Raw genomic sequence first — 72,089 nt, 5'->3', positions numbered from 1 at the left:
TATCACTGATAAGCATCAGTATATAAGTATGACTCATATTCAAAAACGTACTTGAATGCCTTGGTTTATTATCGAGGTATTGCAAAGCAAAAACGTACAGAAGCATTCCAATGTAATACCAAACAAGAAACTAACTGTTGATATTTTCTGCCTTTTATTCTGAGGTCCTACACCCCACTCTGCTGCAGAGTAGTGCACACCAACAAACTGCTGTAGTATTTATTTCACTATGTTTATGTATTGTAGGCCTGTGTGGGAGCAGAATACATTCTTCCTCTACAGCTAATTTTAGAGTGAGTAAATTCTATTAAGTAATTTTCCTGGCTGTAAGGAAGTGATATTTAACTTAAGCTCAGCATGCGATAACTGTGACATAAGTATTTCTCACCAGGGTGTCATCAAAACCAAATGGAGCCAATATTTTTGTAACCAAGGCAACGATTTCACAGATATGTTAAAAAATAACTATGATGACCATGATTATGATTCACTTCAGAAGGAACTTGATTGCTCAGCAAAGCTTCAGAAAGCTCTACTGAACGCAGGCTTGGCCCCCACGTGAGAAAAGTCCGCTATCTTCCATCTACCAAAACCAAAGCACAGAGCAGGGCACGCACCTTCTTAACTAAACACTGTGCTTCAGTGCGCTAATGAAAGCAAGTCAAACAAACAGGCTGCTCCATGAAGCTGTACCTGGCACAGTATGCAGGCACTGCTGCCCTGACAAAACACACACCAGCTGGGCATGGCTCATTCTAGACAAATGACATCACCCAGATGCAGCCAGCAGCTCCTGCACCACTGTGACAGCACATTTAGTAGCAAAACATACAGCAGCCCAACAGTGATCTCACATGAAGTTGCTAGTTATTACTTTTAGGTCAATGGAAATGTTATTAAGTAGGGGTCATCAAAACTAGTGGAATCTATAAACCCGTCTTTATCTTATCTAATTCAAACATGAGGTGGCTGGCTGACTGTAAATAAATAAATCTAATGCTGCAGCTGCTGCCTTAAATTGTCCCAATGATCCCTGCAAACTAACACTGGACACTATGATCTGACACTGGGCGTGACCCATCATCAGCATGCTATGTTCTGCACGAGGTAGTCCAAGGTCTCCCTGCTTTCAAACATACCATCACAGGCATGCACACACACACACACACACACACTCACACTCACACACACACACACACACACACACACACACACACACACAGATCTAAAACTTTAAATACTCTCTGCAGCCCCACCCTGATCCTCCACAACTCCCAAAACTCCTGTCACTATGGACTCCCAACACGGGACCTGAATATGGACATCACACCACGACTATTTATACAGTGGCAGCCTATCAGCTAGCACATCAACACAGCACTGCCACATTCTCTGCCCTAGATGGCACCAGAGTCCCAGAGGAGCCATGACACACCCACAACATCAACATGGTAAATGTTGGATTTCAGCAAGTTCCAAAGTTCAAGTCCCCCATTAATATCATTGTGGACGGTTTAAACTGGTTCCAATGCTAACAAGCTTTTAAGTTTAGCCCATTTTGCTTAAAGTAAACCTGAAGAGTGACGCATCAGATATGGAGATGTATCACAGCTGAGCAATGATTGGAATGTCAAGTATTGGCCAATGTTTTGTAAATAAAGTGTTATCTTAAAGTAAAAGTAAAAGTGTAGGCATGAGTCTGACCTCCACTTGTTGCTGGATTACAGTGGTATCCATCAATGGCAGCAGTGCAGTTTAGCCAGAGGTCTGAGGTGGTAGTTTCACCTGTCGTCCATACCTGGTGTCAACAACATACAACTTGGTCAGTAATGTGTGAAGAGCAGCACAAAATCATCATCAGAAAACAAGTTTCACTGGCAAATTCAAATTCCTAAACCACAACTATGAAGTATATCTCTAATAATGGAGACAATTTTTTTTAATTATATTTGTTCATAAGGTGTTGGTTAGCTTCAACAGTGAGTTTTAGTCCATTTATATTTAATCCTTAATACTTCATCTGAACAAATAAAAAAACATGACGACAGTTTTACTCACGCTGACAATTGTTGACACAAACAGAAGAACAAGACCAGCAACGTGCAGGAGGATGATTCCCAGTAGCAGGAGCAGCATCTTTTCAGGCGATCTGGGCAGTAATGAGAAGAAGAGTCTCTGTCAATGTTTGTGTGTGTGTGTGTGTGTGTGTGTGTGTGTGTGTGTGTGTGTGTGTGTGTGTGTGTGTGTGTGTGTGTGTGTGTCTGTCTGTCTGTCAGTCAGATTGGGACATGGGTGTGTCGCTGCAGCACATTCAACACAGACAGCCATTAGGGAAACGTTAACGGATGGCAGGATTCCCATTTATTCCCAGCATGTAAAATCACATTTAAGAGAAAGTCATTTTTAATCTACAAATTACATTTAGATTTGAGCAGTAAATTTGGCGACAGGATTAAACTCTAAAACTGAGGAGGCAGGGACCGCATTTCTTGTTTTTATTTATTCTAACAGACTCAAATGTGCTTGAAAAGCTTGAGTCTTTTCAAATTGCATCAAACATTCTTCTCTTTTAAAATGGCTTTAAATTGCCGACTTGTGTCATCTTTAACATGGAAACAATTTGAGTAATGAGCGTTGATCTCTACATGATATTTAAAAAGCAATATAGGAACCACTTAAAAGGTTAGCAAAGTACAATTCCGTTTAAAGTAAGTGTATTTATCGAATAAAATCATTTCTTAGCGACCAAATAAGCTATTTTGTGCGATGATAGTACAGTCCTCCTGTTTGTGCGCGCAATGGAGTGGTGGGTATCCCAGCGAAAAGCGCGTTTCCTTCTTTAATCCGCCAGGACTAACTCTGAGCGCAGCTGAATATAAGGAAGTTTAGAAGAGAAGAGACCAAAGTCCACTTACTTAGAGCGGTAAGCTTGTATTTCCACAAAAAAAAAGAGGTTTAGGCTCGCAAGAAGCAAAAGCAAGTTTTTCCAAAAGAGTCCAACAGTGGTAGTCCCTCAGTTCTAAAAGTCGCTCTCAGACTAGATTGATGCCAGCGCTGACGTTCTGTTATAAAGTGTCTCATTATGGAAGAACAACGCCCTGCGTGAGTCGATGCGTCATGGAGTGACCCTCTGGTCCAGAGCCAGGGTTCCCAATATAGATGCGCCATGCGTAATAGCGCGTGGGTTGCCTTAGTTACTAACTTGCTGTATGTGTAGTGACCTGAATGATCATTGTTTAGCTGTGGTAACTAAAATCAGCTATCTGCTTTCGAGGTTTTTTTCATCTTCTTCTTCTCTCTGACAGTTTCCAGCTTTTATTGCTGTTATTACAAATTACACTGCACTTTGGAAATCCACGTTATTGTTGTTGCTCAGTTAATATAGAATATGCATATTTGCATATATATTTAGCAGAATTATACACAACATACATTTTTTTCAAATGGTATTTTTTTTTATTATATAGAGTAGATATTTGAATGGAATATTTGAAAAAATAAGTTATAAATATGTATCCACATACATATTTATAACTTAATTACGTAATCAGCCTTTAAGATAATTTGCTGTAACAAAACATCTTTGTCAAGGCTTCCATGAATTTGATTGCATTTATGTCTATAAATATAGCAGAGTAAAAGAAAGGGATTTTGGAGATATTTCCCTGTAAACTCAGCTTTTTTTGTTGCCTTGGCAATTAAACATTGTTGTACTGTGGTGTAGTGAGACTCTTTTCCCTCTGGTAGTCATGTAGTCAGCCTCGTGACTCACAGTCACAGTATGTGTGAAAGTGTGGTTGTGTATGCCCAGCGCACCGCCACTGAGCGATAGCATCTGGGGCTCTCCTCTGTTTGACATGACTCATTTGTAGTGGGAGTGAGATGGCGTTCCACCCTGAACAAGGACTGCAGCCCCTGTTGTTAATGTGTAAATGTACGTAAAAGTATGTGAGGAGGTTAGTTTTATAAGTATGGTTGTAGCAATGAATGGAATTCCAGGAAATATATTGAGGGAGCATAGGGAGCGGTCAAAAGTGTAAATATTTAAAAGTATGAATCTACTTTCTTATCTCTTTCTCCATCTGGATCTTCTTCTGCACAGAGTAAATAGATACAAGATTAACCAAAGTCTGATGTCAGTAATGGACTGATTCTTAAGTCGTACATGGTACAGGCACCATATCTAAATACATTATGATATCCATGGGTTTCTGATAACACTGGACATATTAAGTTCAATGCATAATCCTTCACTTCTGCAAAATGTCAACAACTGATTTCACACCCTGCACAGAAAATTTTGAGCTTCTTCGATGGGCAAATCATATCAGACGTACGTTTTCTTCGCATCAGCCGGCTGGTAGAGGATCTTAGAGCTGTCTGAACTTTGATAGCCCCTGTCAACATCCACTCTATTCTTCACCACTTAGCTCACACTCCCTAGATGCCTCTGCATGTTTTTCTCACACTCGCATGAAAACAGAGGCCTTTCTGCTGGGCTCATGTCCACACAAACATGAAAGGGACAGTTACAAGACCAGATCGCAGCCATGAAGTGCTGCTCTGAGTAAGAGCTTTGCTTCTGCTCAGTGATAAAAGTATGTGACATTCTTGGTCAGAAGCTGCATAGACGTATCTCTTTGTCGGATATGATTGTTCTGTTGTTTGTAGCTGTTATTTGTATTTGTGTAACTCTGGTTATGGTGTTTACTGAATCATCAGGTCTTTACTCTGATCATATGAGCGGTGATCTGGTCAACAGTAAAGGTTTACAGTGACTTGTAGATGAGAATTCTTGTTAAAAGTGTGGCGTAGCTGTGCAAGCGCTCCCCATTCCTTATATGTCAATGTTTGTAAAAGTCTGACAATCAGTGGGCTGAGTGGACATGGGAGTGTTAACTTTACTGCGTTTGTAAAGCCGGGGTTGGAGCCAAACTCTCTGGGGAGAGCCACATGACAAACATTCAGGTGGAGATACTGAATAATGTTACATCTGGAACGGCGTCTAACATTTCACCTCCGTCGCTAAAATTCTACGACTTATCTTCGTGTTAGCGCGGCAGACAGTGAGAGTGCATACCAAAACCATAGATAGGACCTCTGCCAGGGGGCATGAATCTGGAGAGTAGACGTGATTGAGTTTCAGTAACTCCATCCACATACCAATACAGAGAAGAGTGTTTAAGCAGATGTGGCGATCATAAGTGATGTTTTTGTTTTTTTACCAAATTACTCCCACAAGATCTGTAAAACAAAGCAGCATTAGAGATAATGTAGCAAAAAGACCAAAGATTGGCCCTTGTCCTTGACTCAATTAGATTCCATTCTTGCTGATTTTAAATGTGACAGGCTGCCTTCTTTCACTTGATTGCATTATGTGCAATTTCCCTTTATATTGGCTCAAATCACAATCCATTAGCTGTGATGAATAAAAAGCTCATACTCACAGCAGATATTATTCAGCTCGACTTTGATTCAGTGGATCCAGCTGATTCTCCTTGCAGTTTAGAGGGAAGGCCTATCTGCGTCACTGTTTAATCAGGCCTTGCTGCCTTGTGTGTGTGTCAGATGCTGACGGCCGTCGGTCAAAGGTGGGTCAGTCCTTGTGTCCTTTCATCAGCATGTGAAGTGCCTCTGTCTGTCGGACCACTGAGTTGCAGTAGTTTAATAGCTCCCCTCCTACTGCAGCCGTGTCTGAGTCGGACTGCCCCTCTCTCAACACACATCTTCTGGCACCAATCTACCTAACTGTTTACTCAAACTCACACATACAGTACTTGCATGCACATATGTGATAGTTCTAAAGCGCAAGACAGAAATCACATGATGCCAGTAACTACAATTATAATACAAAGGACACAAAGAACACAAAGGAGGGCAAACAAATAGGGGCTACAGACAGGCTGAAAGAGAGATGAGAGGTAAATACAGTCTGTTTGTTTGTGTGTCCATAAGTTTTGAGCTACTCACAACCCTTGTCTTGTCATCACACTTTAATCAGACGAGACACAGAGTGATGACAACAAAGGAGTAAACCGAGCCCTGTCCCTTAAAATACACTAAATACACAACAGATTGGCTTTGATGTGAGTACAGACTGTGCCTGTGGGTCGAGTTAACAAGATAATTATTAAATGTAGCCAGTGCAAAAGTGAAGGGTTTCTAAAATCATACCGAAGTTGTCATGCCATTGCTATAAAATATATATTAATAAATCAGTTACTTAATTCTAATTATAAGCCTAAAATCTCACTATTTGGGGAAATGTTCAAGATTGCATCATTTAATTGCTCATTTTGAAGTGAAGCTCATCAGCAAAGTCGGGCATTGAAATGTGTGTCATTCTGACTTTACTGCAATCACACAGTCATGATTCACACATTATCCTGTGACATTCAATTTGTAAATGGTGAAAGATGTGGCTGGAGTAGAAGCATGACAGGAAGGTCACCAGCCATGAAAATGTAAGAAAATGAAAATGTTTGATTAGTTCCGTTTTTTATTGTGCTGTGATTCTTCCCTTGGAAACAGACAAAGAAATAAAAAAGAATCTATTAAATGTGGCTTTAAGCCGGACCACAGTGCATAACTCTGTCATCCTCACCCCACTATGATTCAGCAGGAAAGACTGCAGTACTGTAGCTTGACTTCTGTGTCGCTCTATTATCCACCCACTCCTCTTTCTATGGAGAATGTGAAGAATTGGACTCACAGATCAATGTTATGGATTGTTCCAGAATTCTACTCAGTTAAACAAATGACCCAGAAGACCACTCTACATTGTACCGTACTGTATGTACCAGTCCTTGTGGCTGACCTCCGAACTTTGGTTAGCAGTTAGGCTTCTCTGGCTTATCTCGACTCCCTGATTGGAGACACAGTTATGTGCAGAATGCTGGGGGAAATAATGTTGATTAAATAAAAGTTTAGGGAAGCAAAGATTTCTCACGTGAGCAGGTTATCAGCAGACTCAACCACGGAGCCACTGTATGCGAGGTTGGCAGTTGGGATGGAAAACCACATAGAATATAAAATGTCTTATCAGTCTGTGTCCAGCTTCCTCTCTCTAGTTTTTAACAGTTACTGGGCCGATTACTCAACAGAATACCGCTTAGTTTCTTTTTCTTGTTTCATCCTAGCGTACAGTAATAGACAGCCCAACGATAGAGCGGCCAAACAGCCTCTAGAGAAAACTCAGAGCTTTGGCAAAGATCCAAAAAGCGGCAGGAAGAGCTGGTTCCCATAAATGTTTAGTGTTCAGTCCAAACTGAGCTCTCCAGCAGTTTGAGATGACTGGAGACGAAGTGATGAATGTTTTATATAATTGAGCGAGAGGGATTTAAACTAGATATTCCAGTAAAAGTCATTTTTAGGTAATTTGGATTCCACCCATCAATTATGATCCAGACACATGTTTTCGGGAATAATTTGTTGCTTACATACAGTATCATCCCCATTCGATTTACATAACATTGTAATTGAATATTTCTTAATGTAGTGTTGATCATGCAGTTTTACATGCACATATGTAGTATTTGGTGTATTTCATGTTTTCAAGTTTCTTTTTGTAGTTGAAGCTGGATTAGAGGTTTTAAGTATGAACTGCTTTGGAGAAGATTCAATTTAATTATACCTGGTTACTGACTCAGGGTATTAGACAAAGAGCCTACATTAAGTGCTAGATGCTTTTTAGCCTCTTGTTGATGTAGCCTAGACTTAGCCTAGACATTTATTGTAACAATGTGGTTGAAATTCACCACTCTCAACAACCCTGTTTCCATCAGCACCAAGAAGTCTATTTGTTTTTTGCAAAGAAACCTCAGATTAGCCTCAGTAATTAGCGTACTGCTAACCTGCTCAACACTTCAGGTGTTGGTGGAGACCAAAACAGAGCTAAAATGCAAGCAAATGTTACACTTACATTCGTCAGTTCGCCAGAAATATGACTCCTATAGGATGATAATGTTGCTCTGTTTCTACTTGATGTGTATGTAGGCTATTTTGTCAAAACATCATTTCAAAATGGGATAATATGTCAGGGCTGTGTGTCTTTTGGAGATTTTCCATCTAGTGGCCAACATTATAACTAATCAACAATAATATAATTAAGTAACCAACAGATTAGCATTTGTTTGTCAATTAAGAAACACTACATTGGCATACTTTGAGTGAAGCAAATAGTCTCCATGACGTCCAACCACTTCACCAATTCAGTGATGCACACTCAGGCCAAGTCTGTAATTACAGCACAGAGTAAGAAACCCTCGGTTGAGGACACCAGTCTCAAGTGATCTGCGATCAGCTCTTTAGTATGGTATGGTGGTATGTAAGAAACATAAAATAACATGGGTCAAAGGGCATCTATAACAAGAACGGGGTGTTAAGAATAAACTGCTAATATGTTTGGACTGCGGTGAGAATTCCAGAGTACATTCCCCATATGCGGGGGTGATAGAGGAGGTCAAACAGGAAGGACTATTTGTGTTCCATCCAAACAGAGACTTGTACCCTCAATGAGACAGAAATGGGTTAATTCCACTTAAGTGAACTGATTTTATGGGTACCTCCATTATGTATTTCTGAGCCGGAGTTGGAAGGGGAAAGCAAAGGGGACAGATAAGGGGGGTAGAAAACCCTCAACTCTGTGCTATCTGTCAGTATGTTTAATCACAAGGTGATGAGAGCAGAGACTTTTTTGATCTAAGCTAGACAACAGGGGGCCTTTCTTTGCAATACTAGGGCTCAGGAATGTGCCTGGGCACAGGAGTGGGACTACACATACACTCACATTAAACACACACTGCATGTAGGAAACCATGGCAGAGACCTCCTGCCATTGACTTGCTGCTGAAGGTTTTTAATCAAAGAACGCTATTTGCACAGCAGAGAGAGTTCACTGTGACAACACACTTCACTTCACCTAAATCAGAGTGTAAGTTGCACACACGTACACTAAGTGGTTCATCTCTATTGTCACTCCCTCCCTCCTGTTAGGAATCTGTATAACCAAACTACTCTATTCACACGAGAGATGTCGTCATGCTTTTACTTGAAGCCACTGAAAGGATTTAGGTGGAACCAGATTTCATGACAGATTTGAGCAAAAGCTCAGATGCCAGGTTGCATCTCTTATCTGTGATTACAATGCCAGTCCAGCTGGTGTCTGTCTCCAACCTCCATTAATTTTGTTAACCGACACTCACTCAAACTGAGACATATTTTGGTATATAGTCTTTCCACTGGTGCTACAAGATAGCACGGATATGAAACAGAAATTGAATGCAGAGGATTCATCAAATAATTAGAAATCAGAAAATACAACAATTATGCCTTGTGATGTGATCTCTGCTTTGCTCTGATAGTGGTGATCAAGTAAACGACGTGGTGACTACTGTACAGACAACATTAAACTAAACAGTATTGGTGATTCAAGCAAAGTTTACGTTCCTCAGTGAATCAGAATCAGAATCAGAAAGGGCTTTATTGCCAAGTACGTTGCACATACAAGGAATTTGTCATGGTGTTGTTGGAGCATGTCACACATTCAAATATAAGAAGGATAAAAAGAATATAAACAATATAAGTATAAACATATACACACAGTATGTATTAATAACGATAAAATAAATTTAAATAAATAGTAAAATAAGTTAAACAGTAGTAAAAAGGGACGCTACAGCAGAGTAGGTACAGTGGCATGAGGAGCCAGAGGAGAAGTTTGGAGAGAGTCAGGGTGGGTTCCGGGCCTTGTTAATAAGGCTAGTGGCGGAGGGGAAAAAACTGTTTGTGGCGTGAGGTTTTGGTCCTGATGGACCTCATCCTCCTGCCAGAGGGGAGTGGCTCAAAGAGCTTGTGTCCGGGGTTGAAGTGGTCAGCCACAATCTTTCCAGCACGCTTCAGAGTCCTGGTGGCGTATATAGGTCCTGGAGCGGCGGCAGATTGCAGCCAATCACCTTCTCAGCTGACCGAATGACACGCTGCAGCCTGCCCTTGTCAGTGGCAGCAGCGTACCAGATGGAGCCAAAGGTTACTTCAGTAGTAGTCTCACATTGCCAGACCTTCCTCCACAGCACTGCGAAGGAGGGTCTGGCTAGTCCAGGATGGGAGAAAAACGTGCTCTGGTTTATTGGCATTTCTTTAAACCAATCACAATCGTCATCGGCGGTGCTAAGCGCCGGACAGAGCCACGGTGCCGCTGCAAAATATCCTCGGGAAGGAACTTATTTTGGTGGAACATGTATACGTTCAAAAGTTGTTTTAGTCGTGCAACAGAAAACTCAGATTGGACAGATAGTCTAGCTAGCTGTCTGGATTTACCCTGCAGAGATCTGAGGAGCAGTTAACCATAGTCCTCAGAAATCGAACGGAGTTCAAAATTCCAACACAAAGAAAGCGGAAGGGAACTGACATCTGGCCGAAAAGAGAGACATCCGGCGGAATTTCCAGTGGCACTGGAGCAATCCCGGAAGTGGAACGTCGTGCATATAGACTACTTCAGTAGTGGAAGGCTTGGGTCGGAAGTGTGATAGTGTTTATGTGTGTTCAGAGATGGTTTAGGCTCTGAAAGGTGTAGGCTGAATAAACACAATTAAATGAAACACTCCACATCTTTAAATGTGTGGGAACAAGCCAGGGTTAAATCATGATGGCACCTGGGAACGGAGGGGTGGAGACGAATGGTGAAGGAAAGAGGCCAATGAGAAGTGAGTGGTATGGGGCTCAAGTCCTACAGTATAAGATGGGTGTGGGGTTTCATACATGTTTGCACAGCTCCTCCTATGGGTGAGGCGATGAGTAATGGGTCATTAAAGAAGGATGGTAAAAACACAAAGGTCCTTCAAAATCCATTTGTCTGTGTGCAACAAACTAATCTGGGGGCTCCTTTAAGGTGACATTCAGGTCAGTTTACGCTGACAGAGCTGAGTAAGCCTTCAGAGATGTGTGTGTTTGTCTTTGTCTTGAGGCGGCCGTGTTGCACCAGATAATCCCGGCTATTTGTTTGTAGAATACTGTCACGTGTGCTACCAGGACTACTGTTTGTGCACCAATGGGCCGTGGCCTGTCGCCAACGTACCATAAAGACAAACCTGTGGTTTTGATGAATAGTCACACCACACCATATTACTGCTGTACACGGCGTTAAAGCAAATATTCCATTAAAAATTAAGGGTGTAGAAGAAGTGCAGAAATCAAGTGAAAATGTATGATAGATGTCATTTCTGTGAATGCTGTCACAGACTATATTGTTTATTAATAGCTATGGCAATGCTCCCCTTTGACTGTTGAGGTACCTCTTCTTGTAAAAATTAAGAAATCTACAGTAGGTGTGAGGGTTGTATATGCAGTGATTAGTTTTGATGATTAATAAGGCTTTAATATGTAATTTTCAAGTCTATACCCAATAGTCTCCAGTATTTTGAAAGGATAAAGACTTGTAGTATGCAGTAAATTGACCATGCAAAATTAAAGCATTAGGAGACATTGAGTAGTGCCTGATTAATCACAATGGCAGTTGATTCTTCAATGACATCACAACATTTTAAGTATTTTTTTTAATTCATCTTATAAATGCATTACAGGTACAATACTCAAAGTTAAGATAATTTATTGTTTATAATCAAATTTTGACATCATTGCCTGTAAAGTTTAGTAATTTTGTTCACATTCAAATCATCCACAACACCCTCTAAATCACTCCAAAACTATTAAAACCGTAACAGAAAAGGCTCCCTTTTCTAAGACCTGATTTAGGTGTAGCCCACCAAACGGGGCATGCTGGGAAAGGTCTTGCGCATGCTCATGCACTTTTCCTGGTCCAGGAAGAGTGAGTTGGCCTTGATGGACAGGTCATGCTCCAGGGTCACTTTGGTCTTGACCAGAGTCTGCAGAGTGTTTTCAGCCTCCATCAGCCTCTCCTGGAGCTTATACATTGTGTCCTCGATCTCTCTCACCTCACTCACAAGTCTAAATGAGGAAGGATAAAGAGAAGCAGCTAACTGTTAAAATTGTAGGAGAGAGAAAGAGGTGAAGGAAACCTTTTCAGCCCCAGGAAATATGCAATTAAGTGACACTTGGCACTACAGACTGTAGAATGATTTCTTGATGTAATACTGTTGTAGTTTATGAAATATTGTAGTCAGAGATAGGCTAAAACACCATCAAATGTATCTTGACACAAAATACACATTTATATACATTATGTGGCAATAATTTAGTTCTGCTTTGTCACTGATCAACGTCTCATGAAGGAAGCTTAAAAGCGCTAAAAGGGATTGTGAAAGTGCATTGCATCCACTTACTGTTTGTTAAATATGTTTTAATGTATCTTAGGTAGATTGTAGTTAAGCAATGAGAAACCAAGTGCCAAAATAAGTACAATTACATTAACGTTATTATCATTAATCATTGTGCGACAAGCGACAAGTGTTTTTGATAAAAAAGCGATTGAATGCATTTCCGTTAGAAAATTCTGGTCATTCTGGATTCTAATTGTGTGGATAATCATGTTGACTAGCAAGCAAAAAGACACCACCAATAGTGTATCCCCAGTTTTACCACACCATCAACACACTCAAATTGCCCACTGGCGAAGCAATAATATTTGCAGAGCTACAGTACCTGTGGTGTGGGTTGTCCCTGCAGAGTTCTATGTTGGGCCTGCGGGTCCTCTCCTCCAGCCTAGTTTGGGCCACTTTCAGCGGGCACTCTTTGTCTCTGATGGCCTTCTTGAGAGACTCAATCAGCATCTCTGTCTGGAAGATCTCCTGCAGAGTCTGTGATGACAAAAATAAAATGACAAAAAAAAACAATTAATTGTTAAATCATGGTAGTAACAGCTGAGTGTCTCATTCATGAAAATAGAAGGTCAGGTGGTGTAGAGGGTGTTAATTAGTGTAAAGGAGGAACTCAATGATGGAAGCAGAGAACAAGTACACACTGTACACTGTGAGGTTTGAATCAGCTGAGCACAGTGCTGCACAGTGGCCTGCTTTGTCCAAACCCATTTGATGTAATTTAATTCCAACGAATCACTACTTCTCCTTGCAACTGACAGTGACTGAGGTTTATTAAGGACTGTGTGTCTCACATCACAGCTGCTGTCAGTTTTCCAACCCATCCAACAGCTGATGTGGATTCAAAGTTTAACCCCCAGCAATTAACCCAAGAACAATGGGATCTAGTGTGAATATGGCACAAGCAATTAAGGGGCATTTATTACCATTCCTCTTTTTTGAGGAATATTTTACAGTAAACATGCAAATAATCTACAGACAAGACAAATTTCCCCTACAGACCATGTGGCAGACAATAAATTATTACCTTAACTTACATTCTGCATTTTGTGCAAATTTCTTGCAGACAGTGCTGAATATAGCACATGATCTCTTCCTAATAAGTGGCAAATTTAGTAACCCACTGATGGAAGAGCCATGTGATATGATTGACTCTGTAAAGCCACTTTTTTCATAATCCAGGCAGTTTACTACTTATTAAGTGAAACACCAGAAGGCAGTGCTCTGATAAATAATTAAATAAAATGAAACATAGATTCTGATTCATCACATCATGTAACCAAGATAGAAGTTATTGATAGACAAACATAACAATGCTGTATTATCTTTTATGAATTGAGGCCATGTAGAAAAGGTGACGACCTTAGCCAGGTGTGTCTGCAGGCTGTTCTTAGCATCAGCGATTTCTGATATGCGGTTTGTGAAGGCTACGTTGGCATTGTTGAACTGGTTCCACATTTCGTTGGACGTGGTGTTTAGCAGGATCTCTATCTCGTCCCTGAGCTTGTGGGAGGCAGCTCGTTCGCTCTGGGAGTGCAGGATGTTATCGTCTGTGAACTTGGACCACGAGTCCGGCAGAGAGAGTCTGACAAAAAGAACGACATACATTTCTTGGCAGTTGATCCTCTCACTGTCTTTGAACATGCTGTATATGGAGAAGGCTTGGGCAAGTGTCAGATACTTTCTAGCAATGCTAGCAGTGTGGCTCTAGGAAGGCAATACTGGTCTGTTGGTTGGTCCACCACTTTGGTCCAGACTGAAATATCTCAACAACTAGTAGACGTATTGCCATTACATTTTGAACAGACATTCACTGTCCCCAGAAGAGGAATCCTACTGACTTTGCTGATCTCCTGACATTTCCTCTACTGCCAGCATGAGGTTGACATTTGAGTGTTTGACTGAAATGTTTTGACTATTGGATATATTGCCCTGAAATTGCCCAGACATGCATGTCCCCATCAGGATGAATTGTAATCAATTTGCTGATCTCATGACTTTTCATCTAGCACCAACATGCTAACATGCTAATGTAAAATAGTAAACATTATAAACAATGTACCTGCCCAACATCAGCATGTTAGCATTGTCATTGTGAGCATGTTAGCATGCTGATGTTAGCAATAGGCTCAAAGCACCACTGTGTCTAAGTTTGGCCTCAATGAGCTGCTGGCATGGCTGTAGACTCATTAGGATATGTTTGAACCTCGTTTGAGAACAAAATAAGGCAGCAGCCAATTCTGCTTTCAAATACTGTCAAAGGCTTCTCTGTGATTGACAATTTAACGGAACAGCCCAGTCTGGTATTCCAACCGGTTTAAACAAACATGAGAAATTGTTAGCAGCTGTTTTTGAAGTGATGAAACAGATCAGTTAATATTGATCACATTAACCTATACTCACGAGGGGTCTAGTCTTTCAATCCCTCTGTAGTAGCCGATACCGTCAGATGTGTTCCTTAGATGGTGACACCTGTCATCTATCCTCTGAGCTGTCACTTTGTCACTCATGTCTCTTTCCAATTCGTGCTGGGCTGCTCGGTTTGACCTAAGGGAGTGATAAATCAAGCGCATGTCAAATGATAAATCAAATGCATGTCAAATTTCACTGTTTGGGAAATTATCATTAGATAGAATAATTTCAGACTCACGCCAGCTGAGCGATGGCTCTGTCCAGATGTCGCCTCATCCTTTCTTGACATGACTTGATGACTTCCACTTCCTTGTTGCAAAGCAGGTAAATAAAATATCCTTATTTCTTTTCCAAAGTTGCTTTTAGAAGTCACACACATACTCACACCGCTGCTTTAATGTTACCTTAATGAGGTCTTTCTCTACATCATCATGTACCAGATCAATGGACATTCGCTTCTCTCTGTGGTACAAACACTCTTGAGACACCTGTTGACAAAGTGATCGTGACTAAAACAAGTTGAGATGGTTGTATAACGAGTATAATTAAAGTTCACTCAATATGCAGCGTTTTCTTCATTGTGACATTTGAATAGGTGAGCAGGTATGTCATATAAGTACAGTATATGTCGGTGTATGCATATATAGTGCAATGTATCAGCTTCATTCTCCAGTTTCAGTTAGCTGGTGAAGTCTCTAAGAAAGCCTTCTGCCATATGATCTTAGCCTAGCAAGGTGTCTATGTCATCAGATCTCCACCCAGGTCAAGTTGACTCACTCTGGGTGAGACAAATGACCAGTAGTTCTTTACCAGGACACTGAGATGACCTAATTAAGAGTTTGACCCAGCAAAAGCACTGCTGCATTTGTAAGTTGTGTAAAAGACCAGACAGACACTGTTGCTACAACTAAACCAGGAACACTAGTTTAAACTGTTTTTACCACAGGTACTGCGTCACACCCTGAGACATGATATGTTAATATGAGTGCAATAAACAAAGGCCTGAGGCAAATGCAAATTGTCCTTGCAGAAATGTCCAAATTGACCAATAACAAAACAACACAAATCAGATATTACTTACCAGACAGGATAAATTCAAGGTAACTCACACACTCATGTATTCCTTCCACCCTCACCTGAAGGGGCCCCTCAGTCTCTGCCAAGGCTCTCTCCAGCCTCCTCTTGACTTCAGTGAGAGCTGCTATCTCTGTCACCATGTTGTCAATCTCATGGCTCAGCTCAGACCTCCAGAAGACAACGTCATTGAGCCGCTCGCCAATGTTCTTGCTGGTGTTCTCCTGGGTTCGTCTGGTCAGCTGCTCCTTATCCTGCATAAGCCTCATGGTGTCTCTCCTCAGTCTCTCTGCGCTCTTCCGGGATGACTCGGACTCCCTGTAGTTGCTTATGTTGGACTTGTACCAGTCGTCAGGAGTGTAGCGGGTGGACAGAGCTGTCCTATTGGATGGGTAGAACATGGTCTTGGCTCGAACCAGATCTAAATTCCCTCGCTGTATAGAAGAGGGGGTTGGGACAGTGCTGCTCTTGTAATAGCTGTTGGTCCTCCACAGGTTGGCACTGGGATTCATGGCCAAGGCAGGCTGGGTGTTGCGATAGCTGGATGCCATTGTGGAGATGGCAGGGAGGAAGTGGCTGGTTTTTGGCCGAGCATATGTGGCTGTTAGAGTGGATCCAATAAGCTCCATTTTTGACTCCCCTTAGGGTACTCCTGGTTTTCACAAAAGGTATTTACATCAGCTTCAATGTGTAGGCTTGTGAATTGTCTTTACATTTAAATGCAGATATAATGTCGAACTTTTATAGATCCAAGACATTTAGATAAATGATCAGATGTGAAATACATTATATAACTCCATTTGTATCATTAAAGTCAATAGAGAAAAGAATCAACAATTAAATGACAAAAAAAGCATCAAAACGAAAAAAAAATGAAAATGAAATGGCTTACCAAGATAAACAAATGGATACTCAGAGTCTCGATGCAGTCTGGCTTCCTCTCAGCTGTGCTTACCTGGAAATGAGATCAAGAACGCACTAAAGGAACTGACATGCATAATAGATAGAGAAGTTTGCAAGTCATTCATTCAGCCAGCCAATAGTGCACAGTCCTGGGCTGCAGGAGCTGGCCTGTCCAAGATTTCTGTTGTCACAGAAGCAGTTGCCATAGGTTACTAAAACACTGTGCCTGGGATTTTCAGATTAATGGTGCGCAGGTGCCTTTACAGTACTTTGTTCAAGTAATTATACTGGGAAAAATGTCACTACAGTGTAGATAACATTTGTATGTTTGTAATTTTTCTTTTCTTATTTGTTTTTTTATTCTCTGTGCAGCTGCGTATTGGCTCACTGCAACTTGAAATAACAACAAATCCTTGGCAATATAATCCCACATAGTTTCTGTGAATTTGTATATATGACGACCTTGACTGATGCTGCTCTGCAAATTGTTCTTGCCTTCTTCTTAACTTAGTAATTAACTTGGCAAGTTCACATTTTATACACGTCATCTCTCTTCAAATGTGGAGAGCAATCTGAGCTTTGTCTTCAAAGCAGAGGAGTTCAGTTGGTTGCCAGGCAATATAAGATAGCTCACCGTCACCCTGAGATGCTAGCTGTCTGTATAGATTACAGTCACCTGTTTAATGATTCATGCCACAGGAAGCGTCCACACGAACCCCTGTAGCACAGAATAATAATCTGTGTTGTGTTACCTACCATTGGACATGAGGATCATTTACACTAATCTGTTCTGAAGGGGCAGGGCTGGACAGAAGATAGCCTGGTTTCCACTACAGAGTCAAGCAAAGCTGTACTCAGGAGTTACTCAGCTGATCTATGTTCATCACAGAATTCTGACCAAACAACATATACACATATTAATGCTTTGCGTATTGCCAACACAGCTTGCCTACACTTGGTGCTTACATGTTCATTAATACAGGGTTGTCATCATGTCTGGTAAATATTGTCATGCTGACTTTGCCGTGCTTTCCTTAAGAAAGGTGAGGAGAGCTTTTCAATTAGCTGTACATACTGTATATACCAGTAAAGAATTTCCTAGCCACTTCCTTTCACTAAGGAAATCCACATTTTTTGACCACGTATGTGGTATTGACAGACATAGTTTAAACATTTGCTTTACAGATGGAAAATCACAATTACTGTGCCTCCAAAGCAGTTTTTTTTATAATGATATAGCATATATATTTATATAGCAGAATTTATAATATAGGCTGTGTTTACACCATTTAATGTCATAAATTATGCTCATTTCTGTTCGAAATAGAGCCCAAATGATCTTAGATATTTGAGCAGAAATTACGTAAATTGTGATCTGTATCGATACTATTGCTATTATAATCCTGCCATGTATCGGTTGAGCTCCAGTTCTAAATGTAACTATACAGTATCTGTTCTATACACTTGTAACTGCATACCGTGGAATCTCAAACTCACTAATGATGGCTATGTGATTGGCTTGCAGGTTTATTTTTCTTGCCCTGAAACCTCCTCGGTGATGTAGTATTTAAAAAGGGCAGGGCTTCAAAGAGGCCGCTCTGCGCACTATTTTGCACCTCGTGGTCAGGCTACTATTGTCATAAAAATGGAGGTTTAGATTTAGAATGGAATGACATGTCATTGCTCCACCCCTGCGGCCTTAGCATCACTTTACATGGCTAGTTTGAAGAAGGCCACCCCACATGCCTCTGCCGCCCTGACCTCAGCCACTATAAATACGCTCCAGAAAAACATGAAAAGCCAGCCCTCGTATGAAATTCCTCCCCTGGATGGAGCTTCGAGTGTCCACCGGAAAAGTGCTTTCTAGCCAATCTCCCGACTGGCCGCAGAACGTGAAAGAAATGTTAGAAGAGCCTATATATACTCATGTCTTGAGGCCCATGAGAGTATGTTGTGAATTACTGCATAGTGGAAATGTCTGAGGGAGCAAGCATGCTGTCTACTCCACTTAGAGCACAGTGACACTGAACTGAATGCTGTAATACCCTCAGGAATGAAAACACAAAAAAAGCTTTTTAATTAAATGTTGGCCTGAAATGTCCAGTATCTCAGAAATTATTCCATATCCGTATGTGGTATGGTATCGTAGCTACTTAGCAGTTAAACTGTATAGTTTGGGGATGAAAAGTGACCATAATTTCTATAATTTATGTTGTGGTTTTGCAGAGGTGTTTGGCCCTTGGATGTTTCTCATTTTGGCTTGGAGGAGACATGCGGTGAATGCTCACATTTAGATGGTGGGGACAAAATAAATGATACACTGAACTCCTGTAGGTGCTCTCAGGTGACAGCACACAGGGGCTTGGATTTCATCGATCGGTATATGAGAAAGGACTTTGGACTTTTCTCTTTCTCAGATATGTACACCTTTATGTTCATGTCCTTTCTTTACATAAATACTGGAAGACACAAACTGTCCCGGGCATGTACATATGTGTCTCCAAAACCACAGATCACTTTTAATCAGGTAGCAGAGCTCTCTCCAAATATGCTGATTGTCAATAACTGCAGACATAAAGCAAGTAGTTCGGCTTTATGACACCAAACCCCTCAGTATCAATCAATCTATCAATCCATCAACAGACATTACAGAGACTGCCAAATATAAACACAAGCAGTCTGCACTCATAAGCTACTAGGCAGCATCCTGCAACCCACCACCAAAACAACATCTGGTTTGTTAGCTATAACATTAATACCACAACACAGGAGTTACTGTTCTTTCTCACTGATGAAGAAGCATGTAACCTCGTCAACAATTCTGTCATTTCTTGCTATATAAAGCAACACATACACACACACACACACACACACACACACACTTCCTAAGGCCTTGACACATTCTTCCTTTTCACCATTGACCTTCAGCTTATCAGGTAAGAATAGACAAGAAGAGGAGGTCAGAAGTGTTCTCTAAACATTCACACCCTGTGAAAACAAGCCCTTGTCTGTTCCGTCTCCAGCCCCTGGTGTTTTCACTTCTTCAACCCCCCTCCCATCCATCCACCACTTTCTATGTCAACCTGGCACGCTTCCTGCTCAACCCAGCGCCCTGGTCACACCACAGCTTCCCTTTTTAAAATCAGTAGTTACACCGTGCTTTGCTTGCTCTTCTAACTGCACAGTTCAATGGGTAAACCAGACATGCAGCTTTTTTTCTCTCTCTGGCCGAGTATACAGGCCACTGGCTTCAGTTTCCTCTCATGAATTTTGGATGGAGCAGTCTGTGAGGAGGGTGGCCACACCTGGAGAGGAACACAGGAGAGGAAATCAACCATTAAATCTGAAGGCAGCATTAGAGATCCCCCACTGCAGTAATGGCCCATCCAGATGGGAAAATCACAGGAGCCTCCTGGGCTCATCCCGGGTCATCACCAGCCATTTCAGACCGAGCTGGTGTGTGGTCTGACTGTTTACTCCTAAAGCCGTGATCCACCTCTCCTCATTATGCATCTATCCTTTTCCTCTAGGATTTCTTTCAGCTGCGGTGGAAAGGGTTAGCGTTAGGGTAAACAAGTTTGCCGGCCCCGGGCTGCCCCAACCTACCGCCAGATCAGCAAACTTTCTGTTGCTGCAGTCACACAGGTTAGACCCAACACTGGAGCAGAAATGCAATGAACGCAGAGACAAAAGTGGGACAATTCAATTATATTAGCCAGTTAAGCAATACTCTTCAAAAGGGCTCCAATTGAATTAGCTGTGTCAGTGTTAATGATAATGATGTAATTTTCAGGCCTGCTCAAATGAAAAACCTGATATTGGTGTGGGTTGGTTTCCAGTATATTTGATTCTGTAATCATGTGATGGTAACAGTTGGTTGCATTACTTTTTTTTTTTATCTCCGTACCATTAGAGGAATAAGGCTTTGGATACACGTGTACTTAAGTAATATAAAAATATCACTTGATGTATCCTTTTAGTAGTGCACAGTGTAAAGTTGTTAGTAATGTCTATCAAAAATATACATGTTGCATAGCAATAAGAACCCATTAAAATGCTTACATGCCTTGTGCATGTTTGTGTGGGGTTGCATGGTAACTGTGTTTGCAGTTTTATGTGTACAAGTTTAGTGGAGAAGCCTCTGAGGCACTCTATGGGCTCTATTATATTACCTACACAAAGGAGGAAAATGGATACTGTATTAGATACTTAGACAGGGGAAGGCAGGCAGCAAATGATGCATGTGTAGCTTTGTATATGTTATCTGGTCCTAAGGGATTATCTGTGAACCAGCATTGAAGAGAACATTTTTCATGCACAAAAACACACAGATTTATTTCTTCTTAATTTTGTTTCTCATATTACTAGCAGTCAACCTCTTCTTAGACCTTGTTTGAAATCTCTCATGCTACCATTAAGTGTAATGGGTGGTGGGCTTTTAGTGGTTCATAGATGTTACAGAATGAATTCCACATCTTGCCACCAAAGTGTTTCCAAAGTGCACAGATAATGATTCTGTTTCTTCCTATGACCTCACACCACACACTTCCAAAGCTGCTTTTGATTGTGACTCTTTGAAAGATTAAGTTAACAGGAAGTTTTTTCCCTCAGCATGTGTCTCTGTGAAAGGCATCTACATCATCTACAACAAAGTAGTGAAGAAAATAAAATGCAGCAGATATAGAGGTGTGTGGCTGATTTGGCAGCCGGCAGTCACATGGTGGTGCAGAGGTGGGCAACGACGTGTCTGACAGGACAGGCGAAGGGTGCATGGACTCTGGCCACCCCCCCACTTTGTGATCAAGGCTCCCAGTCGCAAACTTCCAGAGTGGGACGAGGGGTTATGAATGTAGGGCTTTGTCCAGTCCGTGGTCATCACATTCCACTGGAGCCACTCTGTGGCGCGCAGCAGAGCGGAGGAGAGGGCAGGCCAGGACAGGAGAGGACAGAAGAGGACAGGAGAGGAAACACTGACCAGAATCTCTTCATGTCATGCAACATGAAGATCATACCAAAGATACATGTGGTTCGGTGCCATTTATGTAGAGTGTCATTTTTTGAGCTCATTGTGAATTGTATACGTTTTTTAATCCTCTCTCTGTGCAACTACTTCAGCTCAAACCACTCACAAAGCCAACCTAGGAGATCTCTTTGCTTAATACCACCAGAATGTATCCATGTTTTGCAAGACAGCACCTCTACTGGTCAGCCACACGTAGTGGGAACTTATTTTTGTCCTTAATATTTTAATCTCTGACTGGGTCTCCACCAGTGATGGAAGGTATGAGTCATCGGGATTGGTGGAGTGCTTGCTACTTACAGAGAAATCCCCCTGGCTGCAGTCTATCTGTACTGGACAGAACAGCCAAATTATTGCTTTCCATTAACTCCTCCATTGATGTGATGGTGTCCTCTCCATATTGGATTTGTCTGTTGATATGCCTCCCAAGGACCTTGGAAAATCCTCCATTTTGATGCTTTGTTACAAGTTGTTCTACACATACATGAGGTTTTTAAAGAGGTTCAAGTATCTATAAATTGTGTTAATGTGCTTTGAGATTACAACTGCCTTAGTGCTTGTAATTCCAGCTATTTTAGGCCAAACGTTTATAAAGGGGAGAGAGGTCTAATGTTTCCGTGCTGACTCAGGAGTTGAATTATTCACCCTGGGCGTGTGTATTTCTCTCTCACACACAGACCTCCACCCCAAATGAGGGAAAATGCAGCTTGTGCTTGTCATCAAGGCAAGACAGGAAGGAAAAAATGAATGATATAAACTACAGATGGTTGCACAGTGACTCATGATCATGCAAGTAATGGAAGAATATCAGGAGCCTTAATCACGGGGAAAGGACCCTGCATTCCTCATGTTGGTAGTACATAGGAGTGAGGGTGTGAAATGAGGCATGTTCAACATGTGGCTAGCTGATGTGTGAACCACATCGAGCATCAGAGGCAAAAAGACAAATAAAGAAAGGAAGGAAATGAGGAAGTTAGCGTCTGTGTCTTAATTTCTGTGTTTCCTTTTATTTTTTCCCTGCACACTGTCTCACCCCTCTTTCCATATTCCTCCCTATCATTCCCTTTAATCACTTGTTAAATGTTCCATTTGCCACAGTTCTCTCTGTACCCTTTTTATAGCCGGTCGTAGTCTATGTCCTCCCACACAAAGAGGTGTCTGTTAGTGTTGATGAGAGACTGTGCACAGCTGGACCTTGGCAGCATGGGAACAAGGGTTGGAACTGGGACTGGGGCTGCTGAGTCCACATGGACTCGGTGACTGAGGCCATTTCTGCCACACGATTAACAGCCTTCCAAACACACCGTTGTCTCCAAAAAGAGAGGCTTGCCACAAATAAAACTGAAGGCAGAACAGCTCTCCTGTTCTTCTTTGGCATGAATGTCCTTCTAAAGTTTTTGCTGATGTCCTTTTTTGAAAGCCTAGACGTTGGACGCGTTGGACGTTTAATGTGATAGTTTTTTTATTGCATGTTGTTTAAACATTGACTTTTGGAGTCACTGCCAGCAAAGTGTGGGAACTTAAGCAGGTGCTACAAGAGAACTTATGGCAAAGTTTGGTTAGAAATAAGAAGCATGGTAGAATTTTGCCCTTTTGTTTGTGGCTTTGATGACACCCTACCCTGTGTGTTTTGCCTACTGGGCTACTTCTTTGAGAATTTGAAAACACACTGTGAAATGATTTTTCTTCCAAAAGCTTATTGAACACCCATAGTAAAGTCTATTTTCTGATTAGATAAGAAAAAGATGCTGCAGACTTAGTTTGACTTGATCTTGTGAGCATGTGCACTGTATAGTGATACAAGGTATGCGGTACACATACATTCAACATATACACAGCTGCGGCTGCAGCATTCCCTGGTTGTGTGCACTGCCAAAGGTCAAAGTGCATCGAGTGAGATATCAAATGGATCCAAAGGCATGTTTTTATGTTAGGCCTTCAGAGAGACACACCCCACTGCAATGTAACCCTGCTGCCATTTAACAGCTTCTAATCAGGCTTAGAAGATGTATAGTTATAATTTACATTTTTCTATATTGGTGTATTTCATTGCCCGTATTCTTCACAGCGTGTGAAAAAGTGAGATTCAGTCCCAAAGTGACCTCTGTACCAAGTGTAAGAATGGCTGGTTTGTAGTCTCTTCAGTCTGAGTGCATTGTAGTGTCATTGTCCATTGTAGTTGTTTTGTGTAAATATACAGTTACCACGAATATATACACTTGACCATGAAACAAATTTTTGCATAAAACATAACTGAATGCTCTCAAATTTGCACACACACCCTGTCTGAATTCTTCTCTAATGGCTCACTCTGGCCAAACAAAAGGCCAAGGAAGATTCAGATTTATTGCCACAAGGCGGAGAAAGGCATTTAAAACCATGGCTTTTTTGTTCAGAGGCATTTTCCAACCCATGCACCCCCATCTCCCTCTGAAATGCCAAAGGCATCTGGTTGACAGCTCCTCACACGCTTTCAAATTGTTCCCCTTTTCCCAAATTTGGACTCAAGTAGAATGGGGCTATTGTCAACTTGTTTAGCGGGCTTGAGAGAAATTCATTTATCTTTCCTGGCATCTTAACCTTCTCATAGATGGACGCAGTGGAAACTTCATTTTGCTTAACAATTTTGCCTTTTCAACCTCCTGGGCCGCAGGATGTAAGATGTGTTTATCAGAATCAAACTGTGGGTCACTGGTATGACATTCATTCAGTTGAGATGACGAGATATCATAAATAGAGTAGGCATGTGACAATTATGACCACATGATTCCCAATTTGGGCACTGCACAGAGCCGAGCTGTAAAAATGTCTTAGCGGTATTTCAAGGCAACTTCTGCAGCCTTTGTTAAATCACCAACCCTGAGTATAATATTGGCCCTCATCAAAGTCCATGCTATGATGATGTTTTAGTATGCATGTATGTACTGTGCCACCATGTCAGGTGTATGTGCCACGTGAGGGATGCCATGAGCTGTAAATTAGCCCTTGCATGGCTCTGGTGGATCTGCGGCCGCTATACGCCCTCATCTTGTGTGTGGACAGGACAGGCTGCAGCAGCTGGGAATGCACATTGACCTCAATGGGAGAAGCCAAGGACAGCAAAAGTGAGGTCAAAAGAAAGATCAGAACTGTTGCACTGTGTCCAGAAGTCAGTGTCAAGAGGTAAAGCAGGCCTGACCCTAAAACCAAACATGGAGGGGAAAAGCCGCAATGCTGATCACATAATTTTTTTCGAATTTCAAACTATTTCAATTATGATTCAATTTGCCACAGCCTACGCAAGAACTAATTTTATCTCGAGTTCCTCGTCTTTAAGACTTATGTAGGAACAAGTGTAAGATCATCTCTTAGTACACCAACAAAAAAATAACTAACTAGCCTTGCGCCAGAGCTAAACTGTCAAGAATTTGCAATACCCAAACATTAGCTCTAGTAAACACTGTTTCAGATCCTTCTGTCTCTCTGCGAGTGATTGTGTGTAACACAAGCTGCTGTGGTGAACTCTCAGTTGTTTAACACAGTTTTTTCCATGCACCGTTTGGAGCGACCACCCAAGGCCTCTGACCACACTGCTCGTTGCTCCCAACCAGAGCGGGAAGCGGAGGAAGACCTTCAATGTGTTACCGCCTCACTCCTCTCTCTCCTAATTTACCCAGCAAAGGCATTACATGCCCACATAGTTGATCCTGGCTGCTGAGGACAGCAGGGCACAGCTGCACTCGGGGCTGGATTTCACCCACCTCACTGTGGAAAACCTCTTCCCACTCTCCCCTGGACAGCTGCAGTCGACCAACCATAGGCACACTGGCAGTGATGTTTACATTCATTCAGTGGCTGTGTAGTCTCAGTATGGTGAAGTAATGTGAGGGGAGAGTCCTCACTTAGAGAGCAGCCACACCCCTGACAGTTGCATGTCTGTTTAACTGGATGTATGGCCACTGATGCACCAACAAAAAACAAACATTTACAGATGTTTACATATACATTAGTATTCAGCAACAAACAAACAAATGTTATTCAGCTTTTTACAGTATTTAGCGTTGTATTATTTATGGTTTGTGCTCTCTCATTTATCTTTTATCCAAACAGAGGTAAAACAGCAGATATGGAGCTCAGCGCAAATTCTTTCAGGAAGACTTCTAAATTACTTCAATCACCACTATCTCTTCCTAAAACTATTCAGCTGTGAGAGGCGTTCACTTTTCAATAAACCAACCAAAATTGGCCACAAAATTCATGATCCAATCACAGCATGACATCCTGCTTTAAATGTCTTCTCTCCTTGCTATCAGCTGTCTTTTCAGGCAAACGTGCAACCCTCCTCCTCCCCTTCCGCCTCTGGTCATCGTCAACCACAGCACTACCGGCCCTGAGTCCCCTTCTGGCAGACAGATCCTCCTAACCCTAATCCCCAGACTCTGTACATTTCATATTATGCTTATGTACAATAAATCTTTGCATATCTGCAACGAAGTCTGCAAAATGCTTGATCGCCCTTGGATTTTAATTGAAGCATGGAATGGAGGGAAGTAATTGGTCAGTAGATCTGCGGTGTCTGTAGGTGGAGTAAGAGCTGAGGAAATTACATTATGCACAGGGCAACAAGGACACAAAATTGCTCTAACATTTTCATGACTGGTGCATACTGTGTGCATAAAGACTTCTTTAGTATGATCTGTGCAAACAGCATTCATTCGGTGCTAGAATGTCAATGACAAAAAGCTATTTTTTGACTGGTAAGATGAAGAAGACATATTACTTTTATTTGTGGCAGACAAACGGTTGTGATTACTATTCTTGTATCACATAGACACACACACTACAATGTCTTGCTCGCCATAGACCGCTCACAACCCGACAGTGTATCTGATTGGTCTGAGAGCTCAGCAGTCCTTGTGTGAACCGGATCTATGAAACAAAACTGTAATTGTAATCACAGCGTCTGCACAGGAAATAAATCACATTGTCTTCTCTTGTCCTTAGAAGGTCTGCAGACGAGGAACTGTTGCGTAAGTGTTTGTGTGTATAATGTGTAGTTTATTAGCCATGACTTGCTGCTATCTTGGCGCCTGTCCACCAAAGCAGCCCAGTGCCCCCTGTCTGCTAAGGCAAACAAAGAGCTGCTATGTGTCACATACACAGTTGAACTGCCTCACCAATCCAAACCCCCACTATGCTTCTATCTGCCAGTGCTGAGCAGAGAAAATGATGTGCCCACCTGGCACTCGCCCACCTTGCAAATTATTATCATACCACCATCCTACTGCGACTGCTATTGTGTTTGAAGTCTGCACAATTGACGAACTGCAAATCAGTTTCAATTCACAGTCATTTCAATGTATACACACGGTCATCACAGTTCAATGAAGCGGCTACAGTATGATGTAATATAACATCACTCCCCCCTCCCCGCTACCCCCCCTGTCTGCAAAGGAGAATCCTGTGGGAGTGACTGCTATGAGCATTAGGGGTGGGAAGAAGCTTTTTTGAAAATGCTCTCTGGTTGGAGGAAGAAGGGCAATCGTCTGGCTGGAGAGGGATAATGAACGTGGATTTAGAAAGGGAAAGGGGAGAAGTGGAAGGCAGGGGTGAAAATACTGAGAGAGGATAAAAACAGGAAGGAATATGAGGCAGGTGGAGAGGTCTGAAAAACAAGAACGTTGACAGTAAAAATAGGTAGAAGACTGACAATCATACACATAAGAGGATGCAAGTAGCAAATTGTCAACATGAGTGAATGCCAAATTTTCAATGCGAGGGCTCGAGTCACTGTCAGTGCACTCAATCCTGTCAAAGGCGCTCCCTGTTGCCCCCTGTATTTCATATGAGTGGAACACTGTTCCCTTTGTCTGCTGCCCCCTTGTAGCTTTTGGACTATTTCAGACACAAACTGTAGGCGATGCAGGCAGGCCATCTCAGAGGCTATAAGGCACATGGCAAGGGTGAGCCCTGACAAGTTGTTGCTGAGAAGAATGACAGGCTGCTTTTGTTGTCTGTAACTCTTGGCACCAGAAATGATGTAAGGAGTTAAAGGAAGACAAACATATAGAGCAGAGGACATAAACGGGAGGTATTGGGAGAAAGAGAGCTCAAAAAAAGAAAAGGGAAAGAATGGGAAAATGGAAGAGGGTGGGGCGGGGGGTCACAAGAGGGAAGATGGCAAAAGATGTAAAGACAAACAAAAAGGTTGGATACCTGGTCTATCATTAATGAGGAGCAGACAGGACAGCAGCTCGCCCCTGTCAGGGAATGATATTTTCCTACAAACACAAACATTGTTTTAGAGTCCTCTGTAGACACATGATGGCAAAAAAAGGTTGATGAATGCAATTAAAATGTCTCAGTTCCCTAATCAGAATGGGTTGATGTATCTCTACTTAGGAAATCCCCATGAACTTAATCTCCCGTCCTCCTCCTGACTGTGATCAAGATAAAAGGTTTTTGTTTTCCAGATTATTTTTGCTTTTAAGGGTGCATCATGCCGCATAAAGGAGCTGCACCCAATCTCATGATCTCTTTGAAGAGTTATAGCTATATTAAGAATACAAATGCATTACTGTAGGTCATGACATGCATGGCCTATTTATTCTGGCCTTGCTGTTGCTGTTTAAGCCACGTTTAAAAGTAGGAGAAAAAAGCAGAATGAAAAGGACAAATTCAAAGTTTGCTTCTTAAAATCTCATTTCCTGACTCTAAAGCCTGGTCTTGCAAATTCCTCAACTGTGCAAATAAAACAAAAGAAAGGAAGTCACGAAGCTTCCTGGGCTTCACTGTATCGACTCACATACTGTACACTTTTTCCTTACACATGCACAGTTATATATAAATATTGTGTTTCCTGAATCGCAGTTGAAGCAGTTCAGCTTTACTTACTTAGTCTCTGTGTGTGTGTGTGTGTGTGGGTGGGTGGGTGTGTAGGTCGAGGGATAACAACAGTTACATTTCTAAGTCAAATGATTTTGTGATATCAGCAGACATTTTATTGTTATGAGGTAGATGATTTATAAAGTCAGACATCTGGAAGCCTGTTTTGATTAAGATTAATTAATATTATTATAATATTATTATTAATAAGTGAACAAGAGAGAAGGCAGTTATTTTCTGGACATGCTAAAGAGGAAGGTGCTGCCCCTGTGACCATAATGTCAGTCAACATGGCGGAAACACCCAGTCACTTTAAACAGTCCCTCCAGAAAAAACGCGATTATGCGATCGCATAATTCAATGTATAATCTGCCAAAGTCCGCATATTTATGCCATGGCCGCATTTTTTCAAATACGCCGCACTTTCGCCGCATAAATTGCCGTTTTCCGCGCAAAATATGCGGGGCTTGCATAATTTCATAATCCCCGCATTTTCATTGCAAAAAAAGTCACACATATCTTAGCAGAAAGTTGAAAAAATGTTGCGTTTACTTCACACAAGAGCAGCCATTTTCCCCTGTTGCCATGGGAACGTTATGAAGTGATGTAATTACGCGACGTGAACATCATCAAAAAGCTGCAAACCCCGCGATGAAGCTGTCGGTACACGATCCGTTCTGCCTGCACGATCCGTTCTGCACATGCGCAAAATGTTCGCGCATGCGCGGTTGTACGAGGATTTACGACACTGCACGATCTGTTCCACGCTTCCGGTCGACAGCCAAGCTAACGTTAGTTTAGCTAACAGCTAATTCGGCTAACCGCTAGCTGATTGTAGCGGTCTGCCGTTAGCCTCCACAGGCAAGCTAACGTTAGTTTAGCTAACAGCTAATTTGGCTAACTGCTAGCTGAGACAGCATGTAATAACTTTAAAAGACCCTCAAAATAAAACTTGAAAATAAACGTTGACATATATAACAAACACCTAACATATATAACAGCTGTTACGTCAGTTCTACTTTACTTGTGCTCATTTAAAATACAATCACTCAATACTTGTCTTTATTGTTATTACTGTGAAGTCTTAATTTAGCTGTAGCCTGCTTTTCCCATTACGTTTGAGTTAACGTTATTTTAGACTGAATCTAGCTGTCAGCTAGCGGTTAGCCGAATTAGCTGTTAGCTAAACTAACGTTAGCTTCCCGGTGGAGGCTAGCCATAGGCTAGCGTGGAACAGATCGTGCAGGTCGTATCCTCGGTAAAACAGTATTATCTTGCGCATGTGCAGAACGGATCGTACAGGCAGAACGGATCGTGTACCGACAGAAGCCATGATGAAACCGCAGTTTTTGCAAGTTCCTGCAATTTTTGCTAGTTCCCGCAATTTCATCTAGGGTTGCAACAACGAATCGATAAAATCGATAAAATTCGATTATTAAAAAAGTTGGCAACGAATTTCATTATCGATTCGTTGTGTCGCGCGATACGCCACTCAGTCGCAGAGATTAAAGCAATTGAGTTGAGTGCCGTGCGGAGTGGCGCGGAGCGAAAGAAAAGAAAAAAGAGCAGAGCGGGGGTAGAGGAAATACGGAGAGAGACCGGAGAGACCCGTAACGTTCTGAAACACATGGCGGAGGCAGAGAAATCAGTCTGACCTAAGTCATCCAAGGTGTGGGAACATTTCACACTAAATAAATCGAAAACGTGTTAATTGCAAGATAAGCAAAAGCGACACGGCATGGCACGGGCGCACCACGGTGACGATTCAGCACCTAAAACATAAACATGTTGGAGTCCTTGATGAGGAGGAAGGGAGTTCAACAGCAGGGTAAAGTCACTACACAATCCTACTTTTGTTCCGTTTTGAAGTGAGGAACGTAACGTCCCTCCAGTGGTGTGGTGTTTACTCGTATCCAGCTGACTAGCATGACAAGCTAGCGTTAGCTCATTAATAACAGTAGTAAAGCAGGACTAAAGATACGTTTTTATTCACTCGCCACTTTTTTGGTCATTCATTTTTCAATCTATTGTCATGTATATATTCTGTGCTTTGTCCCATATCAGTCATTGTTGACAAATATATTTGTGTGTGTTGTACTTTTTAATTTCATTTTAAAGTTCTTTTATAGCACTTGGTCATCTTAAGCTGTGTTTAAATGTGGTGTACAAATGAACTTAACTTGCACTTACTACAATGATGGTAATAATTTAATGAATAAGCTACAAGTGAACGTGTGTGTGTGTGTGTGTGTGTGTGTGTGTGTGTGTGTGTGTGTATCTGCTCTTTGGGTTACTTACCTTTACACAACTATTAACTAAAACAACAAGTATGTATGTAAGTATGTATTGAATTGATGTAAATTAATGCTTTTTTGTTTTTTTTATCCGATTAATCGAAAAAATAATCGACAGATTAATCGATTATTAAAATAATCGTTAGTTGCAGCCCTAATTTCATCACATAAAATTGCATAAATATCCCGCATATTCCATCGCATTTTTTAAGAAAACGTGCCGCATAATCAAGGATTTTTGCCCGCAACAATCACAAAAAAACTCTGCATTTTTCTGGAAGGACTGTTTAAATGTCAACAAGTGACCATTTCCTGTAAAAACTTAATATTGACAATTGTTGATTTGAACAGAATGACGGATTTCTGCGAACAGTACGTGAGACCTGTGATATCATACTTGTTGGCTCTTTTGCGTCCAATGTTGCTAGCTTTAGGAATGCTGCTGGCCTTTATTGGTGCCAGTTCTGGTAACACCCAAAGCATCTGAAGCATGCTAGCCTGGGTGGGCTTGCCATTTATAAATACACCCCTCTAAACGTGTCCGAAATTCACTGTGGTTTTTACAGCCACAAGGTTCACCGCTCAAATAAGATGAAGAGGAGGCCTATTTACATTCATCATGTGCATGTGAGCGGGCAACCAGTCAACAAGATATCGGACATGTCGGCGCTACAGTAAGGGCTCCTTCACACTGCCTGTGTGGCGTGAGCGTGGCATCAGCGTGGCGTTTCTGTTGCGTGTCAGTTGCGTGGCGGCTGCGTGGCGTTTTCTATGTCTTTGCACACCAGAAACGTGTCTGACGCGGCGCTGCTGCTGTTAGCCTTGTTTGTACACATTTATGTTTCCCATAAACATAAATATATACTGATTTGATTACAGCAAAGATAACGTCGGCAGTATTGACGGAAAAATAGGCTACAGAATATTTCGTTCTGTATTGACAGGTGCAATATTTGAAAATCAATAGTTATTTATTATTTTTTTAAATTACATTTATATCTGCATTTATGTCAAAACCTACAGACTTTCAACATCAAAATGTAATTTATTAAATGTATTTGTGTCAAAATGACATATAAACATCTTTTCGTATTCTATTTTGCCTGGAAAAGCTTCAAACACGCTTGCGTATCGCATGAAAAATAGACGTTGGTTCTATTTCTAGCATGCACGCATTTCCGGCCCGGCTCGAGCCGCGCCTGAGACGTGCGTGTCACACAGGCAGTGTGCAAGCTCTAACCTATTAACATTGGAGCCGAAATAAAAACGGACACGCCACGCAGCTGACACGCTCACGCCATGCAGGCAGTGTGCAGGAGCCCTAAGAGTAGTCATAATTCACCCTCCCTGGTTGTGTATTTAGAGCCAGTGAAAAGCTATCCTGGTTTTATGCAAATATGCTTCACATGCAAACACATCATTCAGCTCCAGTACATGATGTGTTTATGCAGTCATAGGTCACATTTACGCCTTAGCTGGGACAACTCAATCCATTTAAAGGAAAGGTTATGATTTTTTCAAGTTTATTTTAACACATGCCATGTGTACGTTAAAAGAGTTGTTGGCCACTGTAGTTATTCCTCCTGTTCATTCTGGCTGTGAAGTTTAACCTTCCTGGCACCACTACACTGTGAAAGATGGGGGACAAAATCTACAGTCAGCAGTCTGAGTTATCTGAGGTATCTTTGTAAGAAATGCTCTCTTTTTGTGTCTCCATCCATTTCCATTTATTAGCTTAGTTTAATGATCAATAGGTCCATAGGACATGCAATAGGTCAAGCTGATAGTGAATTTTTTGTTATCTGTTATCCTAAATTTAGAATTTGAACAGGTCATTCCACGTTTGAAACAAAAGTGACAGCCTTTTAGAGACAGACATCTGTGGGGAATTGCAATGTTGGGACTGTACGGAGGCTTCTTTGTCAAGGCAGAGACCGAAGTTATTACTATGAATCTAAACATACAAAATAAAAAGACACAACTTCATTTTAATAAACCCAAGAAGGCTGTTCCCAGGGTATCATATTATCTATTATTTGCTTCAGACTGCCTCAAAATCTCTGAAAATTAATCAGCTGCATTTTAATGCACAGAAGGGCCAGTTTTCTTATCAATTTTTGTTAATTATGAATAAAAATGCGGTGTATGGTAAATATGCGGGGTCTGAATCAACATGGAGAAGGGCATACCATAAATACTGCATGGTTATAAGGTCGATCTCAACAAGTTTCACTGAACTCCTCCAAAATAGCTGCTCTGTTTCTAAGCCAAGGCATCGGTGGCCTTCTGACCTGCAGCAGCGCTGGGAATGTGCAGAGGTGTAAATTTAAGACTTCTGAGTACAGTTTGACTGAGCAACACCTCTGTCAGATTTGTTGAGTAATGCATACTTGACATGAGGTAGATTGCAGCCGCCTGTGTGTGTGTGTGTGTGTGTGTGTGTGTGTGTGTGTGTGTGTTGGAGTAGTAAACTGCAGAGTGAAAAATGTGCAGTGTCGGGCTGTTTTCTGCAACACTGGCACACTCTTTACACCTGACAGTTCTGTGATGAAGTCAGACATTTTTAGAGGCATGGAGGCAAACGGCAAGACAGAAGGTGAATTTCTGCCATTTGTCTTATGGCAACTGAGGTTGTCAGCTCAACAGTCATGCAAACCAAAAGAACTGCTTGGTTTGCCTCTTTTTCCTGAGGTGGTTCTTATAGTGTTTATAGGAACAAAAAAGCTCATAAGAGAAATTGTTTTCAGATGTATTTGGTTTTTGAATTTTTGAGTTGGAGCATGCATGCAGTGCCCATGTAAATGAACCCTTGACCTAAAGTGGAGGTGTGGGATTCCACTGTGTGTGGTCCTCGTGCAAACGTCCTTGCACACTTGACAAAAAAGTTCCTGGAAATGAGATGGATTGAGGTTGATGGAATTCCTCTGTGGTTTAACAAGCTTCTGTATCACTCCTTATTTTTACCACCCTATTATTCTGGTTAATCATTCAAATACTGTCATGCATAAGTGTTGCTGTAATAATTGTGACCCTTAGAAGGCAGGACCAATGACTGTGCTCCTTCAAGGCATTCAAGGACTTTGCTGTCAGTCCTCTCTTGCAGTTATACTGTAGCTCCTCAGCAAAGTCCTCCACACGTGCTTGTTAGACTTCCTGTTCCTCACGAACTTCCCAGTGTCCAAAAGTTTTTAACGGCAACTTTGCACTTAGAGACTGCACATTTTCCATTGCTAGGGAAAACCATCCAAAGAGAGCCAGCAGTCTTCTGGTGATGTATGATTTAGGGCGCCAGCCGGAGGTTTGCTAACAGCTGGTTTAATGGCTCATTAATCTGCCAGTGGCTGTGACTGCTGTCAGTCAACATGGGACCTGCTTGGTTTGCTAATAAATGTTAGGGATTATAAATCTAGCCTATAAACGGTAACAAATGCTGCTTGTCTTAAATTTCTACTGCACAAAACAAATACAAAAGAAGGGAACTTCAACAAGAATTCGCTATGTACCTTGCCTTTTCATTTGTATTGTATTGCTGTTTGTTTTAGCATCAACATCTGAAGCCATAATGCAGGGGCGTAGCACAAAATGAGATGCAATGAGGACTAAATTCTCAGACAGAGCTCCAGGATGCAGAGGCAGGGCACACATGTGTGAGATTAACCAGTGAGACTCAGTCTCTTTCTTACTGTCTCATGTCTTCAGTGTAACAATTGCGAAATGGAGATAGTGGCCTTTTAGGCTATTATCTTAGCAATTTGATTTAGTGTATAGAGTACTTGACCTTTTCACCTGAATCTTTATTCTGGCGACAGTCTGTCTCACCATTGACTTTCAGTCCTTGTAAAACAGACAGAGACATTCACATCTAATTTGTGGTTGAGCAGGAAACGACTAACGTTTTTTTTTTAAACTATTCTGCTTTTATTTGGTAATGTAGCTAAACCACTCTGGGTTTTAAAGCTAAGCTATATCTCAGCAGTCGTGAGTCGGCATTAATATACAAATATGAAACACGATGCAGGATGAGGGGTGGGTGGAGCGATGCCATCGTGGAGGATACCAGGCTCTTCTGAGTTGGAAGACTGTAGCCCTTCAAATCCTGGAGCTTGGGCTTAAACCATAGGAACACCTCCTCTGGATATGTTCACTACACATACACATGCTGGTAAAAAATAAACACTAGAAGGAAAAGGGAGGTGCAGATGATGGAGTAATGACGTATCCGTCCAGTCCATTTCCTCCTCTGTGTTTCGTTGTGAAATCCCTCTCGACCCCACCCCAGCTTTCTCATTTCGAGGGAGAGAATGTGCTGGGCACGCCTGTGTTTTCTGTAAATATCTTGGGTCTCTTCTCCGCCACCTCTTCCCAGGGCAAAGATGGAGCCAACCATGTGCTCCTCCCTTCCTCCCTCCCTCCCTCGCTCGCTCTAAGCCTCCTCTTGGGGAAGGAAGCTGACCCTCTCTCCACCCTGTAAGAGGTTAAATCCCAGAGTGGGGGAAGAGAAGGGTGTTGGCCTGGACCCTTTGACTGACAGCAGGAAACACTCGGAGGAAACAAAGGAATTGTGCGTCTGTTTTTCAATAGTAACAGACAGGATGTGTAATATCAGTGTGGTTTTGCGAAGCTATGGCATGTTGGGGCTCTGCAACCTCACATTCTGCAAAAACACCCACTGTCTAATCACTTCATATCTATGGTACTGCCGGTGTTTTTGGCATTTAAGGGGCAGTCTTTATTTTATAAACCCAGTAAAATGTAACCTTGCCAGAAAACGTCTCCAAAATAAGTAATCCTTAACTTATGTGAAAAATAAAATTGATTCATATAACAAGAAATACTTCCTTTTCGGAAATACCAATGCTGCTTGACCGTGGTAAATACAAAAGGCTTCACACTGTAATGTTTCCTGAAACAAGGGCCTTTAAATCCAACATAGCAATGCTCACCACATTACCAAATGCCATTATTATAATCACATCCAGCACTACTCCATGAATTCCAGTGCAGACCCGTATCCAAGGCCACACTATATCGCATGCTTCCTTTGAGCCCTACTATTTTTTGGATTCATTCCAAACAAAGACACTGTCAACAGTTTTCATTTAAAATATCCATCGCCTCTTCGTCAATTACATTATAAAGCAGACGGACAGCAGCGGGACATTTTATTCAATAGTTTCCTCAAGCTCAAGCATCCTAGTTGACTTGACCAAACAAATATTGACATTCTCTCTACACCCCCCCCCCCCACCCGATTATATCAGCATTTATGTCAAAACCTAGAGACTTTCAAACATCAAAATGTCATTCATTAAATGTATTTGTGTTAAAATGACATATAACCGTCTTTTCGTATTCTATTTTGCCTGGAAACGCTTCTCTCTGGAATCAGTTTACTGCTAACCAGGCTAGCCATTACGCTAGTTGTCTGAGGCTAATACATCATTTTAACTGACTGTTAATCACTGTCAAGTTTTTTTCTTTCTTGTTACTTTTATCCTTGTTAACACTGTATGTTTAATAGATGGATTACTTCCCATGTACTATGTTAGCCCAAACTCCATACATGGCAATGGTCTGTTATACTTATCAACGGTCTGTTATACAGAAATAGTGGACCGCAGAATGCCGTGATCGACCAATCACAATCGAGTATTCAACCAAGCCGTGTAATAATGAATGGTTAAATTACGCAATTAATTCAATGTCAAATTTCTTTTTGTTTCTGCAGTGACCCTGACCTGCACCTTTTGCTGCAGACCTCAACACCCATTCACCACTGCTGGGTTACGTCACGATGAGTGTCGGAGGGTACACACCCACGATTAAAGACCAGAAGGTGGGTCCATTTTTCACTATTGAGCAGTTCGGCTTTAAAACTTGGAGCTGTGTTGGAATGCTCACTATCCAACATTCAAACTTAAAAAAGGAGGTGCCACCTGGACAAACTTCCATCATGGTTGAAAATATTCTCGCCTGTTTGCCTGTCGTTTTGAGGGTTCCCAGAGCTCGCTCAAAAATAACCAGAGCTAGAAAAAGCTAGAAAAAAGGCTTCGTCCAAGCAAACCTACACAAGGGGGCCATTTCCTAACTTCTATTATTCTTCCACTGAAAGCCCTTAATGTGTGGCTGTTACCCCTTCACTTAAATGTGCTTTGCTCAGCTGAAAATGACAGAAAATGCCTGAGAAAAAAAACACCTGCCAGACTCATTAATTGTAATTTATGAGTACCAGACGTTGGGCCTTGCCTTGATGGCTAATTTCAAACAGCTTTCAAAATCAACCTATATGTTGATAGATGTTATAAACAGAACAGTTTCATAGGGAACAACTGTAGCTGTATTCTCCTCTGTAAAACATTTCTCCCTCATGTTGTCAGTCACAGTTTGGATGTCCTTTGCAGTAAGCTTAATCACAGCACCACGTACACTCACACACATTAAGGGGCTGGCTTCATTATGCACCCATCTCGGTTTGTTTTACCGCTCTCTCATGTGAAAAGATTAATTGGCTGGCTCAGACTGGCTCGGCTCGGCTAAACTAAATATTTAAGTACTTGAGGTGCCTGTGGTTGGCTTCAGACCCCTCGGTGATGGGCTTGAACCTCGTTTGTTTTTCTCATCCCACGCATGCGATTGCACCCTCTGAATGGCCACTCCCCATCATGTTTACATATAGAAGATTTTTTTTTTCTATCACATACACATTACTGTATTACATGCAGATGAAAGCCTCAGGGAAGCATGAGCCAAAGATAACTGGCCAACATACAGTATAAGTACACTACCGGTCAAAAGTTTGGGGTCACTTAGAAACTTCCATTCCACTCCATTATAGACAGAATACCAGCTGAGATCAGTTGCATTGTTTTTTTAACCAGGGCAGCAGTTTTCAGATTACATTATGTGCTTACATAATTGCGAAAGGGTTCTCCAATGTTTTCTCAGTTAGCCTTTTAAAATATCAGATTGGTAAACAGAATGTGCCTTTGGAACATTGGATGAATGGTTGCTGATAATGGGCAATGTAGATATTGCATTAAAGATCAGCCACCCACTCAGATCAGCTGGTATTCTGTCTATAATGGAGTGGAATGGAAATTTCTAAGTGACCCCAAACTTTTGACCGGTAGTGTATTTTTTTTCTTTTGTACTGCTTTGTGTGCACATAAATTACACAATGTAGACAGTTCCCCGTCATTGCTTGCTTGTGGATACAATTGGGTCTCATTGCAGGTTAAAGTGGTGGATTATAAGGATTACATGCCTGCTCAGACTAAACAATGGAAGAAATGAGTGTTGATAAGTTGGGGAAATATTTTTACTATTTGTTCAAAGGCGCATTTAAGTGATGCTATATTAAAGGACTCAAAGTCAGAGGTTCTCCTCAAAAATCACTTTAGAAACACATGAACTGTAATCTCTAAAATTACAACCCTTCAAGCGGCAAATTCTGGTTAAGTCAGCCTTTGCCAACTCAGTTTTTAAAAGCGTAACAAAATAGTTGTACATTTAAAAAAAAAAAAGAAGCATTTTTGATTGATGTAATACTCATGGCATTGATTGATTTATACATGCAAAACACACAGTATGTATTAATATTGCCCACAAGATCCTTAGAAATCCCATGATATGAATAGTAAAATCACAGCAGCATCAGTGATTTTCCTCATAAAATAGCTCATAGTTTGTATTCCATAAAGTCCTTCACAGCTGATTGGTTTTTACACATGTGATCGATTATGTAAAATAAATACTAATCTGTATGAAAGTGTATATTTCTGCCAAGAGCAGATGAGGTGATGTGAACATGTGCATTAGCGTTAAGACAGATGAGGTGATGTGAACGTGCATTAGCGTTACGACAGAAGAACTTGATCAGCCAAGATGACCTTCACAATAGAGGGATCTCTTAACACCTGGAAATAATTCTTTAATAGGACATGGCTTATCAAGACATTACAGATTGGCTTGTCCTCGTGCGTTTGCTCCAAGTAAAGTAAAAATGAAAAATGAACTTGAGGAATGCCCAACAAAAGTAAAAACTGACACATTGAACATTTTATTTTTTCATTTGGATTCGAAAGTTGATCTGCGAGAACTAGAGGAGGATGTAATGGCTGAAACAATAATGTCCAACATTTCCCTCTCTGATGCTTTAATCAAAGTAATCAAACCATCAATGAAATGTAATGTTAGGTGGGAAACAGCCGTCTAGAAAGTGAACACTGGATAGAGGCATCGGACAAAAATGTATCCAAACTTATTATACACATTTATCACTCTTTCTTTAAGCTGTTACCGCCAGCTGCAGAAAGTAATATGAAAAAAATGACACCTGCATGCACCCATGTATATTGTCATACTTTAGATGCCAGAAGAATCTCTAGTCACAGCCAGAGTACTGGTTAAAGGAGGTATAGTCAGTCAGGGAATGGAAAAATGTTGCCGTCCAAGAACCACTATCTCCATCTAGTGGTCATAAATAGACAGTGCAAACACAATGTAGAAGTACAGTGTAGAGCAAATTGCAGCATCGTCTAAATCTATTTTTTTTTGTCTGTGCATTCACACCTTCATAAAGTAAACTACACTACTTTGTTTCTAAATTTGTGTTTTAAATTTAAATTTAAAATGTGGTCATAAACATAATTTAAATCTACAGTGTGTAGTTTCTGCCGTCCCCATGAGTAATTCTAAGTAATGACAACTGTCGGCGCGTCCACATGATACAAGCCTTACGTGATCGCGCACGCGCCCCCATGCCTCCTCCACGCAGTTGCTATTAGCCAAAGAGGACACGGAGGATTAAAAAAACATGATGGACTCTTCAGAAGAGGTCATTATCTTCACTCGAGTTTCTGCACGGGAAAGTCACCGGACGACACAATCTTCTTCTGAACATAGTCATACTGAGAAAGAGAGAGAGAGTTGTGTGGAGCTGATAGTCTTACATAGACATAATTTAAATGAAAATAAGATGCCTGTATTATGCAACCATTAGGAATGTACTATATAAAGGTGTAGGTCTCAGATACCTCAAAGGGAGTCTTGTAAACCAAAACAACACATGTTAAACAGTAACAGACTTCATCAATAGGATGAAAGGTCATGCTGAACTTTGCTAAACATGACCAAATTGAATACAGAACTCTATTATAACATTGGTAAAGCTTCATAAATGTATATATTTTTCAAAATATATTTAATATATATATATATATATATATGTGTGTGTGTGTGTGTGTGTGTGTGTGTGTGTGTGTGTGTGTGTTTTTATTTTTTATATGTTGTTCTTATACTTTGTTTGATTATATTGTATTTTTATAATTGTATTGTTTTTATTGTCATATGCATAGTAAGGAAACATGTTTCCCTGTACAATGAAATTCTTCCTTTGCTGTCCACAGAATGCCAAACAATGTGAAATCTACAATATACTACAAATATACAAAATAAAACAATTTACAAAATAAAATAATTTAAAAAGGCAGCATGTGAAAAATAAAGCAACAATAATAATAACAGTGCAAATGTAAACAGTGCAAGTTATGCATGTGCAAAGTGGAAATAAATGTATACATATATGTATATGTAACATAACCGGAGTGACAATAAACATCTTGAATCTTCCATAAATGTGGTAGTTAGGCTGACACGGCTTAAAGGCCTGTTCACAAAGATACAAGAACTGGTGTATGGTAAGCAAGTCATGCTGTACCCATGTTTACAATACAATGAATCCTTCGTTGAAATCACAATGTATGTAGTTCATCTCTATGATAGTTATTACTGTTTACTTAATGATTGCTCTGATTTGTTATAGAGTAAGCCATATTTACAGGACTAAACCTTACTGTACAGAAACAGTTCTATCATGATGCATCATTCAAGAATGGCTTCATGATCACGATCAGTGGTGTAGTCTACGTGATACGCAGGTATACGGAGTATACCCACTAGGAAACATCAAGGATTTCATTAGGCCTATAGCCTACCCACTTACAAAAACGCAAGGATACCGTTTACGTAACGATGATTGTTTTGTGAGAGAACTTTCACACGTTCATAAATTCACCCCGTCTGTGTTGCAAGTCGCCTAGGAACAGCAACACAGTTGCTTGTCAGTCATTCTCTGCGCAAATTTGAAATTAACAAATGTGAATTTCAAACTGTTGTTTTACAAGCTGGACAACAGGTTGGTCTGTGTTCCGTGGTCATGTGTCGTGCTGTTGTTTACCTTTGTAATTCCCGGATTTCCCTATGGTCTCCGCGGTAAATGTCACAACGCTTTGAACTGTGGGTAATTCCCTTTGGTGAAGGGAAAAGGGCTCGGTAAGTGTGTACGCAAACCCTCACGCCCTTTGAAATTCGACATTGGGACAACCGTAAACCCTTACGAATTTCGCGAGAACGCCCACCAAAGTCTGTGAGTCTGTGAGTCCGGACTTTGGGATTGGGATTGGGCCATTGGTTGATGTATCGCAATGGGAATTGAACCCAGATCTCCCACACCAAAGACCATCACCAACATACAGTGTAAGACTTATAGAACAGCATTTCAAGGAGGTTTTGAAATATGTTCTTCATACTCTAAGTAGATGGAGAACATCAAAACAAGATGAAAAGCAGGGTAAATATTTACAGCATAGCACACAGACATTAATTTTTCAGTAGGATATTTTCATCTCACTGGCAACAACACAGACGGTTCCACGTGGTTGCTCCATGTGAGTCACCACTCTGATCCAGCTATTTGTCCTAAGAACATACATTACCAAAAGCACAATTTAGAAATCCTCTTATCTGTAATGCAAATACATTTGGTATGCTTTTTTGCTGTATTGTGTAAATGACAAGCCGTGAGGGTATGGTATTAGTGTAATCAGCGATTGGGAAACATTTGGTGGTTTTAGTTTTGGATAATATAGATATTTTGGCAATTCATAAAACTAAATACTGGGCTGACTATCACTATTTATGGAGCTATAATGAGAAGGAACAAAAATTACCGCAGCATTTTTACCAAAATATACACTAATTATATATATATATATATTTTTACATTGATGTATATTATAGTAACATACTTTTTTTTATATGTTTTGCATGTAAAATGAAAAGAATTGTTTAAAACAAATATCAGAAGGCTGTGCTTGAGATGAGTCAGTGAAAATAGGGATTTGAGTTGGCTTTCTCACAATTTTCTCACACGCCCAGTATATTTCAAGAACATTCAGTTATGTATTATGATGCAGGACATTTCCCAAAACACGTTTACATTGTGGAAGCTGTTTTGTTTTTACATGAGGCGAGAATGAGGATTGAAAACTCATGAATAATTTGTTCTACTGACGTGTCTGAGGGATCATCTTGATCATCGCGTTGTGTCTTTGCAGAATATCCCTTTTCCCAACACCAAACCAACAGCAGCAAATAAACAGCCTGATTTAAATGGTGCCATATAAAGTAAAAAAAAAAAAAAAAAAAAAAGAAGGGAATAAATAAAATAAATTAGAATAAAGTAAGATTAAATGAATGAAATCCTTCATATACATGGATTACAAGCTCTGGTTATTATATATAGACTATAAGTGATTACACATGAAGATGTCACTGCCCAGCAAATTAGGTCTGCAGAAAAATAATCCAGGAATTTAACTTGCATTAATATAAAAGTGACACTAGAGGGTGATAGAAGCACACTTATAAACAATTATATCCTGAAGTATGTTTTGTTTTCTTAATTACTGACATTTAAACCAACAAGTTTTGCGATTTAGGTCATATTTTTATGGGTTGTATTATCAGTTCAAGTTTATTGTCATATGCATATTAGTACAGAGTACCACAGCAATGAAATACAATGTGCCTTGGCACTCTCTCAGCACCAGTCAATAAATAACAATTATAAATAACATTTAAAAACACCCAAGAACAGTAAACATAGTAACTAAGCTCAGACCTCAGCCCTCCTTCCTGTAGTACTATCATTCAGTAGCCTTATTACCTGGGGGTAAAAACTATCTATACTATATTATAGAACAGCCTTCAAGTGATGTACCAAGCAGAAAAAGAAAGCTATATGTTTTTATAAAAACAAATACACCGAATCTGCCAAACCTTTCAGTTTTCATGTAGTTTAGAGGGCAACTGGATTATCAGTGCTTTAGAAAGGTGGTGACATTTAAATCCTTTACTAATAAAAGTAGCAATACTACAAATTAAAAAATACTCTACTACAAATAAAAGTTGTGTATTTAAAATCTTACCAAAGTAAAAGCACAGAAGTATTACCTGCTAAATGTGATTGTAGTATTAAGAGTAAAAACATTTATTTTGCTGGAGAATGTCTGTAGTTCGTGTTATATACTGTTGGGTAGTTTAATCTGTAACAATGCATTCACCATATTTTATCAGATGATCACGTCCCTCCATCCATCTTCGTCCGCTTATCCAGTATCGGGTCGCGGGGGGCAGCAGCTTCAGCAGGGGACCCCAAACTTCCCTTTCCCGAGCCACATTAACTAGCTCCGAGTGGGGGATCCCGAGGCGTTCCCAGGCCAGGTTGCAGATATAATCCCTCCACCTAGTCCTGGGTTTTCCCCGAGGCCTCCCTCCCAGCCAACTAGTGTATGTAAAATAACAATATGCAAACTAACTGTAGCTGTCGCATACAGACAGTGTAGCAAAACATAGGGTATTATTTTCCTCTGCGGTCGAACTGTAGTAGGGTATAGTATGGTAAATGAGTAGCTATAGTACTTATTAAGTAAATGTACTTAGTTACATTCCAGCATTGCTTCTAGACAGTTAAAACTCTGGTACTTTGAATATTCTGGATTTTGTCTCTTGTTTAAGTTATCTTAACATATAAGCTACTATGGTTAGACGTGAGATCACAATACTCTTCTCTCACATGCACATTTCCGACTCTCTGAACCCTAAGTGACATAAAGTGTGTGTGTGCGTGTGTGTGTGTGTGTGACCCAGTGACAACCATAGACTGTATATTAATGGACAACGCATCCGGTTTGGCGAAGTGCTGCAAATGCGGAAGTGCCTTAAACCTACATTCTATCTGAATTCCAGCAGAGGGCGACACATGCGGTTGCAAAAGGAGGCCGGTTTCTGTAGAAGTCTATGACAAAGTGACCCACTTCTCACTTGATTTATTACCTCAGTAAACATTTTCATAATGAGTTTATCGTCTCAATCGCTAGTTTTAAAGGAGAATTCCGGCCAATTTTTACGTTAATCTTGATCGCTATAAACATGTGTGTACTTTCAATTGAAAAAAACCCGACCCGAATCAGTACAGCAGCTTCTACTGCACTACTGTTTTTTTTTTTTTTTTAGGGGGGAATAAACTTCATGACCTGTCCTCTGGAGGACATAGCCAGACCACGCCGCTCCGTGGATTGTTATCGGAATGATTATCATATTATAATTATTATATTATCATATGTTAGTCGACAAATTCTTAGTCGACTAACACTTATATGATTTTGTCGATTAATCGATTAGTTGATGTAATCGACAGAGCTGTGCTCTTTGAGAGGTGGTTAAGACTAGAAAAGACAATATAAATGTAGTTAATGAACCATCTGTAAAACTGACTTTCTCCACAATTAATCCTGCAAAAGCACCACTTTAAATCTTGTGCTTACCAGAAATGTGCTCATAAGTTTCTTGGAAATGAGTAATTGAGCATGAATAAGCATAAAAAAATGACTCATCAACTAAAGAAATCTTAGTCGACTAAGACCAAAACGACCGATTAGTCGACTAATCGACTAAGAGGTGGCAGCCCTAATTATCACAGAAGCCTGGCTGAATACACAGCTAACGGCTATCAGCTAGCAGAGCAAGCTAGCTACCGGCAGGATCGAGACAGGGACCAGGATAGGTGAATTTAAACAATGTCTGAGTTGAAAACGCATCTTGTTGTCACGTAATGGCCCTGTTCATGTTGCAGACATTTTAATTGCATTTTATGTCTTTAAGAGGCACAAAGGCACTCTAAAACTTGCCCCGACAACTGCCGTTTTAACTCAATGGAAGCTCACACACGTAGCTGCAGCTTCTCCGTGTTGCCTGCACTGATTCGGGTCGGGTTTTTTTTCAATCGAAAGTACACGCATGTTTATAGCGATCAAGATTAACGTAAAAATTGGCCGGAATTCTCCTTTAAGTCTTCTGCAACACAGAATGATGTTAATTTTTTGAATTATGGTCTCTTGATTTTAAAATTGGAAGGGGGTGTTTTAGGGCGTGACTATGATGTAATTTCCAGTGAAAGTGTGAAACATAACGTAGAGTGTAAGCAGCTCCTCCCTTACTCCTCCCTCTTGTCTAAAATCGCCACATCCGCAACCAGGATGGCTGTGCCCGTAACGGCAAACTCGACGACTCATAGCAGATCTCCACAAACCAATGGGCGATGTCACACATGCTCTGTCCATTAATATTATACAGTCTATGGTGACAACACATACATCTTAATTAAATGTGATAATAATGGAGCGATAACACTGTATGTCATCACATTTTCAGAAGGCCATCAACTGGAGAAACTGAATTTATGCTGGAGAAAAACAGATATAATAAAAAAGCTGCGATGCATTGACCCATCTTCACAGTTCATTTACTGTTCTCTCGATTCGTCACCGATGTACCATTTAAGGTAAGTTTCCTCCCCTTCCTCACAGACACAAAATGAATTGGATCATACAAAAATGTAAATATGTTGGCTTTAATTCCTGCATGCTATGGAACACAATGAGGGTTTTTAAGCATCTTAGTTTTATCAAGCAAGCTCTAAAGCCTGTTAAAATCAATGTCTGGCTGGAAGGCTCTTATTAGCTTGCCCGTCTTGCCCGTAAAGTGCAATCTTTTAAACAAGGTTTTATCTTTCATTTCAGGGTTATTTATCTAGAATAATCCACTCCCAAGCCAGTGTTTGTAAGACTGTGGGTGTGGCTGGAACTCTTTAAGCAGCTCCCTCAGTAAAAAATTCTTGGGTCTACTTGAAGGTCAGATTTCAATGAGTGTTCTGCAAGTTTATTAACATTCTGCTTCCAAAACAGGCAGAAGAGTTAGAAAATGGGGCAGCCTCCTGCGGTGACAGACTTATGGAGATAAAACAAAAACAGCTGAGCCATAGTTACAGATTACCAGCTTTCTCTTTTATTGAAAAATATAGCTGTTATTTCAAAGAAAGGAAAGTGAGGAAGGTAAATATATTAATATACTGTAAAACCAGAATAAGGAGTAGGAAAGGAAAACAAGTACATACTTGGCATAACACTACAGCCACTGAATAGAAAAAAAAGAAAACATTCAACAACAGAACTTTGAGCCAGTTGTTTTTCGCAGTGCCACTCAGCAAACCACAGCTGTCAGGGCACCGAAAAACTTTTAAGCAGACTTGGGGCAAAAAGTATTTGCAAATTCCTTTTAAATGGTTTATTCTGGCCTACTTAGGAGTTTCCTACAGAGAAACACGACAAATGCCAGAAGGTTAAGACAATTACAAGAAAGTATTTCAGCGTAATTTAGTATACTTTCCCATGATTCTCTATTTACCTCTTCCAAATTTACTTGCAAATACAATGTGCTATTTAGTGTTAAAGCCACTAATATTCTTCTGGTTCTCACGCCACTACCACATAGTCACACTGCTGATAATAACAAAGATTGTTTACTGTAATTACAGATGGCACAAATTATATTTACATTACTTGATTAAAACGGCAGATAAGGAGTGTTTTTGTTTTTTAAAGTGTCCATTTCTTGGTGATGAACATGAAGGATTGCAGCTGCCCAAACAATCTACAAACCACATGTTTTACAATGGATCAATAGAAGTAAAAGATATCTTAAAATTTGGCCCATTTACAAATAATATGAAAGAGCTCTGACTCAAATCATACTGCATATCTAAACATAAGTAAAAAAGAAAATCAAACACCCTGCTAATGTTAGCCAATAAAAATGGTTAGAACATACTTGGCAATTTGCTCCAGATCGCTTTTTCAGAACTTCAGATTTCAGAACTTGTGCAACCTGTTCATGTAGACATGCTTCCAAAAACATTACAATAACCCGAGGCAGAATGGCACAGCATCCTGATTCTATGTAGACACCCCTGCATCAACGCCACAACAGGAAATTCAAAGCTCTCATTTATCAAACCAGGCAATTAGTTTTCTAACTCAAAATAATAATAAAAAGGTCAGACATTAATCATGCATACCGGAATAGAGAGTACACCTCTTTCTGCCTTATTTAGAACTGAAACTAACCTGGAGGAGCCTACAGAGTGAGCTTGCATTGTAAAAACCAACTAAAACACAAGAAAGAGAAACACCTGTCTGTTCCTGACCCTGCTGTTTCTGGAGCAGTTCCAGCTGGTTGGGGGCCAATAATCCAGCAAATTTAATGAGTAGACAGGGTTGATCTAATCATCTGTTACTACTGTGTGATTTGGGTTGAGTAGAGGAGGTGAATAGTATCACTTGTGGGGTCAGTTCAGGAAATATCTGCCACTCTCACTGCCCCAAGATATACCTGACGCCCATCTATTAAGTAGCTGTGCTCTAATAACACTTTGTACATGTTTTCACATCCTTTCTCTGCCCTTAGAGACATTCTAGAGAGAGGGCATGTGTTTTGGATAGAGCCATAACTATTCATTTTGATATAACCATTTTTCTACTTAATTAACTCCCTTTAAAACTTGTTATGCCTCTCTGCTGACCCACTAATCCTACCAACCTGTAGATGTAGAATGAGAAAATAGAAATATACATAATTGGCCACAATCACCACTTCTGTCCTGTTGTTTGAAAAAGTACAGGACACAGAACACATACAAAAGGCCTTCTTTTTGACAATTCACTTTTTTGTGTGCAAATTCACTACTAGCAGCAGGTGATTTCCGTGTAAATCGAAGTCATTGTTACTAATACAGCCCTACCATGACAGGAATAGCAGTCTGCTTGAGTCCAATAATTAAGTGCCAGGCAGCCAACTTCAATGGTAAGAAGCCAGCTCACTTTGTAGTACCATTAAGACATTTTTATTTTAAGAAATCCAACATATGAGAAAGCCCCCAAATCTAAACTTAAGACCTAGCAGTGTACATTAAGTACGATCCATCCCTTATGAAAACTAATGAGTAAATACCACAGCTTTCTGTGGATTTTAAGAATTAAGAACTTGCCAAAGAGAGACAGTGGCAAAATGATAAACTAGCAAACTTAAATACAACAGGATACTGTATACCAACTTCCCAAAATAAAGTAGAACATAACAGAAATCACCCCTTAAAGTATGATGTGGACAAAAGTAACAACTACTTTATCTATTTAGTGTCTATGCCAAGATACTGTCATTGGCAAAGTAAGGTCCATGGTCACTCCCACAAAGCTAGCTACAAAGCTATCTGAGTTTCACTTCTTCCCTCTTCCTTGTTCAGAATCCGTAGTACACATCCAACTCTGGTTTGTGATCTTGCATATCCTTCTCCACATGTCACACAACAAATGTGATATGCATGTGATTGACAGCTGGGGGTACAGTTCTCAAACCTTATGATCAACCTTTACTTTTTAAAACGAGTGTCTTAGGCTTGCAGATTTTTAGCCAGTCTTATTTAAAAATGGAAAACTCCCCAATAATAATGAGTTTGATGTTGCAAATTTCCGCACGATCAACAAAGCAGTCTGTGAGCCAGTCTGTAAACACTCTGGCATGCACTCAGCTCATATCGCCTTGCTACAGCACAGTGAATAAGGCTTAATTGGTTTTATTTATGATGTTGAACAAAGTGTGCAGAGATTAGATTGATCTACAAGAAGTTTAAAGCAGATGTGGCCCTGCCTCTAATCCTTTTCCCTTCCTTTTCCAGCTTGGTCTTCTTCATTAGTGTCCTTCAGGACTGTTCATGGCGTTGATACCAGTATAGTCTACACTCGAATCTCATCATCGTCATCATCCATGAAGGTGAAATCTCTGTCTTCCTCCCCACGTGGTGAACTGTACTTTGCACTGTCCGTGTCGCCGTCGTGGACGTGGTACCGAGGTTTCTCCTCAGTGACTGAGCCGGAGCTGGAGACAGAGCAGCTATCCAGGTCATGGTGGTTGTTCCTGGTGTGTAGCTCCAGGGTGTAGGGATCCACCATGGGCTTTTGCTGGTACATGCTGCGAGGTGGCCTTGCAGGGGCCTGCACCTCCACTTCATCATCATCTATGTGGGGAATGAGGGAGGGTGACGCACGGCCCTCGCTACCCTTGCCCTCTTCGTAGCCGAGGTCGTCCTCCTCCCAGCCCTTCTTTTCCATCACGCTCAGGATATCCCCGAGCATGGAGGGCCCCAAGTCAATGTGAAAGGACATCATAGACTCTGCGTGCTTCATTCCACCTCCCTTAGGCATGGATGGAGGCAAATCTGTAAGTTCTCCGAAATTACGCTCTTCGAACTCTGCATCCAATGTCGCCATCGCTGCCGCTCCATTTACTGGCTTGCTTTCAATCTCCGACAGCCTCTTCATCGGGCTTGAGGACACGCTCTTCGGCAGTTGGTTGCCTCTGTTAATGTCCTCATCGTTTAGGTAAGGCAGGGATATGGCGTTTTTCACATAGGTGGATGAGCCACCAGAAGGCGCCATCATATTGTAGTCATACTTGTCCCCCCGGTTTACTGACTGAGAGCGCTTGCTGCTTCTGAAGGTGCGGGACAACAGCCCTGGTTTGGGGCCTGGGGAGCTCTGCTTTGTCTCCGGCTCCCTGGGTGGTTCCCCTGATCGAGTGCTAAGAAATGAAGTGTCCCCGAAGGCATCCCCTCCCCTGCCAACGTGCATGGTGTGGCGGAAGTCCCCCAATGGAGCGCTGATCATCTCTGCGGTCAGGTCAGCCCGAGACCGCCGCTTCGACTGGTTGGAGTTGTTCACCAGCTGCTTGAGAATAGGCATGATGGCAGTCTGTTACTTATAATCCACTGAGAGAAATAAAACTAGGTTCTGTAGGAGTTCAGGAGAGTTCCTTCCAGAATGACTTGGCAATTGTATGAGATATTGTCAAAGAAAGTATAATTCCAGGTGTTTAATGTGGGCAGCCATTCTGGTCCTCCAGCTCAGGTTTCATCTTACCGTTGGATCAGCCTATGAAGAAGAATAGAGAGCATTAAAACCACATCAGTATGTTTGTCCTTGACAGGCAACGTGGAAACATGCAATTAATAACAGACAGCATTTTATTCTGCTGAACATGTAACATACCACTTTGCTTCTCTAAAGAACTATGCCTAGGCTATTCATTTCTCATCACGCACTATCACATAACATGCTCTGGCAACAAAAGTTTCCATACTTAATGCAGATCAGGACAGAGCTTTAAAATGAAGCATCACTTGAGTGGTTCCACACTAACAAAAAACTTTTATATGCAGTCTATGAGGGTATTATGTAATGGTGAGTAAAAAAAAACACTCTGGTACAAAGTTCACAGCACCTTCACCTTACTTCAAACCAGTTATAATACCCCCAGTAAAACATTTTTAGCTCTAATAGGCTGCTGTCACATTCAGTTTTTCAAGTGGCTGCAGTGTCTGCTTTTTTGTTGTGCTTTAGTTCCCATTAAGGCCCCTGACTGTTACATAACCAGCAAGACATAGGATACTGGGAGCCAGAGCAGTTCAAGCTGGCAGGAATAAAGGAATGAAAAAAAAGTTTCCTCAGCATGGATCGACTTACAGCACAGCTCAGAAAGTCCAGATCTGATACATTTTGTTCTAACCTTCCTATCATCAAGAAATAAAACGTTTCCATCACTAGGCTAGCTCTGTGTGTTTTTAGCCTTTTAGTTTTAGCCTTTGTCTCTTTAGCCTTGAAGGTGACATTTAAGCACCTGCTTCATTTTATATACGCTTGACTTTGTGATTGCCAAGTCATAGATTAACGTTTATTTTTTATGTAAGGAAAGCATGGTGCTCTTAATTTAATGCAGCCCACTTGATCGTGTGTTTGCACTGATTATCTTTGACTCAATAAGCAGATAATATGGCTCATTTCATAGACCAAACTAATGTCAAGTCACCAGTGACTCAAGCCTTGAAACATGATCTTAAAACAGAATAGAGTGGTGAAGAGGTTTAAACACCCACTTGTGTGCTAGCTACAGTCCACTAGCTCCATGTGTTACTGACATTAACAAGGGTTTCAATTGTTTTAGCCAGACAGCAATCCCATCATCATCAGTGTTTTCAAACTGGAGTTCAAGCCCACGCTCTAGGCCTGTATGCGTATCCCCACAGTGAATGAATGGGGGCTTCACTCAACAATATTCCAAAGGAACGTCACCCATGAAAACATTTGCATCTCTGACAAGAACCCATTCAACTGGAAAGGCAACTAACACTGGAGGGAACAGAGGGGGTAAAGAGGGTGATAAAAGCTAGCGCTGGTTTTTTTTTGGTTGCTCTTGCCCTCTTTAAAAAGAGAGATCATCCCCAAAGAGAACTGAACTCTATACACTGCCAAAGGTCTTATCCTCTATATTCAACAACTTCATTCAAGATTTCTTCTGTAGTTTTGGTGTTGTTAATGGCAGCGATGCACTGTCCCCACAACAAAGAAGATCAGGCACAAAAGAAGGCCTAACAAAGAGCAAATGCATTAACAATAGTACTCGAAAAGCTTATTTTCATTCTATTGTAAAAGACATTTGAGTTCAAGTTCACACCCTAAATATGTGACAACTGGAATTGGCTTACTGTTACGAAAGCTTTTTAAACAGCAACTGGATTCCAATTTTTATAAGATTATAGTGTAGAGCAAACAAATGCCCACAAAGACCTTCTGAGCTAACTCTTAGTGGTTAGAATAATGCCGTATTATCTATTATTAGCTAAACCCTTTAATATGCATGCCTTGTGCAGTAGCCAATTAGTATCTGCTGCACAAAAGGCTGCTAAATGTGTGACTGACCACTCAAGACAACTCATCAACTAATATGTTCCTCCCTGCTGCCCGTACTTTTGTATTTCTCTATGGCAACAACAGCAGAGCACTGGCTACCAAGCAAGCTTCCTGTCTCTTATCCTGCCGGAGACAGCTAGAGAGATTTTGTCCCCTACATGGAGTGATCAGCTCATTCAGATGGATGGATTAATCCTTCCTGGTGGCCACATGCAGGGCAATAAGACAATCACCCAGTGCTATAGCTGAAGGAGAATGCCTTTGATGTGCCTTGTCACTCCAAGACATTCAAACTCAGCATAACATATGTCAGTGGGTGCTCAAATATCAAAAGGTGCAAACCCAACACCTTAATTCATTCTAGGAAATGGCCCATTTAATGTCTATTGGGGCCCCTTGGTGTTTAATGAGGAATAGTTTAACCCCCCCCCCGTATTATTGTGGGCATGACAAAAGATGAATTACTGCCTGCAGGCAGTCCTGTCATATTCAGTTCTAGTCTCAGTACTTTTTAAAAGATAAATCATGAAGAATGGCAGTTATGTGCAATCTACTGTTTCAAAATAACTGTCCAGAGACCATTTTCAAAGTCTAAAAAAGTGCTTTAATGTTCTGCATATAACTTTAACTGTTCTTTCAAATAGAGAGCAAACATTTATATGCATCATTTTTCTGTTTTGGAAAGTCAATCAATACTTTCTCCAAGTCAATGGTAGGCATTTTATTTTAGTCCATTGTAAATACCATACCGGTTTTTATTGTCTAGATAATACAAAATGCTAAATACTAATCAAATCCATTCTGTTATTTTGGAAGGAAAATCTCCTCCGATGTTTAGACTATTCATTGATAGTTGAGCCTAGTTATTGAGATTCTTACCACTAGAAAGAAGAACACTATTTTTCTTTCATATTAGGACAATTTACTCAATTGTAGAGGGAACTTTCAGGAAGAGTGGAATATGATTTTTGTTTGTATGGTTTCTAATCTTCATGTGACAATCTATTATCTCAACCTTTTGGACTGAGTGGACTATTCCACTATTTTACTTTAATGTATCCTCTATTTAGTACTTTTTTGAGGCTGGTGAAGTGGATAAGTTGGAATTAATGTTCTCAATTATTTGTTGCTGAAGTTTTTTTGATTTTGTGAATAGAGAGAATAATATATGACTTGTTCAAAAATAAATGAAAGTAAAAAAGTTATTTCGCTTCAGTGCCTAGACAGAGAAAACATAGGGTCAACTTGGTGACCAGGGATTCCAGTCTGGCCTGTATGGCCCATACCACGCATAGTCTCAGTTCAGCTGGGGGAAAAATTCCATTTCAGCTCTCTTTTTACAGGCTCATGGAGCTAAACAGACAAAGTTATTACTAGGTCTATATTACTAGGACATAGCAACTAATATCCACACAAAAACACACACATGCAGCTGAACATGCTAGTGTTAGAGCACTAAATATGCCTAAGGACATAATAAGTATTATCTTGTTTGTTTTAGTTGAAAATTATTGCCTCAGCCACCGTGCCAGTCAGTGAAGAAGCCGTTATGAAACCGAGCACTCAAAGTGCCACATGACTCCCCAGCTCAAACTGAGACAAGTGGTGACAGGGCCATGAATGATTAAGGGCATCTTATGTCGCTGGCAGACTCTGATGCGTGCAGAATGACATCATAACAACCACCATGCTCATCAGTGTTCAGTCTCACTCTTGTAATCCCGTGGATCACAGGCGCCATACAGTTCTCAGCTATCCCATGCCACTTTCTCTCCTTCCACCCGATGAACAGGGAAAAGAGGCTTTGGCTGCTTATCCAATCACAGCTCGACTACTGTCAAGTTAAAGCAACAGACACACTGACTGCAATAGTTTCTGGTTTTATTTCTGACTGCGTTTATATTTTTAAAAAGAGAGTCAATCATTTATTCACAAGGTGGAAGCCTCCATGGGACCCCAACTATTGTCTGGCAATTTACTTTGATATTTATCGAATGTAAAAAGGGGAATTTAATTAAGATATGCTTTTCCTACTGGGAAAGCATATAGTAAAAAAAAAAAGGTGAGCCATGTATAGGGTTACCCAAAAATGTTACCAATACCAAAATAATCATTTCAGATGAAGTCAGTAAGTTGTACAACATACAGGGATGTTTCCATTTCCAATTCCAGCATTTCATTCGGAGAAGCAAACACTTTAGTGTTCACTGTTTGATTTAAAATACTGTATTTCTACAAAAAAAACTCCAGCTTAGTCTAGCTTTAAGTCGTCAGTTATCCATTTTTTGCATATAGGCCGTATCTGAGCAGTAAGAAAACCTCTGCTTGGACCTTGAATCTGCTCCATTGTTCAGTCCTATTGTCAGCAACATTGATATGCAAATGAATATATGCGAGCCAGCCAACACTATCTATGACATTGCTAATCAATTAATCAATGGAGCTGCATAAGAATGGAAAGTTCTTAACTCTGACAAAGAAGGTCGGCAAACTTCATTTGCAGCTACTTTGTGAGGTCTATAACCTCCAGCCCAAACATTGGATTCCCACGGGGGGAGAGGAGGCTGACAGTGTCAGTGAAATGACAACATGAACACAGGCTGTCCATCAGTAGCATCAGTGGTACACACAATGGATTAATACATTTGGTAAAGATGTAATAATATTATCTATACATTTATTTATATCTTATTTACAGTTATTATATAAGTCCCATTGTTGGTGTCTAAGAAACAAATTGTTACATATAAATATAATAAATAAACTTTAACTAGCAGAAATGCTACAAATGTGCTAAAAATTAAGGAAATAGGAGACCTCATCAACTATGTATGAATCTGATTCTGCCTCACATCATGTTGCTGTAGCCTTGGTTTGAGCTTATTAGCAAAGCCTCCATTTCACTTCACTGTGTTTTTCCAGGCGCCTCAAAGTTTCCTCCAGTCCAACATCTACTCCTTAACTCACAGCACAGATAATAGATGAAGAAATACACTCTTCATGTAGCATACAAACTCAGCCTTGCTTCGCATTATAACGTATATCAAAAGTGAATCAGAAGCTCTAAAAATGTTTGACTGATACTTAACATCTGATGTGATTATCTACAATAATGTGCCGACCTGTTACCGACGCTAACACTATGCAGTAGTACGGCATCCTTTGTTCTTCCGTACTACCTTATTACTGCCTGCTACAGAAGGAACCCGTTCTTCCTGTTTAACTTCATATCTAGTCACACAGCTCTAAGGCTAACCCTGTATGATAAATGGTAGAAATAGCTTGAACAGTCACAGTTAAAAGAATGTGAATGTTAAGAGGGTGCAAGAACATACCACCATTTCACAGCCCATTTCACACAAGTGTAACTCTATCTACAGTGAGGAAAATAAGTATTTGAACACCCTGCTATTTTGCAAGTTCTCCCACTTAGAAATCATGGAGGGGTCTGAAATTGTCATCGTAGGTGCATGTCCACTGTGAGAGACATAATCAAAAAAAAAAAATCCAGAAATCACAATGTATGATTTTTTTTAACTATTTATTTGTATGATACAGCTGCAAATAAGTATTTGAACACCTGTCTATCAGCTAGAATTCTGACCCTCAAAGACCTGTTAGTCTGCCTTTAAAATGTCCACCTCCACTCCATTTATTATCCTAAATTCGATGCACCTGTTTGAGGTCGTTAGCTGCATAAAGACACCTGTCCACCCCATACAATCAGTAAGAATCCAACTACTAACATGGCCAAGACCAAAGAGCTGTCCAAAGACACTAGAGACAAAATTGTACACCTCCACAAGGCTGGAAAGGGCTACGGGGAAATTGCCAAGCAGCTTGGTGAAAAAAGGTCCACTGTTGGAGCAATCATTAGAAAATGGAAGAAGCTAAACATGACTGTCAATCTCCCTCGGACTGGGGCTCCATGCAAGATCTCACCTCGTGGGGTCTCAATGATCCTAAGAAAGGAAAGAAATCAGCCCAGAACTACACGGGAGGACCTGGTCAATGACCTGAAAAGCGCTGGGACCACCGTTTCCAAGGTTACTGTTGGTAATACACTAAGACGTCATGGTTTGAAATCATGCATGGCACGGAAGGTTCCCCTGCTTAAACCAGCACATGGCAAGGCCCGTCTTAAGTTCGCCAATGACCATTTGGATGATCCAGAGGAGTCATGGGAGAAAGTCATGTGGTCAGATGAGACCAAAATAGAACTTTTTGGTCATAATTCCACTAACTGTGTTTGGAGGAAGAAGAATGATGAGTACCATCCCAAGAACACCATCCCTACTGTGAAGCATGGGGGTGGTAGCATCATGCTTTGGGGGTGTTTTTCTGCACATGGGACAGGGCGACTGCACTGTATTAAGGAGAGGATGACCGGGGCCATGTATTGCGAGAGTTTGGGGAACAACCTTCTTCCCTCAGTTAGAGCATTGAAGATGGGTCGAGGCTGGGTCTTCCAACATGACAATGACCCGAAGCACACAGCCAGGATAACCAAGGAGTGGCTCTGTAAGAAGCATATCAAGGTTCTGGCGTGACCTAGCCAGTCTCCAGACCTAAACCCAATAGAGAATCTTTGGAGGGAGCTCAAACTCCGTGTTTCTCAGTGACAGCCCAGAAACCTGACTGATCTAGAGAAGATCTGTGTGGGGGAGTGGGCCAAAATCCCTCCTGCAGTGTGTGCAAACCTGGTGAAAAACTACAGGAAACCTCTGTAATTGCAAACAAAGGCTACTGTACCAAATATTAACATTGATTTTCTCAGGTGTTCAAATACTTATTTGCAGCTGTATCATACAAATAAATAGTTAAAAAATCATACATTGTGATTTCTGGATTTTTTTTTTTTAGATTATGTCTCTCACAGTGGACATGCACCTATGATGACAATTTCAGACCCCTCCATGATTTCTAAGTGGGAGAACTTGCAAAATAGCAGGGTGTTCAAATACTTATTTTCCTCACTGTATATGAAGTATGATACCACAGTAAATGGATCCAACGCATGTTAAACACACCTGGAGCGCTCTGTACTTACTTACTGTAATTCAACACTCCCACAGTATGGAATTTCTGAGAAGAAACAGGAGCCATTAACAGTAAAGGTTGTTCCTCCTCATGTACTGACCTGACCTGACCAGAGACAAATTCAGATGAAAAATACTCTGGAAAAGTATGAAAAACTGGAAAAACTGAATACTTAAATACTAAAATGTCCATTTGGTTCTAATGTCCCATAAGAGTCAATGTGACCTGTTTTGTGTTGCTAGTTAATTCATAATTTAAGTTAATAAAAAATAGTGCATGTTGAGTAATTTTAGTGTTTGCATTACTTGTTCTTTAGCAGTTAAAGAGGAGAAAAAAAACATGAAATTAGAAATTTGCACAAAATAAAGTGACCTTGGAAATCCTAAATCCACTTACTAGCTTTTTCCAGCACCTAACCACAACTCACAGTCCTCCTCACCGGAGTATATCATCATTTATCAATTATTTATAGAATGCTTTATGAAATACCGCTGAGGAAGATGCAAGTTGTGATTGAAAGCTCGAGACAATGTCTCGAGTTAAGATTTTTTTTTCTCAAATTTATAAAAAAGCCTTTATGCTTTATGTGGCAGAAATGCATTAAACATGCTTATTAGACATTAAGGATGAGCAGAATGGTTCTGGTGAGAAAGCCTGAATGTAAACAAAACGTTATTTGAATGAAACGAAAACTCCTGAGGTGCCGTCCTGCACCTATATTTCATATGTACGGTGGAGAGATAGTCTCTTCACTCAGAGAACCTGTTTCATTGCAGCAGTAAACAAGAAAGTAGCTACTCTAGTATCGATTTATGGCCATTTTAAGACGAGGGGAGAACATTTCTCTTTGTTTAATATCATTAAAAGTAAAGTTAGACTTTCGCGTTGGGGGGGGCGGTCACGGAAGGCTGGATGCTCATGTGGATGCACCGACAGTTTTGTTGTCATTACTTAGAATTCCTCATGGGGATGGTAGAAACTATGCACTATAGCTTTAAAGTAACTTGGGGCCCCTTTCAGGAAGGAGGTTTAAGTAACTCTGAGTCCAACCCTGAACTCTGAGTTGATTTACCCTGAGATCCAGAACAGCTGATTTGAGTTGGTTCCATTAAGTAGGTTGACTCAGAGTTAAGCGTGTGCACCACCACTATAAAAAGGCAGCATGAATGGAGCCATGATACAACGATTCACCATGGTAACAACCACAAACAAGCTGGTCATCGGAAATACTCATGTGCACATACAGTGAGTTTGAACATGTATTTCGTTAAAAAAAGCAACACAACGGCTGCTGCAAAAGAGAGAGAATTTGCGTGGGAGAAAATTGGTGCTAGAGTAAATGCGGAAGTTCCAATATAGTGTATTAATATCATATTTAATCGTAAGTATAATTAGGCCTGTCGCAATAGTCAATAAATCAATTAATCAATTAATCACACGATAAAAAAAAAAAATCAGATTTTTTCATTGTGCTTTCTTTTGAAAATTCTGGCTGCCAGAAATCGCCACTTACTAGCTAATTAATTAGCCTGAGGTAAACGATAGCTATCAGTAAACAGAAGTGACGTGGTGGCTGGCGTCTGGTGTGTGCGCCAGTTTTTGTGTGTGCGCCAGTGTATGTGTGTGTGTGTGTGTGGGTGTCGGCCCGTCCCCGCAAAGCTCCGACCTGCAGACAGCAGAGGAGCAGAAGAAAGTAGCTGCACCTTCGCCAAAATGAAGACTGAAAAACAGAACTATTGATACAAACATTTACTCGCCATGTGGCAGATAGCCACATAGATATGGATATAATTTATTAATTATATATTATTTAAATTTAATATTTAATGTTTAATAAATAATTGTTAAATGTAGTACAGAGTCTGTAGTCTATCACACAAACAAACACTCGACGAATGCTGCAAACATTTGACAGCCAGTACGAATTACCTGTGAGAACATACGTGTCACAAACGGCAATTCCACAACTGTACAACAGCATGAAAGACGACATACTAAAAGAGATCAAAGACATATTGTGGATATTTAAAATGTCTTCCAGTTCCAGTTTTAAATATTCTTTAGAAATAAAAGTTTAATGATCTTTGAAAAGGTGTACCTTCATTATTATGCCATTATCATTATATTAGATGAAAATGGTCTCAGAATGACAATATTATCGTTTATCGCAATAATTTCTGGGACAATTTATCGTCCAGCAAAATTTGTTATCGTGACAGGCCTAAGTATAATATTACTGGTGAAATGGTATTGAACCTATAATGTATTTCATTTCGGTGCAATCCTGCGAGCGAAAAAATACTAGCCTACTAATCCCATTCTGAGGCTGCAGCACCATCATTAACATAATTATAATTCATAATCTTTTATTTCAAATGGTTTACATCATTCACCTGCAATACTGTGGAACTCCTTTTTAATGGCTCTTACTGGTTTGTGTCCAGGGAACACTACAAAAACGTTTAAAACACGTTTCAGAGCAAGTCACACTCTTCTGACGGCGCTACAGTGGCTTTACTAAAATGCTCCGCATCACCAATGTTGTAAAGAAAACTGCCGTTTGGAAAAAAAAACGTAATGCGACACAAATAATCTGCTGGGATGTAAGAGCATGTCCACGATGGGTGACGTTAGTGATATGAGGACGGATAAGGTTATGTAGGCTACATAACTGATAGACTGGGAAGAAAAACAATACCGCTCAAATAGGTAGGCTAGCATCTAGAAATGAAAATGCATCTATCAATATCATCTCCCGACGTGTTTAACTCCCAGCAGTTATACAGCTTCTTCATCAACAGGATCGTCAACAAAAGGAAATGCCATGTTTTGAGAAAAAAAAAAGTTTTATAGTCTGTCTAACACGGTTAATAAACCAACCCTGTTTTTTTATTAAATGCAGATAACAAACTGCGCTAAAATGCGCCTGATACAGACTGAATGAATGAATGAATGAGGAAATGAAAGTGCTGTGTCAGAGTGAGGAGACTGAGAGGAAACTCTTCAAGAAACTCGAGGTTTCTTGAAGAAAACCTGTTTCCGACCAGGTTAGGTTCACAGACTCAGTTACCATAGTAACTGACTGAGGTTAAGTTACCTCTCTTTCTGAAACGGGCGGGAGTTACCACTCTCTCTCAGGTTTGATTAACCTCCCTTTCTGAGGTTCCCTCATTTCAGGGTTAACAAACTCAGAGTTTTCACTGAACCTGCTTTCAGAAACGGGCCTCAGAAACATGTTGGACTTGAGGTCAGAGGTGAAGTGTTCTCATCACCCTGAAATGTTGATGGTAAATTTTTTTTTTGCAGAAGACAAAAAAAGACTAATCTTGTTCATGTAAAAAAAAAAAAGCTGGCCAGGGGAAATGTACCTACATCAGCCAGACAGTTGCCCAAGTACCAGGCCTAAATGCCCTCTGTGTGTGTTTGTAAACTGTAGCGCGTCAGCCTCCAGGGCCCCAATGCTGCACCGGCAGAAACAAAACCACGGGAGGATTAAGGGCAGCGTGTTTGACGTGAGCAAATAAAACCAGCATGCCTGAGCCGGTCCTCTGCTCTGTGTGACAGGAGCTCAGGACAGCAAACTCTAGACCTCCGTCCACCCAAAAGAACACAAACAAACCGACCTCCTGCTGCCCCACCAGCCAGCCCTATTCTGTCTGACTCCAAAATCCATCTTCTATCGCTTATGGTGTGTTGCACAAGCTCCTGTTATGACCCTGGCACACCCGGTAACACACTCATCACGTGACTAGGGCGATCTTTTTTTAATCTTTTCAAATCCTCATATTCAGAAGCAGAGGACAGGCTTCCAAATGATTTCTCTCTGTTTCCAGTCAAGCTGGCCTTTTATCAAGCTGTTACTCTTGCACAGTTGGACAAAGTGTTTGGTCAGATACTGGGTGGGCTGCCATGCTGTGCTCCAGCCAGAGAGGAAAAAGAAGAAGAACCTTGGCTAAAAACCAAACAGATAGATATGAAAATGTTTCTTGATTATATAATAAGCCATTGCCCGAAACAAAATCAACTGAGAGTTTGTTTTGGGAAAAAATGCCCCTCCTCTCCATGTATGAATAATATCCTGAATAAAACTGTGGAGGGCCACAACCTTAACCATGTAAAGCAACAATACTGCAGGGATTAAAAAATAAAGGAAAGGCACAGATGGAGGCACTGAAGAGAAACATAGTCTCAAAGGGGTGGTGGAGGGTGTCACTATTGGATTCACTCAGTCATGCCAGCACAGTGACAGCACAGTGACAGACGTTCTTTCTCCGTGTCCCGAATGAAATGTACCCAAAATCTCATTATGCCTACAGTGGAGGGATTGTACGTACTGTGTGTGTGTGCATGTGAAAGTACATGTCTAATTAATCCCTAAAATCCGCCCCATCAGTCTCTGACAAATAGACAGCATTCATGCCTGGTACCAGAGTACAGGATCTTAGCCAAGTGGTTGAATTAACCGCCCAATAGCTGCTGGACGACAAAACAAAGCAGAATTTCTAAAGAGGATTGTGCTAAAAAGACAGAGAGGGAAAACAAAATGCTCTGTTACAGCAGGGATGTTGAAGTCACATTTGGCTTGCACTATAGTTAATAAGTTCAAATAGTTTACTGGCAATATTGGCTGCTATTTTTCCAAAGGACGGTCAAAGGCAAATTGCTTAGAATGAGACCATTGGGAAATAAAATATGCCAAATCACCAAAAAGCCCCCCCCCCCCACACACACACACACACACACACACACACACACATCCAAACGTTGGTGAAATCAGCAGGAGGCTTCTCAGTGTGACTGGAAGATAAGTGACCGTTTTCTGCACTGTGTCAACTTCTTAACGGCTCCTGGCCTTTTATTTTTATATGCAGCCCCCCCCACTGAAGTCAAACACACAAACCAGTTATAAAGGCCTCAGGCACCAAGCCCTGACTGACAAGATGAGTTAATAAACCCCCATCGTGTTAACTTTAATGACACCAATGGCAAACAACAAAACACTTGCTGACAAAAGAGAACACGTGGGCCCACAAACATGGCCACTTCAACCTGATAATAGCAATTCACAACAGCAGTTGACAAGCTGAAAAACCCCAGAACAGGACAGAGACGGGAACTCATGCTCTTGTACACATTGTTAACGTAATATCACCCTTGCTTGATTTACCTCCATCCACTGTGATTTGGTTAGTGCTGAGTGTGAGGAGGCCATACTTGCTCTGTGTGTGTGTGTGTGTGTGTGTGTGTGTGTGTGTGTGTGTGTGTGTGTGTGTGTGTCTCTCTCCTTCTCTCTCTCTTCGGGAGTGTCCAGCTAAGCACACAAGGACTGATTACATTTCAGCAGCTCGGCTCACTGAGACAGATTTGATCTGTGTGCATGCTATAATCTAATATGGACTAAATATGTGCACGGCAGCTAAATTCATGTCACTGAAGCCAAATAAGCTGTAAGAGTAATGACACAATTAGTCAATTAATTAATTAATTAATTAATCATTTTGATAATCAAGTACGATTGAAAAAATATCAAACATTCTCTGTTTTCAGGTTGTTAAATGTAAGAAATTGAATTCACGTGAATAACCACAACTTAACATCACATAACATGGCTGCTTTGAAACCTGTAGATCTGTTGGCCAGATGATAATAGGGCCAAATTCTGAGAGCTGTTGGAAATCATCACCTGAACATGTCAGGAAAGTCTTTGAGCTATCGTTGGTGTCATCTTACCGCAATCCATCTTTTTCTTTTATTTGGTTTTCTTAAAGATAGCTTTCACATCTGGCACATCTGGCATGCTACTTTGATTTGGCAATCAAGCAACAACTTGGTTTTCCTGGAAACATGTGTCTGCAAGCATACAGTTTTCATTAGTGAAGCACATACAGATGGCCTGTTGTAGCTGTGTTTACATGCATAGGAAATGTGTGTGTGTGCGTGTGCGTGTGTGTTGAACACTAAGTTTAAAGTCCATCAAAGGACCCCGCTCGAACTGAAATCAAAAACAAACCAACACACACACCCACACCAAATAGCAGACAACATGTCTCTGTAACTGAGGAACCAGCTATGTCACACAAAGTACAATAGAGGAGAAAGAAAACAAAAAACAAAGCAGTAGTACAGAGGAAGACGAGAACCAAACCCTTTTGGCACACCCAAACCACACGCATGTACCAATAAAAGGAAAGGTGACCCAAATGAATGACACCCACTATTGACGGTGATTCACAAATTATTTAATACAAAGAGACAAAAGGCCTTTGGCGCTTATCTATCCAGGTATTGTAACCTTCTACCACAGTCCATTCACAACACTGGACTGCTGACCTAAAATGTCCTGGCAGGAAGAGGTTATGAGTCTTTATTAATAAGGAAACCAGCAATTCTCACGGAATCATCAGACAACCATGACAACAGCCCACAATAGTTCACGTAAATGTTCCCATTTCCTGAATTAGTTTCCCATCATGAATTTGTCAGCCAGTGACCGCAGTTACATCAACAGCCATCCTTTGTCTTTTCAGTACGCCTGAGAGAGAAACCACCTGTTTATATTTCCATACAGAGCTGAAAACAATGAGGGCTCACTGGACTGTAAACAGGCTAAAGCCTGGACCACAATGGCCAGTTGCACAGTCATGTGTGTTTTCAATATATGACCGGCCAGTCATAGTCAAGACAACATATTGCATCAACCATGGCCCTGCTGCTAAAAGCAATATTGTGCCGGCAGAGGCGGGAAACCTAATGCAATCATACGTGGTTAATGTTTAACTGAGTGTTCATAGAAGCAAGCATTAGTGCTGCTACAGACGACAGAGCTGATGGAGTAGTAACTGCAGTTGGATGTTGGATTTTAAAAGAAATGTACAACAACGAAAGGCAGGTCAACTGAGTTTCTTATCAGACACAGTTCAGCGGATAAACCTGTTATAATCAACTGCTGGGTTATTATCAATTTTAACCAGTATGTGCAACCAAATATTTTCTAATGAATTGAATGGCATGGGGAAATTGTATGCTGCTCATGAGGTTCATGCTCAGTTTCAAGGTTTTAAAAGATAGCACCTTGTCATGTTAAAGGAAAATGATGTTATTTGTCAACCTGGGTTATATTTTTGTCCATTATTTTACCATTATGGTAAAGATCACATTTTATTAGATGGGGTCTTTAAGAACTACTATGTTAATAACAACTTCAATCAGGGCAAAGAGTTCAAGATTCCTACAACTTTCCAAAAAAAAAAAAACTTCATTTAACAGAAACACTTTTCTCGGAATGACTAAAGTAAACACAGAAAGTACTAGACTCTTTAAAGCAGCCATATTATGCTCATTTTCAGGTTCATAATTGTATTTTAAGGTTGTACCAGAATAGGTTTACATGGTTTAATTTTCAAAAAACACCATATTTTTGTTGTACTGCAGTGCTCTCTCTCACTGCTGCAGATCCTCTTTTCAGCTGGTCTCTGTTTTAGCTACAGAGTGAGACCTCTTTTCTTCTTCTTCTTCTGTACTATCTTTGATTGCACTTGCACATGTGCAGTAGCTCAGATGTAGATCATGTCAGCTAGCTAGCTCCATAGACAGTAAAAGAAAGGCTGTTTCTACAACTTCGGTCAGTTACAAGGCAGGATTAGCTGGGAGACTTCTAAATGAGGGCGCACATGTAAGTAGTTCTTTTGTAGATTATGGTGAACTTGTGAACTTGTGTGTGTTGTAGCAGTGCTTTGCTATTGAGAACGAGGTAGCATGCTAGCGTTAGCATTAGCGTTAGCATGCTAACGCTACGAGCTAATGGTTGCGGTTAGCCTGCTCGTTTCGGCTTGCGACGTCACAAGCCGTCCCGATTTTGAACAGCTCACCCAGAGACTGAAGGCAGGACACATTCAGTAACCGTATCTCACTCTAAACAGCATGGATGGATTTTTTTCAAAGTTTGTATGTGTGTGGAAGCACCAGAGACACAACATAACACCCCAAATCCCAGAAAAAGTGATTTTTTCATAATATGGGCACTTTAAAAAGCTGTAGGAGGCTTGTGATCCTTCTGAACCATTTAAAGTTTTTCTTTCTAAAGTCTGGGTTACCTAAATCTCTACAATGGAGGTGGTGAGGAGGCTACATTATTAGGACCAACAAAGAAATGTGCACAAATGGATAAATAAGATCCAGGTTATAATTTCCTTTAAATCAGAGCCACTGTTGTTAGCACCCACAAGTCAAAATCGAAACAAAGCAATGACACATATTCCAAAATATGTTTGTAATAAGATAGGATTCCTGAGGATGTGAGTTGGACAGGTGTGCCAGCTGATGATGTTGTTCTGTGGCGTTGTCACATAAAACAAAAACCACAGAGGAAACTTGTGCAATGTGGGAACAACCCACCAGGCTGGCTAGTTAGCTTCACTGGCCTTTATCTCAGACATGATAATTAACCAAACTGGTTTTGTGCTTTAAACAATGCAGTTCAAAGACATCCAAACAATGACAGGTGCTGGAGTACATTTCAGTGCTACAGGTGAGTGACGACGATGTGCTATAAACATAAAGAAAATATTTGAATTATGTTATTTTAAAGCATGGGATTAGAAGTTGGGGCGTCAAACTGTCATTGGTGTTTTCAAGAATGGAGTGAGGTGACTTTAATGTGGAGTGTACGCCACACAGGTAATAATTCTTGTTGAACTGGTTATTTTCCTTTACAATGGTTATGTTACACTGACAGTAACCAAAACAGGCAAAGATCTGAGCGATTGAGTGACTGGTGCATGGTTGTTTTGCGCAAAAGAAAAAGAGAAAGTGGCCCCTTTTCTTGGGAACAGCCGTGATATATTGTTGTTAAATGGGATGGTAAAGGGCATGTGGTGTCACTAAGGTTTCTCTCTGAGTAACAGGGACAGCCTTGTGCTGAATATTGAATGTTGATGCATTTTCTGGGTGTGTGGCACAAAACCCCTGAGGCACGGTTTTGACCTCTTTAACTATTTAACATACAAATTGTGTAGTTCCATAAAAATTTCAAAATATCATTTGAAATACATCTACACAAAATAAAATAGAACATGACTTTCTAGAGAACAATAGTCTACTTAAAGTGTAACTCTCGCCAAAATGCAAACTAGGGTCTTTTTGTGAATGTACCCGAGTCAAACTTTCGTTTAAAAGCATATTTAGGACGGCAACGCCACTTTTAAGATTTACCGTATTCTCGTTTTCGGTCAAATGGCCTTTTGAATGGGAGTGCTAGGGGCACTACTATGATAGCATCAAAATCACTATTTTTTAAACACTAAGAAGGCTCGACACAACATAAAACTTTGCTCGAAGTATCACCAGGGGCTCTACACATGAACTCCAGCGTTGAGAACATTGTTTGTGTACACAGAGTTTACTAAAAAGAAAGGTTTTGAGCAACTCACTGTAGCTGTTGTTGTTTACACTCTCCGCCATCTTGTCAGTCAAAAAGTGTCGATCTCCGAATGCGAATGAACAGACTCCATTAGGAGGAAATGTCATTCTTATATGAGGCTCCTTTTTCAACTACAAGGTCAATATTGTGTTTCACTAACGACAAAACAACAAATTATCCGTGCATTTATATGGAACTAAGCTTTTGGAGCTTTCCATCTTTACTCTCCTCCCTCGACTATTTTTGACTGGCTCGATAGACGGCGACCGGAAAACCAACAGCTACAGTGAGTTGTTAAAACCTTTTTTAATAAACTCTGTGTACACAAACAATGTTCTCAATGCTGGAGTTCATGTGTAGAGCCCCTGGTGATACTTCGAGCAAAGTTTCATGTTGTGTCGAGCCTTCTTAGTGTTTTAAAAATAGTGATTTTGATGCTATCATAGTAGTGCCCCTAGGACTCCCATTCAAAAGGCCATTTGACCGAAAACGAGAATACAGTCAATCTTAAAAGTGGCGTTTCTGTCCTAATTATGCTTTTAAACAAAAGTTTGACCCGGGTACATTCACAAAAATACTCTAGGGTGCATTTTGGCGAGAGCTATGCTTTAAGGCTTTGGTAGACTAAATCAGTTCCCTATCAAGGATTATTAACTTTGTGGAATAATCTGCCGCTTTCCCTCAAAAGTGTAAATACCAGAGGGGCTTTTAGACACAAGGTTAAGGCTTTTTTTATGGAATAGAGTAGCCAATATTGTTTAGTTAGAGTAGACTGATTATTTTATGTGATTTATGATTCTCTGATTTTGGAATGCTTTTAAATCTTGTATGACCTATATTATATGTTGTTGTCTTTGACCTGAAATAGGTCTTTGTGTTGTGTTGCATGTTTTAACACTAAGGACCATGTTGGAAATAAGTGTTTACACTTTAACATGCTATCCTTTGGATTATGTTGTGTGTCAAATCCAAAATAAATCAAATCAAATCAAAAAAAGGAGTCACAAGACAAATCTGTGGGGTCGGAAGCAGATTAACAGGATAGGACAGCTAAAGGGCAAAAACATATTTCTGCTGGACCAGTTTATATTTGTTTTTTTAGGTTTTTCTTAAAAAAAAAAAAACATTTGGTGAATTACTGGATAATTTCACCTCTAAAAATGTTTTCAAATGAAACAGAAAAAGAAGTCACTCTTTGGTTGACCTGGTCATGAAGCTTATAGACATACAACTGGAAACAAAGGGTTTGACCACAAGCCACAAAGGTTGTAAACCAAAGAACTAAATTATAACTAAAAAGCTTATTTTTTTCACAGGGAACCTCTGTCTTACGAGAATGATCTGGTTAATGTGTTTCTCTTGACTAAAGTTCAAAGTCAATTATATTCTGCGAAACGCCTGAAGACTTTGCATTACATTGGATTCTGCTCCCATATTAAGTCTTTTCAAAGATTAACCCTCAGCATGATTTCTCTTCAAAGTTCAAAGACCTCGCTGCTTTCTTTGCAGGCCGGGTGAATCCTGTAATTGTCTGAGACAAAACAACTCCCCTCGGGGAGTTCAACATAAGCCTCAATGCTTTCCAGTATCAACAGCTGAAAAAATGACACATCCGTCACCCCTGAAGTGATTAATACTTCACAGAAACTGAGAGGCCTCCACAGCTTCAGAGGTATGGAGTGCATTACTGAAACTCTTCCAATAATGTAATCATATTTCAACAAGTGATATTTTCTACATATACATACAGCTGCCATTTTGAATTTGACTCAGAGTTTATCTATTTATAGTGACAACTTAAACGTGCTCTCAGCAAAATGTCCATCTTTGTGCTGTTTATAAAGACGCAGTAAATGATTCTTAAAAGAGTTATTTCCCTCTCCTGAACTCTAGGACTTTTTGTGCAGCCCATGTTATTGCAACGGAGCCATGCAGAAGACCAAATGTCAAGACATTCTCCCATCATTCCCTGTTGGCCTCCTATGGAGCATGAGATATAGGCGGGTGGATTACCAAGGCCGCAACCAATTTACATAGCCATTTCCTGAGGCATGGGAAGCAACAAGAACATGCAATATACTGTAGGTTATAACATCTGACTCCGTTTAACTAATTTTCATTTCTTTTCTCATATAAAGAAAAGCAAAACATTTATACACCATACATTAAACCTACACGTAATATTGAATCCAGACAAATAAAACTTCTCAGTGTTGATTCACTTTTTACTAATTAGGTACCCTCCACTTTAACAAACTGCTTGTGAAACTGCCTGAAGTTAGTGTTTTCTGGAGTGCAAACGAGTCTAACTGCCTCTACCCAACCCCCACCCCTGCACTCCCTCTTTCAAGTATAAAACTGTAATGACCTCAGCACAGTCAGAGTTGGGCAGGTAGCCAGTTTCCTCACTACGCAGCAGCAGTATCCTCCAGAGCTAACTGAAATAGCCTCCATTGCAGGAAAAGCACAGTCAGTCTGAGATGACACACACACTCCCCTCCCCTCTGACTCTGCAGCGCACACAACAGATCTTGATGGAGCGATATCTGCCTGGCAGCTGTGGAGAAGTCATACCAGGAGCTGAAAGGCCTGGAGTGTGTGTGATAATGCAACATTTTAGTCACTGGAAAAGACACAGAAAAGCAAGAGGACACTTGGAAAAGTGGTGCTGCTGGCGTGATGGTGATCAGGCAGAGTCTGACCTTGGCCTAAATCTCTCCAGTTTCCTCATTTCTCTTTTATCACAGAGCTACCAGTACAGTGTTGGGTAAATGATTCATCAAGCAAAGTGACAAATACGGACTGACCTCAGGGCCGTTAGGGTGTGGTTGTGTGTTTGTGTACGCGAGTGTAGGAGGGGGTCAGAGGGCAACAGTCGTACAAAAACGACACCAAAGCCAAGCCCATTAGTCGATATGTCCTCCTGCTTTTGTCCAGACTGGCGGTTTAACAAGAACGAAGGGTTGATTACTGACGAGGAGCAAGGAATAATTAAAGTGAAAGTTATAAAACGGATCTGCAGACTTTATGGTCAGTGTAGTTAAAGTCGAGCGCACACTATACGGCTTGATTAGAGCATGATGAACGAGGCTGGGCAGGTATACAGCCACGGTGGCAATTCTAGAGTAAATTACCCAGTTCATTGGGCTTGATGACCATGAGAGGCAAGTGCCAGGTCTGTAAACACAAACAGGAACAACTCACTAATGATGCAGGAAAGTGGACAAATTTGGGAGTGAGAGATGAGGTGAAAGTAGCTGGGCAGTTTGTTGAGCTCTTAGTAGATTCCCAGAGAGTAGCACAGTATTAATGTTACGTAACTCTCAGTGAAGAATACTGATGTTTTAAGTCCATCTGCCAACTCTAATTTAAACCACATCCTGTAGCTGGAAATAGTTATTTGGGACCCTTTCAGACTCAGCAACATAATTCCCACTATTAGGCATCTACAAATTCAATAATGAAGTTGTTAGTGATTCTATTAGTATTGTAATTTGTGTGTTCAGAGGTCTGTGGACCCTTGGGGACTCCTAATGGGGATCCCAACTGTGTAATAGTTTTCTAGTAATAGTAAAAATAGGAGGAATAAAAACTCCTTTCATCAGCTTATTTGTTATTATTGTGGTGTTGGCCTTGCCTCTAAAACAGATAGTTATGTAATTTCATAAGCAATTATACAAAGCAGGATTTCTTGCAAAATGGGTGCCTCTGTGTCAAATCTAACGCTTTTATATTAGGAGATCCCATGACATAAAAAAGTTTGAGGAGCTAAACTGAATGCATGGTTAAAAACTATTTTCCCTAAAAGTAGCAACGTTTCTCCAGTGACAGATTAAAAAGATGCAGATCCAGATGAAGCAAGCCAAGAATACCTGCGTATTCTGAAACAAACAAGTATATTGTAGAGCACTTTTTGACCCAAGAAAATAAACTCAAGGGGCGACTTTCATAATGTTATGGTTTGCTTTTTACTTTCCAGTCTTTACCAGGCGGATGGAGGACACAGAGGACGCCAGAGGGCTCATTGTCCATATGGGACAGCCAGGCTCGATGGGACAGGCTCTATCTAAGGGACTGCAAGGCGCTGATTGATCAAAGGCAGGTTTCACATTCAAATGAGATGCAGATTTCACACCGTTGGCTTTACTTCAACCTACGTCCGTAATTTACCCCAAAGAATAATCTGAATATTATATTGAGCCATACTGACTACAGCCGAATGATTACTAAAAGTCGTAATTTGCATAACTACCCGATATAAGCGTAATACAACACAGCTAGGTCACTAAACCCTTAAACAATAACATGAAGAAAGGTTACCTTTCTTTACGGTCCGAGCAATGGCGAAGTTTAGTATATTCCACTGGGCTTTCCGTAAACTCAGGAAAGCTGGAAGAGAAGCTTCCTTGTCACTGCAAAGTCAGTTTAGTTTCCTAGGCAGGAGAAGCAGGAGAGTTGCGACAGGACAGTTCCCTTGTTGGAGCTCGAATGTCCGTTTTAGTTTGCATGTGTGTGGCGCACAAAGCGCCCCCGCCCCTCCTCCTCCTCCTCTCATGTGCCGGAGAGCACCACCTCTTGCTGCGGTTTAAAGGGACAGAAGCCCATTCATCCACAACACATAACAATAGACGGAACTTCAACTTGGTGGGGCTCCCAAGCCAGCAGTAATAGTTAGACTTTTTTGCAAAATGCGCATTTTCACTTTCTTGCCGATTAGTAACTTTAGCTAGTAAGCTAGCTAGCTAGATAACAAGATTGATACCCCTTACTGTAGCTAGCTCAGCTTAGTTTAAAAATTGGAAACAGGGAAACCGCTCACCAGGCTCTGTCCAAATGACACAAAATCTGTCTACCAGCACCTGAAAACTCACATATTAACACATTATCCTAGCTCCTGTTGCAGTTGCCAGGCAACCAGCCAGCCGATACTCCTAGCATACTTTTTATGACATACTGTGCAAAGACTATTTTCTTGACTTTGTCATGACATGTATGATTTTTGTATGACATAATGCTATGACTTTTTATGGCATACTTTACTAGGACCTTTTTTTTCGACACACTATGCTATGACTTTTTCATTACCTTTTTCAACATACTGTACTATGACTTTTTATGACCTTTTTCGACATACTATACTTTGACTTTTTTATGACTTTTTTCGACATACTATGTTATAACTTTTTATGACCTTTTTAGACATACTATACTATGACTTTTATAAAACATTTCGACATACTATACTGTGAATTTTATAATAAAATCGACATACTACAATATACTATGATCTTTTTCAACATACTATAATCTCACTTTCCTTTGTCTTTTTTCGACATAATATACTGACTTTTTGCGACATACTACTTTTTTTGACATACTATACCATGACTTTTATTACTTTTTTGACATACTATGCCTTTTATAAAAAAGTTCAGCATACTTTACTATGACCTTTTTTTGACACAATGACTTGTTTATTACCTTTTTCAGACATACTATGTTATGACTTTTTTATGACCTTTTTTCAACATACCATACTATGACTTTTTATCAACATACTATATTATAACTTCATGACATACAATACTATGACTTCTCTGACTTTTTCAACATACTATACTATGACTTGTTTATGATTTTTGTCAACATACTATACTTTGACATTTTTATGACTTTTATCAACATAATATACTATGACTTCATGACATACAATACTATATTTTTCGACATACTATACTATGATTTTTTTTAGGGCTGTCAATCGATTAAAAAAATTAATCTAATTAATTACAT

General features: G+C 40.5%; 3 protein-coding genes across 4 annotated transcripts in view; all 3 read right to left on the bottom strand.

Moving 5' to 3' along the window:
- Positions 1 to 5,640, bottom strand: part of pmp22b (peripheral myelin protein 22b) — an 11,009-nt gene extending 5,369 nt beyond the window's left edge. Inside the window, exons 1-3 of one of the 2 annotated variants that reach the window (XM_031315261.2) lie at positions 5,448 to 5,640; positions 2,059 to 2,149; positions 1,705 to 1,798 (exon numbers count right to left, since the gene is read on the bottom strand). In XM_031315261.2, the coding sequence (XP_031171121.1) occupies positions 1,705 to 1,798; positions 2,059 to 2,136 (172 nt within the window). In that variant the 5' untranslated portion in view covers positions 2,137 to 2,149; positions 5,448 to 5,640. Of the gene's footprint in view, positions 1 to 1,704; positions 1,799 to 2,058; positions 2,150 to 2,915; positions 3,133 to 5,447 lie in introns of those variants that run through there. The other variant, XM_031315260.2, reaches the window with a different exon arrangement.
- A 5,647-nt stretch (positions 5,641 to 11,287) lies between these two features.
- Positions 11,288 to 16,828, bottom strand: tekt3 (tektin 3). The gene is made up of 8 exons (XM_031315872.2): positions 16,672 to 16,828; positions 15,842 to 16,431; positions 15,110 to 15,193; positions 14,944 to 15,014; positions 14,697 to 14,840; positions 13,656 to 13,878; positions 12,619 to 12,773; positions 11,288 to 11,964 (listed from the first exon to the last, which is right to left on the bottom strand). The coding sequence occupies exons 2-8, from the start codon at positions 16,406 to 16,408 to the stop codon at positions 11,748 to 11,750; spliced, it is 1,461 nt and encodes a 486-aa protein (XP_031171732.1). The 5' UTR covers positions 16,409 to 16,431; positions 16,672 to 16,828; the 3' UTR covers positions 11,288 to 11,747.
- Positions 16,829 to 46,426: 29,598 nt separating this feature from the next.
- Positions 46,427 to 70,857, bottom strand: cdc42ep4b (CDC42 effector protein (Rho GTPase binding) 4b). Its single transcript, XM_031315073.2, has 2 exons — positions 70,617 to 70,857; positions 46,427 to 50,023 (listed from the first exon to the last, which is right to left on the bottom strand). The coding sequence occupies exon 2, from the start codon at positions 49,832 to 49,834 to the stop codon at positions 48,830 to 48,832; it is 1,005 nt and encodes a 334-aa protein (XP_031170933.1). The 5' UTR covers positions 49,835 to 50,023; positions 70,617 to 70,857; the 3' UTR covers positions 46,427 to 48,829.
- Positions 70,858 to 72,089: the final 1,232 nt, after the last annotated feature.

This window comes from Sander lucioperca, chromosome 22 (genome assembly GCF_008315115.2).
Source record: "Sander lucioperca isolate FBNREF2018 chromosome 22, SLUC_FBN_1.2, whole genome shotgun sequence".
Taxonomy (NCBI): Eukaryota; Metazoa; Chordata; class Actinopteri; order Perciformes; family Percidae; genus Sander; species Sander lucioperca.
Note: the sequence above shows the minus strand (reverse complement) of the source record. Positions and strands in the feature narration are given on the sequence as shown.

What these genes read in the sequence shown, in the direction of transcription:
- tekt3 (XM_031315872.2), bottom strand. Translation starts at nt 16,408, where the DNA reads ATGGAGCTTATTGGATCCACTCTAACAGCCACATATGCTCGGCCAAAA. An exon ending in TAGAGAAAGACCTCATTAAG is followed by an intron (nt 15,015 to 15,109) that starts GTAACATTAAAG and finishes CTTTGCAACAAG; the next exon opens with GAAGTGGAAGTCATCAAGTC. An exon ending in AGGGACAACCCACACCACAG is followed by an intron (nt 11,965 to 12,618) that starts GTACTGTAGCTC and finishes TTCCTCATTTAG; the next exon opens with ACTTGTGAGTGAGGTGAGAG.
- cdc42ep4b (XM_031315073.2), bottom strand. Translation starts at nt 49,834, where the DNA reads ATGCCTATTCTCAAGCAGCTGGTGAACAACTCCAACCAGTCGAAGCGG.